The sequence below is a fragment of the Scophthalmus maximus genome, chromosome 6 (genome assembly GCF_022379125.1).
Source record: "Scophthalmus maximus strain ysfricsl-2021 chromosome 6, ASM2237912v1, whole genome shotgun sequence".
Classification (NCBI taxonomy): domain Eukaryota; kingdom Metazoa; phylum Chordata; class Actinopteri; order Pleuronectiformes; family Scophthalmidae; genus Scophthalmus; species Scophthalmus maximus.
Genome location: NC_061520.1, coordinates 26,690,496 through 26,761,034, shown reverse-complemented (window position 1 = coordinate 26,761,034; position 70,539 = coordinate 26,690,496). Strand labels below are relative to the sequence as shown.

The 70,539-nt window shown below is 42.8% G+C and overlaps 4 protein-coding genes and 2 long non-coding RNA genes across 9 annotated transcripts; 4 read left to right on the top strand and 2 right to left on the bottom strand.

Moving 5' to 3' along the window:
* The first annotated feature begins 737 nt into the window (after window positions 1-737).
* On the top strand, window positions 738-13,000 carry cstf1 (cleavage stimulation factor, 3' pre-RNA, subunit 1). Of its 3 annotated transcripts, none has more exons than XM_035630768.2 (6): window positions 738-878; window positions 1,230-1,440; window positions 2,925-3,202; window positions 3,292-3,489; window positions 3,711-4,101; window positions 12,104-13,000. In XM_035630768.2, exons 2-6 carry the CDS (start codon window positions 1,272-1,274, stop codon window positions 12,361-12,363), a joined length of 1,296 nt encoding a protein of 431 aa, XP_035486661.1. In that variant the 5' UTR covers window positions 738-878; window positions 1,230-1,271; the 3' UTR covers window positions 12,364-13,000. The 3 variants fall into 3 exon arrangements, with proteins under 3 accessions (XP_035486661.1, XP_035486663.1, XP_035486662.1); XM_035630770.2 differs by having other exon boundaries at window positions 799-878; window positions 1,233-1,440; XM_035630769.2 differs by lacking the exon at window positions 738-878 and adding an exon at window positions 885-1,116.
* Window positions 13,001-13,797: 797 nt separating this feature from the next.
* Window positions 13,798-26,230, top strand: cass4 (Cas scaffold protein family member 4). The gene is made up of 7 exons (XM_035632259.2): window positions 13,798-13,952; window positions 21,086-21,508; window positions 22,166-22,249; window positions 22,362-22,475; window positions 23,499-24,815; window positions 24,937-25,020; window positions 25,134-26,230. The coding sequence occupies exons 1-7, from the start codon at window positions 13,950-13,952 to the stop codon at window positions 25,542-25,544; spliced, it is 2,436 nt and encodes an 811-aa protein (XP_035488152.2). The 5' UTR covers window positions 13,798-13,949; the 3' UTR covers window positions 25,545-26,230.
* A 9,748-nt stretch (window positions 26,231-35,978) lies between these two features.
* Window positions 35,979-43,155, bottom strand: LOC124850059. The gene is made up of 2 exons (XR_007030845.1): window positions 43,022-43,155; window positions 35,979-36,344 (listed from the first exon to the last, which is right to left on the bottom strand). It is a non-coding gene; the product is annotated as an uncharacterized LOC124850059 (long non-coding RNA).
* On the top strand, window positions 36,351-40,065 carry LOC118300680. The gene is made up of 6 exons (XM_047332657.1): window positions 36,351-36,887; window positions 37,187-37,314; window positions 37,679-37,841; window positions 38,203-38,496; window positions 38,836-39,596; window positions 39,721-40,065. The coding sequence occupies exons 1-5, from the start codon at window positions 36,784-36,786 to the stop codon at window positions 39,593-39,595; spliced, it is 1,449 nt and encodes a 482-aa protein (XP_047188613.1). The 5' UTR covers window positions 36,351-36,783; the 3' UTR covers window position 39,596; window positions 39,721-40,065.
* Window positions 40,167-43,015, bottom strand: LOC124850058. The gene is made up of 2 exons (XR_007030844.1): window positions 42,450-43,015; window positions 40,167-40,780 (listed from the first exon to the last, which is right to left on the bottom strand). It is a non-coding gene; the product is annotated as an uncharacterized LOC124850058 (long non-coding RNA).
* Window positions 43,156-43,162: 7 nt separating the features above from the next.
* Window positions 43,163-69,912, top strand: LOC118309433 (constitutive coactivator of PPAR-gamma-like protein 1). 2 transcript variants are annotated; one of them, XM_035631553.2, is made up of 17 exons: window positions 43,169-43,914; window positions 45,167-45,413; window positions 45,502-45,584; window positions 49,804-49,932; window positions 51,329-51,419; window positions 53,210-53,298; window positions 53,398-53,648; window positions 56,539-56,632; window positions 56,725-56,946; window positions 57,175-57,346; window positions 58,457-58,706; window positions 58,887-59,001; window positions 59,589-59,798; window positions 64,657-64,855; window positions 65,104-65,242; window positions 65,333-65,429; window positions 68,297-69,912. In XM_035631553.2, the coding sequence occupies exons 1-17, from the start codon at window positions 43,441-43,443 to the stop codon at window positions 68,609-68,611; spliced, it is 3,177 nt and encodes a 1,058-aa protein (XP_035487446.2). In that variant the 5' UTR covers window positions 43,169-43,440; the 3' UTR covers window positions 68,612-69,912. The 2 variants fall into 2 exon arrangements, with proteins under 2 accessions (XP_035487447.2, XP_035487446.2); XM_035631554.2 differs by lacking the exons at window positions 58,887-59,001; window positions 64,657-64,855; window positions 65,104-65,242; window positions 65,333-65,429; window positions 68,297-69,912 and having other exon boundaries at window positions 43,163-43,914; window positions 59,589-59,787.
* Window positions 69,913-70,539: the final 627 nt, after the last annotated feature.

Sequence of the window (70,539 nt, the reverse complement as noted above, 5' to 3'; positions counted from 1 at the left end):
GTGGAGGTTGGTCCAAACAGTCCATGACCTCCCCTGGATTCCTGTGTCAGCCCCAGTAACAAACTTGGTCCTAACCATCCTGTCAACAGAGTCTTGAAACTCTGCTTGCTGAGTTAGCTCAAGCTTCGTCATTACAGTCAGATCAAAATCGACCGCCTCCTGTAGGAATTGCTCAAAACCAACTGGTATTAGTTTCCTGATTAATCCATCTATCAGTTCGTCTGTCACTTTCTCCATCAGTTGAATTGTGTTTTTTGTCAATAAGTTTATACATGACATTTGCACATTCATATAACACAAAGATGCATACAAACAACGACAACAAAATAAATGAATAATATACAATTCATACCCCAGGGAATCAACAAAGTCCAGCAAGGCTAATCAATAAGAAAACCCTTTACTAGAAGAGTTTCAACATCAGTCATGTGGGGTCACAAGTGTTGAATATAATTGCACAGTCTTCAGAGCTTCAAAGATCTTTGAATATTTTATGGAGTCCAAATATTCATTGATTTCAACACAGGAAAGAATGGTTTACAGCCCCTGAACTTACATTTGTAGACATGATATTTAGCAAGCAGAAATAAAAAAAAATTGTTATAAAATACTTTCCTTCCTTCTCTGTCTTAGGCTCCACTACACCAAAGACAAACATTCTTCAAGCAAAAAGAGAAATCTGTCATGTATTGAGATTGGATAAACTCAAGGACATCTGACCACATCGGATGAACTGTTACCAGCGTCCTCTCCATAGGTTCGCGCCCCAATGACGCATTTCAAAGGCGCCTTCTCCCTGTGACGTAGGACGCAAATTACGTACAGCGTAACGCACGTTTTGCTTTCGTCCGGGAGCGCCATTCGAACTTTGGACGGGGGTAGATATGTTTATGGTTTCATGTGAAAAATGAGGAATATTATTGTACCTGCTGCTGTTAAGTAGCACGCAACGGCGTTTCTGTAGGGCGCACGCACTGCGCCACGCGAGGTTTTAACCTGCGTCTGACTAGCGGCTGTGTTTCCTCCGTCTCAACTGTAGCAACATAGCTAGCGGTGTTAGCACCAGTGCTAAGCACAAGTTCCATTCATTCGCTGTTTAGTCAGTCACAGCTAACGGTGTGTTGTGAACTCGTGTCAGCCATGTTAGCAACACGGCATTAACACTGCTGACGTAACAGCGGTTAACACGGCTAGAAGATACATTGTTGATGCGGTGTCTTCTTTTACAGCAGCCAAGTTGTCAGTGCAGATTCTGGCCTCAGTGACCCAACATGTATCGTCCCAAACCGACGCTGAAGGACCGACAGCACCTGTACAGGCTCATCATCAGCCAGCTGCTCTACGATGGATACACCAACATCGCCAACAGTCTCATCAACGAGGTCAAACCTCCGAGTGTAGTGTCGCCCTCTGAGCAGCTGATGCAGCTTGCAAAGATAGGTAAGTGTTGCAGTCTCCATGTCTTCATCTTTATGTGTGTGAAAAATATGTTCGCTATTGTGATACAGTTAATAACATAATCATAACAACAACACAATTACAACCGCCCTCAACCGAGTCTGGTTCTGTCAGAGATTTATTCCTGTTAAAAGAGATTTTTTTTCTCCACCTTCGCCAAGTGCTTGCTCATTGTGGGATTTGTTGGGTTTCCCCTGAAATATTGTAATATTGACCTCACCACGTACAAGTGCCCTGAGGCAATGTATGTTGTGATTTGGCGCTATACAAATAAAATTAGATTGAATTGAATTAACCTTATTTACGTTGTCTCACAGACTTAATGTGGGAGTTGTTACAGCTGTTGTATGTCAAAGTAGCTTTATTGTCATTATTTTGAGGGGTCAGACATCAATATAACGAAATTTGAGTGGCAGTTCCCTGAGGCATAACAACAAAAGAACATTAGACAGTTAATGCCGAGTTCACACTACACGATTTTAAGGCCGGTTTTCAGCTCGCCGACAAATCCCGGAGTTGCAGCAAAATGGAGGAAAATCAGTGTTAAATCAGGTAACGCAAATCGTCACGCGATCGCTATGTGTGAACTACCAACGACGCAATCAAAATGACTCACCGAGGCCTCGCCAACGTATTTCAGATTATCTAGCAGGCTAAATATCTGGACAAGTCGGGGAACCAGCAGGGAAACCATCTCCTGCAGCGTGAGCAATCTGGACACCCGGGGGGAAGAACTGTAGCACAACAACACTCTTCACCCATATTCTCTGTCTTTTATATTTCTGAAGAATAAAAATCACTCAGACTATATATGGGGCTTTTCTCTTTCAAGTTGTGCGTTTTCACTGCAACAGATGATGAGCATAACCTCCAGCTGGCTTTAATGCGGAACCACATATTAACGCATCAAGTTATTTCTCTCTGTCCACACAACACACAGAGCGTCCACTCAGACTTCTTCCTGTTTCTGACCTGTCAACATAGAGTCTTTGACAATCATGTAGTGTGCCCAAGGCATAAAAGACAATTACAACAATAAATGACATAAAATCGCTAAGAACAATAAAGTGCAATATGATGTGCAAACAGTGAGCAGCAGCAATACTATATAGTAACAGTAGGCAATGTAAACCATAAAACAATTCAATGTTATGAGTCCATGACAGGCCATAAGAAAACATAGAAAACACAGTAGTTTCAGGCAGCACCAAGCTGCTGTGTTTGTGCGCGCCGCCATCTTAGTGTCAGGCTGGTGAACAGTAGCAGCCAATGGGATGTTCTGAAATTAGCATGTGATGTACTTGAGACTGTAGGTTACCATGGGTGAATGAAGTACTGAGTTCCAGTCTGTGCAGGACTGATTCCCCAAATCATTTTTGGTCTAGCACTGGGTATGCACGCCAGGATCGTTGTGCAAATCATCTGTGCTAACACTGTGAGTGCACATTTTCCCTAAACTCTTTCAGGGATGGAGAACGACGACAGTGCAGTTCAGTATGCCATTGGGCGCTCGGATACAGTAGCACCTGGAGTTGGTATTGATCTGGAATTCGATGCGGACGTCCAGACAATGTCTCCAGAGGCATCAGAGTATGAGACCTGCTATGTCACTTCTCATAAGGGTCCTTGCCGCGTCGCCACCTACAGCCGCGATGGCCAGCTGATTGCCACCGGCTCTGCTGATGCCTCCATCAAGATCCTAGACACCGAGCGCATGCTGGCCAAGAGTGCCATGCCCATTGAGGTGAGGCAGGTTGGATTTTTGGGTTACATTGGATGTTCTGAAGTCAGCAGGCTCACGTTTGCTTTTCCTCCTGTTTCTGTATACGTCAGGTGATGATGAATGAGACGGCTCAGCAAAACATGGAGAATCACCCTGTGATCCGGACTCTGTACGACCACGTTGATGAAGTAACCTGTCTTGCCTTCCATCCGACTGAACAGCTTCTTGCTTCTGGTTCAAGAGATTACACCCTCAAACTGTTTGACTACTCAAAGCCTTCAGCAAAAAGAGCGTTTAAATATATACAGGTCAGAGTTTGTCTGCGGAATTTCTCGATTATACCATTTGTCTTTTGCTTGGGTAAATAAAATATGTTGTAAAGAATATGGTGATATGATATAAAGATGTTTTGTTGCTTAACAAATGTTAACAAGACCAAAAATGATAACATTTAAATTGTCTTAATTGGCAATCTAAAACTATTCTCAAAAGTTTAATTCTAATCCAGTCATCATCTGTGTCCCAAAAGGAAGCAGAAATGTTGCGTTCGATCTCCTTCCACCCATCAGGTGACTTCCTTCTGGTGGGAACGCAGCATCCCACTCTTCGCCTCTACGATGTCAACACCTTCCAGTGCTTCGTGTCCTGCAACCCACTGGACCAGCACACGGACACCATAAGCGGCGTCAGCTACAACCCCACGGCCAACAGCTACGTCACCTGCAGCAAGGACGGCAGCATCAAGCTGTGGGATGGAGTCTCCAATCGCTGTGTGATCACCTTCGACAAAGCCCATGATGGCGCTGAGGTCTGCTCCGCCATCTTCTCCAAGAACTCCAAATACATCCTGTCAAGTGGCAAAGACTCCGTGGTGAAGCTCTGGGAGATTTCCACAGGCCGGACGCTGGTCAAGTACACAGGTACAGATGACTTGTTTTCCATTGAGCTGTCATTATGTCAGAACTGATCTTAATGGATCATGCGGATCAAATCACTTATATCTTTTTATTTATATTATTTAAAAAAATCTTAGGACGAAGTGCACAGGATGATGTATGTGAGATTGTTCCATTAATACGATTTTAGATATAGAAAGTGTTGGTAAGTAAGTGAGCCTTTTCAGATCTGGTATTAAAGTCCGTCTTGAGTGAGCCGATCACAGGTGATCAGCTCAGTACAGTTGTGAACGCACCAAAGACATATTGAGGGACAAAGACATATTTGCAGGGTTCCTACGCAGTATGGAAAAGTATTTAATTTGATTTAAGTCATTTCCAGGTCTGGATAAGTATGGAAAGAAAATGGAAATATATTTGTGTTTCGAGACTAAGGTGAATCCAATGTTTTAGAATACTAACGATCCGTCCCAATCTCTCTAGTCAGTGATAAACGTCGCCATATCGACACACCTAGAGCAGGTAATGTCGAAGTATCAATATTTCAATATCAATCCGCACATACATCACAATCAAAGTTCTGGAGAAACCGTGACTTTCTGTGTATCAAGTGCAATAGCATACACAGTCAGAATGTAATATGTTAATAGTTGGATTTTAAAATGATGTATTTAAATAATAATATTAATTTATATACATACATATTATACATAATATGGATGTCAAATATTGTATGAAAAAAAAAAAAGTTTGAGTCTGGAAAAAGTCTGAAAACCCTCCATTTGACATTTGATCATAGACCACATTGATAACATAATGTGGTCTTTGAACAGAAATGATACACGTGTATTTGTGGGCAAGTGAGATCTGATCATAGTGTTCAAAGGAAACACACACTAATGCTGATGTGAACTGATGAAGATCGATCTGACCACTTCACTCTCTCAGGATGGATGTACTGTTAATACCAGGTCTGAGCAGAGCTAGTGTTTCAAAGCTGGTTTGATATGATTCAGTTTGGCTTCAGTTTGCCACTTGATTCGTCTTGCCAAGCAATTTGCACAACAATGAATAATATAATGAAATTCAACTTAAATTAACTAAGTTTGGAAAATAATGATTGTAACATATATTTCCCAATGTCTTCATGAAAGAACTTAATACAGAGGAGACAGAAAATTATACTGTCATATAGGCCTGTTGCGATAATTACGTTATCGACTTATTATACAATACATGAAAATTAACTCAATCATTTCTATTGACCTCGATAATCGCATTGTGTTTGTTGACAGAATGCCTCTGTCGCAATTACACGACTCTGCGAGGGCTTTTTTTTTGACACGACAAAACATAACGACGGAGCGCTGTAGAATCTTTGGTCGACACGCCCCTGAGGAGAGGCAGGGAGAGGGACAGTGATGACAGAGTAGTGTTACAGGGTACCCATGAGATAAAGTTGAATTTCGGTTTTGCTTATCGATTATCTGTTAGGAGGTGACTTCCTGCCAGGAGGTTTTTATTCATCTGCCAGGACCTGACTGTCTATGTCACGCATCAACGTACCTGCGTCTGTGTTTTGAAATGAGCTAACGCTTAGCATGCATGCTAACGTCTGACCAACAGAGTGAAACACACCGCCTCGAACAGTCAAAGGTCTGACGACGACAAAGCAAATTGCGGTAAATGCGGTTTATTAGCTGCAAGTCTGGTCGCACATCGAATCTGGACAAACAGCATGACATTGATGTGGAGCAATGCACAGTGTTCGATGTCCTGCAGGAGTGTGACAAGTACCTCAAGTAAAGATCTTGAACATGCAGTACTTAAGTTCACATTTTGCCACTATTGCTGCTTTGATGAACTCCACCCTCTGCTAAAAAAAAGGAGTAAACTGGCAGCGACACAAATCGTGTAGAAGAGTGCAGTGATTCACTGCTCAAGCTCAAATGATTCAGTTGCAAAAAATGACAATAATATCGTTAATCGCAATAATTCTGGCCTAATATATCATCTGACAAACAAATAGTTACCGTGACAGGCCTACTGTCATACCAAAAGTAATAATTAGAAGGACAAACACTCTGGGTAATGGGCTGTCACAAAGCATGATGAATATATCACTTAATTGATCTTAACACAGAACAAATGATAGATACATGGAAGTGCAAAGTATCAGTTACTATGTTACAGATTATGAGCAAACCCTAGGTTTACTGGTTTGGGGGGGCGGGGGGTTAGAGTTAGGTTTCACAAATCACGTTTCATCCACAATCTTTTACACAGGAATGAGGAATAAGATACATATGGAAAGTGACCATACATTTATTTTTATTTATTTTTTATTAATTTACTTTTCGGGGGGGGCGGGGGCTGCCATTGGAGGGGCGGGGCACCCCCTCAATTCAATGGTAGGGGAAACACTGATAATGAAACAAAACTACTGAATGGTGCATCTGAAAAAGAAGACAAAAAAACAGACTAGTAGCAGTTGGAGTATGTTAGCTCTGCTGCTAATGCTATCTTACTTGTGGGCGGACTGCTCCTGCCTTTAACAAAAAAAACATATTCCAGTTGCTTTAAAAAAAAAAAAAAAAAAATCAGATACGAAACGATTCCTCCCACACAGTGAAATAGGGTTAGGTTTAGTAGCATAGTATAGATACCCTATATCTAAAACGTACCACATTGTGAGCATCTGTTGCATACAAACTGATGCAAGAAAAACTAAAAAAGCTACTAAATACTGTATACTAGGGTTTCTATAAACGATAGTTGAACAGGTTAATAATCAATAGTATGTTCATCATTAACAATAAATAAATGATAGAAAACACACGTCTTTTTCTCAGTTTAAATTCTTTTCAAACATTATTCATTTGCAGCGCATTTGAAATAAATTCAATGAATTACAAAGTCAGTTGTTATAAGCCACCTTATCGTCTAAAAGTAGCTGAGCCTTGAGCCAGTCTGTCTTTTCGTTGTACCGCTTCTCGGCTTGTAATTGCAACTCGATTGGATACAATAGCCTGGTTTGTAACGGTATGAAAATTTAACATCACGGTTATAGTGACCAAAATATCACGGTTATCAGTATTATCGCAGCATTTTCAAAATATGATGAATATGTTCAAAAAGATACATAAAACTATAAGAAAAACAGCTAAATTTTTTCTAGAAAAAGAAAAAAAGCACGAGAAAGAGACCTACTGCGCATTGCATACACAAAAAAATCCTATTATTGCAGACGTGCCTGTTTGATTATGCTTTATAACATAACCACCATGAAATAATCAGATTTGAAAGAAAACAAAACAGTTTTATTTATATGATTCAATTATCTGTCCTCACTGACGCCACTCCCTCTCTGCATTCACTATGTAATCGCTCTACCACCGTCTCTGTCTCGCTCTAGGGCGAAGGAGGGGAAACTAAAAGTGTGAGTTCTGCGCTGAACCTCGAAAACATATCACTCTCAGCACCTGAATAATAAAAAGAATGGCTCCCAAGCGTGACTTGGATCCACAACAAACCCACGTTGCATGCTGCGCCTGTGTCTGGGAGACTGTTGCTAACTAAGCTGGACAGTTTTTTCTAGGGTCATCAACTCTGGTATTAATGTTAATTAAAATTTGAAACGGTAGAACTAACCGCCAGGAATTCCCCCTTTAATTTATCATGAAACTGTTAACCCGTTTCATCCCTAGCCTGGTTCAATGTAGTTCAGGAGCTCACGCAACCCCCCACCGTCCACTGCGTTTATCGCCATCATGTCCTCTTGCACCATAAAACAAATCCTCTGCATTATTGTCTCTGTACCACTGCAGCTTCTTTTAGCTAACACAGATGTGATGGTTTGTTGGGAGGGGACGACGTTCCACTTTCGCCTTGCACTGCAAGTGTCGGGTGCTGAATTTTCAGGTCGTACAACACGTGGTACGATTAGCTGGAGCTGAATTTGAAAACAGCATTGCAGTATTTATATATTGCATTGTCTTCTTTTACTGTGAAATGCTCCAACACTGCACAACTCTTTCCCTGCTTCATCTTGCCTCACATTGTTTTCGTGGACTTTGACCTCTTCTTCTGTTATGTTAGTAGTTTGGTTGAAGTACACCCTCTGCTGGTATAATAGTTAATTACACAGCATGTACGGTGCAGAGAAATGATGCACGAATGAAATTGGTTGATTGGATAATACATTTTTAAATCTGTTAAATTGTTAACAGCAATTAACCGTCAAATGTAGACTCCGTGTTATACAATGCCAACTGCGCCCTCTTTTGTCTAAAGTGTGTAATTACAACAGGGATATTCTGTTGGTTGTCATCCCAGATTATCTTGTTATACCAGGAAATATCGCGATATCCTTTTCTGGTTTACGGAATGGATCGTAAAATTTTTGGATCGCAATAAATTGAATTTTGATATATTTTGTCATCCCTACTGTATACACATACATAATGATAATCAAAGTGTGTGTTGAGACAAGAATAATCAAAAGTGAGGAGATACAGAAGGTGAAATTAATAAATGGAAAAAATGCATCTGAAGGCAAAAATACCCCTGGATGAACAGAATACGATGGAGGTTGAGGTGTCTTGTCTGCAGACAGCAGTATGTCACCAGCAAGTATGGATAACAGCGATTCCACTTGTAGCAGCAAAAAAGCAGTGTCTGACAAGCTATAAATGTAAAAGTCGGTTCATAACACGAGAATAAGGACTGAAGTCAACATGACGCAATTCAAAAGTTGACCTTCTGACCTCATAACCTTTGCTAAGGCCACTATTTTGAACAGTTTTCATTATATTGACCAGTCATCACTAAATTGACATTTAAGTGGCAGTAATTGATTCTGGAGAAAGCTTGTTTCTCTCTTTGTTGTTGTTGTGATTTTCCTGCTGTGGCCGGGCCGTGAACCCGTGACCTTCTGTATGGGAGTCCGACGCACTAACCACAAGGCCGAAATTGCGGAGTTGCAGTGCCACCTGCTAGCACTTGGTGGGGTCCGCACCATATATTTTTTGGGGTGTGTGCCTGGGCACACACTAGAGCAAAGGTGAGGAAATATTTGCTCATTTTTAGAAAACGTGTGTTGCTTGAGAATCGCTTACTGCCCCTTTAAGGGTTGGTCAATGGCTTGTAAAGAGAATGGTGGAGAGCAGTGCCAGTTAGTGAAGTGCTTCCATTTTGTAAGATCACCCACCACTTAGAGCATATTGTTGAACACCTGCCTGAAGAGGAATACAATTACCAGCGCAGAAAAACTGTCAATGTTTTCATTTGAATAATCGGTGTAATAACCCCACTTTGGGCAATAGTTTGCTAATGTAGGCAATCCAAGTAAAACAATGCTGTTTTTCATCTCTTAAAACTTTTAAAGTGGATATATATACATTTGAATAACTATTAGGGTTGTCAAAAGTCCAGTACCTGGAAATCCCAGCGTCTCCCCCAAACACTCTCCCACTCCCCAAAGTGACCGTCAGGGTCGCTACAGTACAAAACTTATGTTTTGTACAGTTAAAAGTAAATGCTGTATGCATATAGGAAAATGTACTTAAATTATTAAATCTAAAAGTACTCAATTATGCAGAGAAATGCCCGTGACAGTTATACTATTATTTTTTTAGGTTATTATTATTCATTGAAGGCAGGGAAACATTAAAATATTATCAATAATGTTGGTATGCGATCAGTATTTTACTTTTTCTGTACATGGGTTGTATGTCATGCCAGCTGTTAATTTAAAAAAGAACACAAATGAATAATATTATTTGTGTGCCTAGGACTTTTTCCTTTTCACCTTGGTATCATGTATAATTTTTTTATACTAGTATTGTATCGAGGTTTGACATTTGTGACAAACCTAGTATTCATATATCATGGCTTCTGTTATATCAATCCATATGTAGGTCATTTGAGCATGCAATTCCAAGTGTGGTTTCCTGTCGGTACTTTTTCTTCTCCATGCATTCGTCGTGATATATGACATGTTGTGTTTCAGGTGATAGAACAAAATGCTCATGCTTCATCAAGAAGCCACAGCTATTTATGTTGTGGTAGATCAGTGTAAAAAAAAAACATACAGACTGACATGACTCCAGTCTGATAGAATCTCTATAGATTCTTAATGTCCGTTTAGAGCTGCAATGGTTAATCGATTAGTATTCGACTACTTACTTAATCGCCTACTTTTTAGATTAGCGGTTCTGGTAGTTTTAATGGAAAAAAGCTTCAGCTTCTTTCTTTTTTGAAATTTTTATTATAATTTTCTAGGTCCAACATCTTTTATAATACATATCATTCTTCTCATTTGGCCATCTGTAAATTTACATTTGTAGCCCTCAACAAAGTATCACAGACTCAGTTAACAATTACAAAAGCGAGCAAGGACTCACTGGACATTGATACATACTATATTATATACATAACAGTATTTGAAATAAAATAAGATAAGATCAAGAACTAAATAAAATTGAATAGAACAAAATGATTGGGGATATGAAAGGAAACAAAAAGGAAATTCACTTTAGATGAATCATGGTAGAATTGATATGACATACACTATCCATCTTTCCCAAAAAATTTCCAGCTGCAGTCTCAAAGTGAAGGTTATCCTTTTCATCTTAAAAATATCATAGATAATGTCAATCCATTCCTCTACAATAGGTTTTCTTGGTTGATTTCAGCTTCTTAAATGTGAATATTTTCTGGTTTCTTTGCTCCTCCATGACAGAAAACTGAATATCTTTGGTGTGTGGATAAAAACAAAACATCATCTTATGGTTTGGGAATCACGATCACCATTTTTTACAGTTTTAATTTAATTTAATCGACAATGAAAATAATTGTTAGTTGCAGCCCTGGTCTGGTTAATGATATAACAGACTGTTCACTAAATCCAGAACAGCACTTGTCTATTCTTGGCTTAGAAACTGTAACTACTAGTAAGTAGTAGTTACAGTATTTAACTCATTCAAAGTTGACCAAAAACATTGGTTCTTTGTTGCAGGTGATTATACATATTAAACAGGGTCCATAATTGACTTTTAAGCTAACCAGCCAAATTTTTGCTAGCCAAAATTACTAGTTTTCCTCCTTGTCTCCCGCTATGAAGTCTGGACCTCTGATGCGGATGGTGTCTGTGTGCCACAGTTGCCTGCCGTACAGAGCCCGTACATATATGAACACAGAATTATGGACAATATATTCAATTTCTGTGAATAACTTCTTCTAAATATATAGATTAAAAAAATAGGTGAACTAGCACTTTAAGGTAATTATTCAGAAATTTGCTGTGACACTGCAGAGATCTAAAAATGTCTGTCCACCGTCTATCCCCAATCAACCTGACAGCTGGAGAGCGGAAAGAATAAGATCCCAAGATCCCAAGAGTCCTGGGTGTTGAGCAATGTAGACAGGTGTTGAAAGAAAATCTTCAGATTAAATAATATTAAAGGTCTAGTCCTCGATCACGTAGGCAGACGAGCAAACCAATACAGTACATATCGTATATTCAGATGATCTAGAATGGCAGGAAATCTCCAAATCAAGGTGTGGAAAGTTTTTTGTGTCATATTGGGACTGCAATCACTGCCAAAGAGTTTTCGACTTAATACTGAGTGAAGGGTCTGAAATGGGATCTCACATCCTTTCCATCTCAAATGTGGCCATGTTGCTGCTGGAATGGAGATGGACTACAACAGCTTTTCTCTCTGATTGTGCCTTTACAAAATCAAGCGACACCCAAACTGTGGAGCTCACCGAGGAGATGACACCCGTGTTAAGAGCTACAGAGGTTGCCACGACTGCATTCGGTCAAAAAATGAAATGCCACAAACAAGCTAAATAAAACCTAATACTTCAGAATGCATGTACATTATACAAACACCTAAAACAAAAACACACACTTAACAAACGGTCAGTTTAAAAATTGGCAGTCAGCTCTGTGATTTCAGTCGTGTGGTCTTTCAGGTGAACCCTGCTTGTAAACGTTTCGTCTGTCTGTCTGCTGTTACAGGTGCAGGTTTGAGCGGCCGTCAGATGCATCGCACCCAGGGCGTGTTCAACCACACGGAGGACTATGTGTTGCTGCCGGACGAACGCACCATCAGCCTGTGCTGCTGGGACTCTCGCACGGCCGAGAGGAAAAACCTGCTGTCTCTGGGACACAACAACATTGTGCGCTGCATCGTCCACTCGCCCACCAACCCCGGCTTCATGACCTGCAGCGATGACTTCAGGGCCCGCTTCTGGTACCGCCGCACCACCACGGACTGATTCGCATCTAGGTTCCAAGTTTCGTCTTCTGCAGGATTTCGTGACCTCGCCGATCTCGTCACTTGCTCCTGATCGGTGGTGTCTTTTCATTTTAATTTCATTTGAATCTGTGAAGTGGACTTTGAGGGACATTACATCAGAGTTGTCAATGTCACGTCATCTTAATCAAGTCAGGGGCAGGATGTACACTCAGAGACTTTGTTTTTAGGGAGTTCTATACTGAAAACAGTCACTTTTGAAAAAACCCACTTGATTTGATGAATTCAGACTTCACATAGACTTTTGAATATATTTTAGTTCAGAATCACGACTGCAGATGTCGTCCCCACTGACCTCCACTGAAAGTGCATTAGGAAGTGAACGCAAGATGATGGTGAATGATTACAGCATGTTAAACCTGTTTCAGTGTCCATACTGGACCTGACAGTCGTTTTTATGTCAGGGTTGAGAAAATGAATGGAAACGAAAAGTCTGACCTTTCACTACTTGGAAACTTTATGTTTAACACTGAGATCTCAAATGTCTGTTTTATGTAGTGATTGACCACAGAGGAGAAGTGGCTGTTGTCTTTTCCACTTTTATACTTTGTCAATAGCCTTGGTTGTAATTTGGATTTTTATTAAACTATTAAAAGAAAGAAGCCTCTTCTGTGAATTTGACAGTGATGTCACCTTCAGGAATCGCACAATGAACCGCAGCTGATGTGGTAATATCCTGTCAATGTTTTAAGACCGCTGTTGTTGCTGCACACAGTGACCAACCTGCACGGAGCAGTGTCTGTGTGATGAGGAAATTTACAAGACGTGTCAAGTTCAATAAGTCCAAAATCCTTGATTAGTATAATATTATCATTTTATATACATACGTATTTTGGGGGGGACTTAGTGTAGTGACGATCTCTAAAAATAGAAAACGAGAAATCTTATCAAAGCCGGGGGATTTTTCCTCTCGACTTTGGCCTGCATCGTCCGACTGAAAGTTCCCCCTGACCCCGTCACCCTCTCTGCATTCCCCAACCCCCAACACAACTCTCCCAGACGCTGCCGTCTGTGTTGCCCAGACAACAGCGAGGAAACCAACAAGAATCCCCCCCCCCCCCCCCCCCCCCCCCCCCCCGGAACCTGCCTTATAAACCTGTCACTCATATGGAGGGATGTGTCATAGTTATACGAAAATAAAACACAATGACAAAAATCCCCTGTTAGTTGGAAAAATGAATTGGGTTGTTACTGTGTAGCGTACTTCTCTTTTTCCGGCAAGATGAAGGGGAAAGAGTGTGTAGAGTGGCATGAAATTGAAGGGTGGGGCATTGGTGGGGTGGGGCAGCTGCAGAGACGGGGGGATGTCTCTGGCCAATGGGGCAGCAGAGAAGCTGCTCTGTCAATGACATGGAGCCTGGTTTCCCCGCCCAGAGTGTAAAAGAGTCTGCCTCACGGTGACAGCTCAGACAATATGCTTGAGAAACACACAGGAGGAGTAAATCTCCAAGAGTTCTCACACACACTCCCGGTGGACATGGCCCACTGAAAACTAACCCTGTGCAGACGCACCTATTTCTGTTTGGAAACTAAAGCTGCTCAGCAAACATGGTGAGTACTGCAAGCCCGCTAAATCAGCTCAGACATCATTCACACTGTTCCACTTCCACACTGTTGTTTGCCCTCACAGCTCAGGTTTTTGAATGAATGATAATGCAGTTTATGAATTTGTACCTTATATGTCTTTTGTATCTGCTGTCGGCTGTTGCCCATCCAGAGGAATGTCCTTGTATAGACCACCTGCTTGGATTTCACTTTAACTTGCGGTGTCAGCTACCACCTATTTCTACACACAGCCCCTCTGACCCGCTCCACTGTAGGCTGTAACCCGAGAGGCCTGATCCTGACACAGAGCTGAGAGGGAAACTTTATGAGCCTCATTAACACAAAAGCCTTTAAAGTGAGATTATTATTTCAATCTTCTTAGAAACTGATAATGGAGACGAGAGTTTAGGGTCTCAGATGTTGCACTTTGCACGAGTGCCTCTTTAAGCATTTAAAAGTGAGAAAGGTGCATGTTTTGTTTTTAATCGTTTAAACTTTGTGCACATCTGGTGCACTGCTCTGTGACCTCTGCTCACTAACTGGGCTGGATGCTGCAGAAATGGATCCTGAAATCTGAGTTTGAACTACTCGATGCCGGTGCACATCTAAATCTGTTTTGGAGCGTGACCAAGGCATTATCAGTGGGGGTGTATTTGCATCATTCCATCTTAACAAGTCGGTGTTGGTCACACGACTCTCTGAGTAACTAAATGGGCAATAAACTGGTAGCCAGCAGCAGATGGGGAAAACATTAACGTTATCTCTCGGAGTGGGGCCTACCAGGCCAGTCAATGTTTGGTTTGGGGGTCTTTCTGTGTGGAAAAAGTTTCAACAAAGTATCAATGTGATTCATGCAATAGCGAAGCCTAATCTTCCCAGGACCTGTCTGTAGAGGGAGAGGAAAAAGGATATGCATCATCCTGACATTTCCTAATGCAAAGCATCTCCGCGGGTGAGCTCATCTCATCATTTGCTGCTTTAAGAAAAGAAGAAAAAAAAGACTGGTTTGGCTGATGAGTAACTTGTCAGTTTAAGCAATTTGACTTCTGTTCTATGAGGTTATTCCGAATAAGAATTTATTTCTTTTTTCGTCCGTGGAGAGATATTTTGGGATTCCTTGTGCGCTGGTGATGTGTCTGTTTTTGTCATCTGAGAGCAGGAGTCAGTCATGAGGCCTTACACATCAGGAGGCTGGCATGGAGAAGTGGCAGCATCCTCTTCACATCCCACTTTCAAGGAAGCTGAATTTGAATTTCGAGAGGGGTGGGAGGTTCAAACCCACCCTCTGTCATTTTGTTTAATAAGTCAATGTTGTTAGTCATTAACAGTTTTATTTATTATTGATCTACTTCATACGAGAGGTCCTAATTGTTCATCTTGTCAGCCAAAAAGTTGGGGGATATTTGCCAACCCGGCGATAGAATCGTGGATAGACTAAACAAGAGCATGAAAACAAAATCAATTGAGCCCATGGCCAGCAGAGATGAGACATGGATCAATTTCTAAGGTAACAGTTAATGGCTTGTAACTGTACAGGGGCTTTTCACGAACATTTCTGTGATTAGAAGATTGACATGTGAGGTCTGGTTTATTGGCAGGTTTAGCTGAGTAGCAGGCTTGCCTTTTAAAATGACCGTGTGATGTCACTCATAGCAGCAAAGCCACAACAAATTATCACCCTTCACCGACAGGGAAAATTTTTCATGTCTCTCACCTGATTTGGTCTTTACAACCCGCAACTTTAATGCTTTTGTTCGGCCTCACCACTCTCATCAGCATTGTTTCCAGCGGCAACAGTAGTAGTCTGTAAGTCAAATGCCCAGCACCAAACAGCAGAACCAAGTCAGGGGCTGACTGGTGAATTTAGTTGGGCATTTAGAAGCTATTGGGCTTTGTTTTTTAAAGACATTCATCTGTAAACGTGTTCACAGCCCCCAAGTGGCCAATAATCTATTGACACTGGTTTTAATCATACAATTTATGTTTAAATACCACAAACCTATTAGCCTACTCTTAGCTTGTGCAAACAGCGGTAAAGGTACCCTGTTTCATTTTCTGTCTAGTAAAAGTTATGCATACTTAGATCATTTTTTTACAAACTGCATCCTTTATGCAGACATAAATCTGGCTTTTATAATCAACAAATGCAGAAAAGTATATATATATATATATATATATATATATATATATATATATATATATATATATATATATATATATATATATATATTATACATTTTAAATGTATAGAGTAAAATATAGCAGATTTTGGGTCAATACGGTCGTGAATGGTACAGGCACATTTCACAAGAGTGAATACGCCTTGGGTAGGCGGTCCCTGGTTTGACTTCCGGCCTGCTGGACCATTTAATGCATGTCTCTCACCATTTCCTGTCTCTCCTTTACTGTGTCTGTCTAAATAAAGGCAAAAGTACTAAAACATATATATACTTTAAAAAGTAGTAGATACCAAGTATCTCCCATCTGCTTACAGTTATTATGGAAATGTCTCAAAATTCCAATAGTTTATCTTCAAATTATGCAGAGCCTTTAAAATCACGATGGAAAAAAAAGATGGAATTTCTGTTTGTACAGAGAAAAACACTTAACAATAATCTGCACTTGGACAAGAAACGACTTCAACTATTACACCAACAAGTATAGCAATAAAGTGACTAAATAGTGCATGCACTCTGACAAAAGGCAGAAGACAAGACTGAGGAAGTGTGAGTATAAATAAAAGTGTTAGCAGTGAGATAAGTTCCTGCCACAGAGCAGTGAGCCTGCAGCTCGCTTGTTATCTACTGCCCCTCACATTGGCCATCATCCACTCTTTCTGTCACACCTCTGGGGAAACAAACTGTCCCGTACATAACTGAAACTGCTCACTACAGAGACTTTTACATTGTTTCTGCTCATTAACCATCCACATACATCCAAAAGAAGCATCTAAATGCACCATTTGTTTCATACTTTTGTAAGATCTTCATATGGCTGCACCAGTAGCCTTGTCTCTTACACTGTAGTGTAGTTTTTTATTGCCAAAACCTAACCCAGTAGTTGTTGTTTATTTGCCAGAACCTAAGCAAGAAGGCAAGAAGCAACAGGGGATTTCAATCTTAGTCTCCTGGGTGACAGTCCTGTGTCTGACCCAGTCATCCATCACAACTTCCTCTGTAAATGTAATGTGTTGCTCTTTATAAGACTTCAGCTAGCAGAAACATGGGCACAATGAACAAAGGCTCCAATTTTTAGCATGTTCTTGGGCACCGTGTTCTCGGCAGCAGACACACCTCCATGTTGCCACAATAAGCAACTGGTCACTTTGGACCAAGTGAAGCTGTAGCATAGCGATGTGTGTAAAGTCTGGTGCATCCCGTTGCTTATGAATTGAAATGTTTGATAGACTGGCTTCAAAGGTCTTCCAGCTAAGCAAACTAAATGGATTTCCTTGACTAGTTTTTTTTTCGCAGAACTCATTCTATCCCACCTGTTACCCTACCTCATCTTCAATTATATTATTTTAACACATATAAGACCAGAACTGATCAGAGTAAAAGCAGATCTTGAGATCTCCACCCAAACAAGAGCAAGATGATTTATTGGACATAACATCACTCCACCAATCTTGAGGCGTTTTTTTTGTTTTGTTTAAAATACATTGGGTCTGTTCACAGTTTCTGTCGTCTTATATTGCTGTGAGACTATCCATCTATGTGGAATGTTGACTGGCCACTAAAGGGTCCTATGAAGTTCTCATCAGTTGTGTTTGTGTATGAGATTTTGACATAGTTCTCACCAGTTCCAATACAGGAAATACCAGGGCAGCTCTAGTGAGTCAATGTCAGTGCCACAGAGCCTGAATTAGTCTCCAAAGCCTGTTTTTGAATTTATATGGGTTGGAGAGAGAGTTGTCAAAGGTGATTTTCCATGGAGCACATCTGAGGATCATTTACAGAAGATAAAATTGATCGGCCGGGAACAAATTTCCAACATGTCACAAGTTAAATTACTGGAATACCAAATGTCTCGTTCAGTGTTTTTCCCTCTGTTTGTCTGTCTGCCCCTGTCTCTCCTCTTTGTCTCCCCGCCTGCTCCCCTCATAGCATCTAACACACGGTGGGAAAGTCTAATATATCAGATTCATGGGCAGACTTCCTGTCCAAATTAAAACTTGATTATCTCAAATTGTGCTCCTCCTCATCTTGAAGACCCTGCTGCCAACACTCTGTCTGGGATAATGAGGACTTTTCTAAATTTGATTGAACTTGTAGTTGTTGGTGCTGGAGTTGGCATTTGCCTGAACGTTTAATGGATGAGGTGCTGACCTGACCCCAGGGTCGCGCCCTGGCTGTCAAGGGGCAAAAGGTCTGAGTGAACCAAGAGGGTTTTATTCCCACACTAAGAACTGCTTCCTGGACTGCTTCCTGATCCAGTGGGATTTCTGGGACTGCACTCTGCACTCTCATCATAATAGTGTATCTCTACAGGGGTATCTCTCTGATAATATGGCGAAAGGATGATAATTGCCGAAGAGCACCGCTCTTTCAAAAATAGGAATTTCCATTCCTCAGCAGGATATACCTGATGATTGCACGTCACTGGCTGTAGTATAGTTAGATCAATTATGCAGCATATGAATAAACACCTGCAATTATCAGTTTGATTACAAATGCACTGATGATAAATCACCACTCCTGTTAATTGAGTGTGCTACTGCTACAGTCCATTTTAGCATTTAGTATGTCACATAATTTACACACAGTGGTTGCTGTTTAGAAAAAATTGCATCTTTGCTTTACAGTTCCATCTTCTCAAACCTTTTTCTTCTCATGTAAATTGCATATTCTTGGAATTTTTGGTCGCAAAAAAGAGGAAGTAATTTGGAGACGGTTCCCTGCTTACTTTTCATTTTGTGGACTAAGCAAATAATTGACTAATTGAAACAATAATCAATAATTAGATCAGTATGATGATATATGATCAAGGGATGTCTGTCCTTAGTCAGTATATAATGTTTTCCTGATCAGTTTATGTCTAATAGTGAATCTATATGTGGCAATATGTGTCATTGGTAGAAAAAAAAAATCACAATCTGATCAATCATGCTTTTCAGGGGGTAGTCATGGTTTAGTCATGGCATTTGTCAGTAAATGTGTGTCATGAAAACAATATGTTCCAGGAAGCTGAATTTGGCTTGTCGTTGCTCAGTTTCTGAACAGAAGCATTCCGTCCCAGCGTTTTAGAAGTATTTCTTGCGTTGTGTCTGGCGGGCCGATGTTAATTTGTGAACAGGATGGAGCGGAGAGACGGGACAGCCGAGGGAGAGACGGAGACAGCTGTGCAGTTAAAGTCCGGGGGACCAGCTGTCAGAGGGGCTGATCAGCACAAGCAGGCGTGTGCAGGAATCCAAAAGAGTCACAGCTGAATCTAACTTTGTTACTGTAGTTGGTGACCAACAGACACAGAATCAGGCGAGTGAGTAAACACAGCATGAGGCAAAGCAGGGGAACAGGCTCTCCTTAAACTATGGTTTAAAGAGAGCATATATGTATTTGTTTAATTGGAATGTGTTGCCCACTGCAAGTACAGGCACTGAAACTCTGCAGGCTTTTTACACGCATATCTTTTTGTGACCTGGATGGACAGAACAGAGTACAAGTGTGTGACACAAGCAGAGTTTGTAGCGGTGATCATGAAACCAGTCGGTTGCTAATATCCTCACAGGATAGTGTACGGCGATGTTTCAAAGGAGAAGAACAACAACATAAATCTGGGCGCTACGTTCGCTGACTGTCATCTGAGCCTGCATGTCTGTGGCATGACCCAGAGGATTAGGAAGGGAGTTTGCTGAGGCTTGCTGCGTGTGCATGCGCGTGTATGTGTGTGTGTGTGTGTGTGTGTGGGGGGGGGGGGGGGGGGGGGGGGGGGGGGGGGGGGGGTACAGTCTGCTGCAGTCAGTGGTGTGCTACACAGGCTTGCATCCAAACAGGTGCTGAGCATATTGGTTGTGATGGTGAATGGGCTCTTTGTTGAAGATTCACACACACACACACACACACACACACACACACACACACACACACACACACACACACACACATCAGCTGTGGGTCGTGTGTTCGTTTGGTCAGGTTTCTGTACCTATCACTGCTATAGTTTATATGATTTATAGAACTGCAGTTATGGGTGTACAAATATTCCACAAGACATCGCCAAAAGTATAATGAAACCTGAGCATTTCATTTGCATGTGATTATAGCAGTAACATTAATAAGTTACTACAACAACATCACACTTCTCCGAGGGACTTCTGGCACATTATCACTAACAAGAGCACGGTTGAGGTCGGGGCTGTCCTTATACTTTCATCTCTATCAAATAATGCTCTGCATTAATGTTTCACTCCTCAGTTTTTGTATTCACAGTGTATGTGAATGTGTATGTGACAATATGTATCATGGAGCAAAAAATATATCACATGCTGGATGTCGCCTCAGATCTGCATTCTGGTTTTAGTTTAAAGTTGTGGTTCACTATTCACAGCTTGTGTCATCCTGCGTAACGAGAGCCATCGCAGCAAAGAGGTTGACACTCATTTGCACAAGTCAATGTGTTTTTGGAGTGATGAAAGAGAATGCTGGCAGGCCTGCAAGAGGAAGCTTTCAAGAAACTTGTTTTTCATTTATCTCTCAGAAGGAAGCACAAAAAGGAAGTGAAAATTAAGAGCAAAGAAAGATGTCTTTCAAAACAACATTTAATTTGTTTTGTGGTCACTCAAAAATAGGGGAGACAGAGACTTTGCAACAACTAGTTGGGTTAGGGTTGTCAATTATGATTCATAAAATGACTGTGCCATGTTTTGTCGTGAGTCTGATGATTCTGACTCAGACGTACAACTTATTGCAACATTTTACAAGAGGAAATGTCATCAGGCCTACGTCAGCAAAAACAGACATGCCATATTTAGAAATTAATTTCAGGCTCAATGGTATAGATTGTATTCCATAGCAAAATAAGTTAGAACCAAAATAATTTTTTCATGCATATCAAGAATCTTTCTTTCAAAAGTAACATGTCTCCCTTCAGCTGTTTAACCCCTTAATCTTTATTTTCTTTTTTTCCGTTCTTTATTTTAGAACAAACTTGCCAAAGCTCTGTATGACAACAGTGCAGAGTGTGCAGATGAACTGGCCTTCAGGAAAGGTGACATTGTCGTGGTGGTGGATCAACACGTGGCTGGCACCAGCGGGTGGTGGATGTGCTCTCTGTACGGACGCCATGGCCTGGCCCCTGCAAACAGACTGCAGCTCATACCACAGACTGAAATCGGTGCCAGTTCCCCACATCATGCCATGGACAAACCCATACGAATTGATGCTACAGCTAATGACAGTATGCAAAATATCTATCAGATCCCCATTGTACCTCGACCCTCCAGCAGTCCTGCTTATGAACGCATGGACATGATATACAAGGTCCCGTCCACTCCTTTTCTGTCTTCAAAAAGTCCAAATCTGTCCGCACTTCAGCACAGCACCGACGGACCTGAGGGAGACAAGGTACCAAGTGTTTTTATCTAAAAACATGCTTCCGTGTTTATGTAGACAGGGGGGTAAAGTGTGGATGTTAGTGAACCTGTTCCTCTTAGGTCAATGTTTGTTATCTTCCTTGGGAAGCATCCACTCTCATGATTAGAGAGGTAGAATGTTGCAGAAATGCAATGCTGTGAAACCCCTGCTGGCAAAAGAGCTTACAGATGGGGACCGGGGGCCTCTCCATGGGGACAGGCATGCAGCACCGGGGTATTTATTGGCCTGTAAAAGACAAACAGACACAGACTTCAGACAATTTTAACTGCCAACAACAGCCCATGCCACCAGAGACCCCAGAAAGACACAAGTGTCTGTATGGCGGCCTATGGGGCGCAGAGTCGGGGGAAACACACCCAGATGTTCACCATTTCCTCTCCTGCTCCAGGGGAGTCCTCTTCCCTTCTGCAGTAGCCACCTAATATTCAATGAGCAGCATGGTTTCTATTATAGAGCTGCTTTAATTGGCAAATTGCATGCATAATGGGGTTCTCTGGCACTCTTAGCAGGCTTCAGAGCAGACACTGTCCCCATAAACGCATGAGATCAGTGAGGTAGATGCTGCTTTGATCAAAGCAGAGCTGCTGCTGCCAGTCAATCCCAATAGTCTTTCTGCTTTGTCTACAGCATTCGTTCTTCAATACTGCGTCGAGTCCGAAGGGGGAAGTGTACGACATCCCGAGCCAAGCAAGACGAGCATCTGTCTTCACTGTGAGCTCTTGAAAATACACACAACAAAAGTAGAGACAATTTGTTGATGTGCTGTCACTTGAGTGGGTATCGGTCTGACACCTTCATGATTTTTGTGATGTTCCACTTTCAGGCATCAACAACACCGAGACATATGTCTCGAAAACACTCACTGATTCCGCTGTCGGAGCTGGAGAAGAGATTTGACTCTCCGGAGAGTTTAAGGTGTAACAGTCCAGATGCTTATGTAAGTTTCAGGCATCTAGACACAAGGAACCCATGATGTGCTGACTTTGAAATGCAGCCTTTCTTTGAAATATGTTTTTCAATTATTTTACCATTATCCTGTATCTTATTGCGTTATGGGTTTAGCATGCTAGAAACAAAATAACATGCCTGCACAAATCATATTTGAAAACATCACATTAGCAGAGCAGCAGGAGCAGCTTCAGTCCGCAGTCTGTGTCAGGATGCGTTCAGGCAAAGTATGGGGTATAGGTCACCTGTGTTTTGGCAGCACTCAGAGCCAAAATCACAATCACGTGTATTAAACTGAAGAAGATAGATTAGTGTAAAATAATTATTGTTTAAATGTGCATATTGCATGAGTAAATCATGAGCCATTATGCGGCCTGTGTAGACAGCAGCACTGATCAAAATTGAAGTGCGTTTGTTCAGACATGCATAAGGCAGACAACTGAAGAACATGTCTGAAACGCCTCCTCTTTTGCCTTTTGTAGTTCAGACAAAGCTTTGCCTGAGTTTAAACCTGTTCCAATGGTCCGCCTTTGAAGGTGGGTCGAAGAGCCCGCTGTCATGAACCCCATTTTATACAGCCCGTTCATGGTGGGAACGCTGGGCCTTGCCAATCTGTGTAAAACACACAAACATGGATGGGAGTTGATGTTGTTCCACCTGCATCAAAGTTGGTGCCTAATATGTAGCAGGCAGCACAACGAGGGGTCTTAACAGCAATACGATACGATCTCTGAATCAAAGGGGCTGTATCTTTGTCCTGGCTGCATCACATTGCCTTGCTAATCTTTTTCCAAGAACAATATGTCATTGTTCCATTGTCCATGCAATGAAATATACAAATGGAGATAACAATGCACACTTTTGTCTCGTCTTGAAGGCATTCATACAGATGTACAGATGGAAAGTAATTGTGTAAGGGGTTGAAAACAAGAGAGAAATTTTGCTGCTTTGTTCCTGGAGGCCTTTCCTTTCTGCATATCTGTGATCTTGACAACCTTGTTTTTGTGCATAGGTCTATGCAGTCCCACCACCTTGCCCTCAGGACCCGAACTATGACATCCCTGTTCCCTCGGCCACAGAAGACCAACAGAAAATGATGATTGGATACAACACCCTTCCCAACCTACGCAAGCCTGAGTGGATCTATGATGTGCCAGTGGGTCCTGAGAAACCAAGTCCACCCCAAGGCTCTTATGACTCCATGCCCTACAAAGGTGTTTGTAGGCAGCTCTATGACACTGTTCCAGCACGTGCTTGGCCCACTCAAAGAGGCAGTACAACTCCCTCAGTTTATGATATACCAAAACCCAGTTCTCTTGACATCCCGACTTCACCCAAAGTGGTGCCAGTCCTCCCAATCTATGACAAGCCCCCAACTCAGACACTTACAGAGGAGTCAGTATATGCTGTCCCACCCAAAGATGAACACTTCACCCAAGTTTCAAGTGACTCCCCCAGTGATCATATACCCCTAGAGTGCAGAGGTGACTCAAGCAGTGTCCATGAACTCAATAGGGTACAACTGCAACGTATGAGGAACTTTCTGGCCTGTACATCTTTCCATGACCTTCCAGGAAGTGGGGGGTCACTGGTAGGGGAGGACATCGAGAGAGGCAGAATACTGCGTCTCTCAGCAGCTGACAGTCAAAGAATCAGCACGGCCTCAAGCTCTTCCACTAGCTCCTGTGACTCTCTGGCACTGAGCTCGTCCTCTCCAGAGCCCTTGCGAGAGGTCACGCTCTGTCAGGACGAGGCCTGCCGCAGACTTCTGGACCTGCAGGGGTCCATTTGCAGGGCCGTGCCCCAGCTCATGGAGTTTGTCAGCAGTCATTGGAGGAGCAAAGAGCATCTACAGAAACACCTGAAGGAGATCAAAGAAGCGGCAGAGAGAATTGCAAGTTCTCTGACATGCTTCCTGAGCTTTGCCCTGGATGTTAAGGGTAATGCGCGCCGCTTGACTGATGCCAACCTTCAGACAAGGCTTTATAAACAGCTGTACATCCTAGAGGACTCAGGTGTGATCCTACAACAAACAGTGAGTGCTCTGAACATGGCTGGCTGGCTCCTCAGCACACTTTGCCAGGACCCAGGGAAGGTCCAGACGCCTGACCAACTGGAGCGCTTTGTTATGGTGGCACGCACCATTCCAGAGGATGTCAAACGCCTGGTGTCCATCATCATTGCCAATGGCAGGCTTCTGTTCAGAGCCTCTCAGAAAGATTCAGAGCCTGTCAACACCACAGGTCAACCAGAGACAAATAAAACTCCTGACAGAGACGAACAGGGAGGAGACTTAGTGGAGGACGACAATGACTATGTAGAGCTACAGGTATAAGCTTGATCCTTTTCATCATTATATACGATATGGGTTTCTACTGTAACGGAATCGGCTTTTAACTAAGAAAAACCAAAGCATTAGTAATGCAATGTTGTTGTTGTTTTTTCCTCAGACTAAGAATGAATTTGAAAAGCAGCAAAATAAAATGGAGAGAGATCCTAAAGAAAATGTCACAACAGCCTCTAACAAGGCACAGGTTGGTATCTTCTATTTACACAAGGGATATTTTGATCAATGTATCTACCCTTGTCTTCAGTATTTGATATGTTATCATCTTCTCCACCTGTGCTTAATTTTTCTACTACTCAGGCTCATAACAAGCGTCATTCCTCTGAGTCCAGCACAGAAGAACATCAGTCATCCTTCCTGTCGGAGCACTGTCGCCTTTACTTTGGCGCTCTCCAGAAGGCCATTGGTGGGTTTGTGGGCAGCCTTCAGGATGGCCAGCCACCAGAGAAATTCATCTCGCAAAGCAAGCTGGTGATCATGGTGGGCCAGAGACTGGTGGACACCCTGTGTAGGGAGGCCCAACGTGGAGGGTCCAGCCAGAGCCTCCTGTGTAAGAGCAACCACCTGTGTGCCCTCCTGAAGCAGCTGGCTGTGGCCACCAAGAAGGCGGCGTTGCATTTCCCCGATAAACAAGCTCTGCACGAGGCTCAAGAGTTTGCAATGGAACTGGCCCAAAGAGCGCAGCACTTTCGCATATCACTCGACCTCTGAGAGCGCACATATCAAGCAAATTGATTTGTTTGTACAGCAAAGACACTGGTTTATTCATCCATCATTTAGCTACCTATTTTGTTTTTCATTCATTTAATATTCAACTGCTATGATGCTTCAGTCGCCAAAAAGTTAATTGCTTTTAGCCAAATGATGTTATCATGGTGGGTGCAAGTGCATGTTGAAAAATGTTAATGATGTTGGAGAAAGTGGCTGGGACAGAAACAGAACTATTCAAATATGAATATGTATATATACTAAAATAAGAGACTACTGTATTCAAGCCTATTTTAAAAATGCATTTTAAATAAGTATGAAATAAAATTTGTTTTATATAATTTACAACAATTTTATATTTGAATATTGTTTGTTTTATGGATGTTTTATTTTTAATTCTATTACTTTGTAGTGTAAGCGGTATACTCTCCAGGGTAGTAGTTTGATACAGTCTACTTTTTGTGAATATCGATGTAAATATTTTTTAAAAATTGTTATGCATTCCCAAATATATCCTTGACAAAAGACAGAATAGCACCTGTTGGATTTTTATCGATAAAAAAATAAAAAAATGTAAAAAATGTTGTTTTGTTAATGTCTATCTGAAGCATACAAAATGAATAGTGACATCTTTGTAAAAAGGATAACTAACCAGCCGTCTATGCTAAATAAATAACATTTTAAAGGTTGTTTTTGATATAATCTGTTTATTAGTATTGAAGAGTTGATCTACATAAAACAGTTGACTTATACAAAATCTAACTAAAAAAATCTTACCATTAACAAAAGAGTACAATCATATATGTATATATATATATTCTAACAGCAGTTAAATAACCGTGCAACATTCTTTTTGAACTGAAGCAGCTGTATTACTAGTTTGCATTTAAGCCTCAACACACGTTTCACTCCAAAATTCAGTGGAAATTTCATCACACAGATCCAACTTCCAGGCCTTCAGTTTTGACTCTGCGGTTTTTCTACGACCAGATGTAAGCCAGTCATAAATTCTTGATAGTAAATCTCTACCAGTGCATTTTTTTGTAATACTTTTTTCCAATGATGAAACTCTGGATCTTTGCAGTGATTTATTTTGTATATAGTAAAAAAAAAAAAAATTCCAAATATCCAAAGAAGTGCATATACTTAGTTGTATAATCTCAATGTTACCATAGTGAATATGGGCAGATAATCTACCAGGGCAATCATTTGCTGTTGCCTACTACACTATACACTCCAGATTAAATTAGGACTAGGACTTTATAAAAACAATGACCTTTGTTCTTAAAAATTAAATTAATTTAAATCTAAATGATTGCCGCGGGTACAAGCGGACGAAAATGGGTTTTCTTAGAAAGGTGGCTGGTGTCTCCCTTAGACATAAGGTGAGAAGCGCAGCCATCCGTGAGGAACTCGGAGTAGAGCTGCTGCTCCTTTGCGTAGAAAGGAGCCAATTGAGGTGGTTTGGGCATCTGGTAATAGATGCCCCCTGGGCGCCTCCCCTGGGAGGTGTTCCAGGCACATCCAGCTGGGAGGAGACCTCGGGGTAGACCCAGGACTAGGTGGAGAGATTATATCTCCACACTGGCCAGGGAACGCCTCGGGATCCCCCAGTCAGAGCTGGTAAATGTGGCCCGGGAAAGGGAAGTTTGGGGTCCCCTACTGAAGCTGCTGCCCCCGCGACCCGACCATGGATAAGCGACTGAAGATGATGATGATGATGAAATGAAAGCTCATTCTTTCATTCGGTTTTCAAAAATAATAATTCCATCTCAAGATCCACTTACCGCCTTCGTCTTGTGCTTTCAACAGTATCATGTGGTCTTCCTCAGTGAACTGAGTCATGAAATTAAATTATATGAAATCATAACAGCTATGGAGTTCACAGAGCCATCTTGTAAGCTTCGGTTGATATTGTTTTGTTAAACTAGTTAAAGGGGCAGTAAGTGATTTTGGGGAAAGATTGTTTTTTGTTTATTTTTCTGACTGCACTAGTCAAGGCTCGAACCAGCAGCCTCCAATATTGGAGACCGACGTGTGGTATTCTCAAAACTGTTAATTTTATTTAAATTAGCCAAAGGTAATTTTCTTTGAATTTAAGGGCTTGAAATTATTTTATTTTTATTAATTCATCCTCCATATGTAATGTGGAGAGGAACTTAAAATGTAAGCAGCACCCAGGTGGAACTGTTGACACGGAAGTAGTTGCGCCCCGGGTTGGCTAAGGGGACCACTTCCGCCCGCGTCCCCAGACGCAACGTGGATGATGAACTGAGCAGTCCGTGTCTTCATTGCTCTCACCATTTTCTGTATATTACAGACTTCTTTATTGTTGCCGTGGTACCCAATCCTGGGACCCGTAACAAATTGTGGGGGCTTGTCCGGGATCTGCCTCCAACAATACCGTCCAGGGGAGTAGATCCAGTGATAAGAAGAACCACGAGGCCAAGGCGAGGTGATGTGACTACAGCCGAGACCACAGCTGGTGGGTGTCCACGAGGGGAGATTGGAGTCAGAGGAGGGTCTTCATTCTTCCAAGGGGAACGGCGTTATCATTGTCAGGTCCATCGACGTCATGTCAACCGTACGCAAAGAACTCGTTTGGAGCATCAAAAAGAACTTGTACCAGCTTTCATGTGATGATGTCTACAAGCTAGCGAAGGACATCGCCAGTGACAGCAGCCAAGATTTGGAGTCCACTGATGAGGGAAGTTGTGTCGACTATATCTTTAACTATATGCAGTCTGATACCTTACTTAAATCAGAAGATGAGGGAATGTCTGAATTGTTAATGTTAAATGACCTGGTTAAGAGTATTACTCTTACCCACGTCACAACCCACTACATGTGGACAAAGAGAAAGTGGTTTCCTTATAGCACCTGTCTTATCTGCAACGGAGGGAATTTAAGGTCCATGGGGGACAGATTGGGGACCAAAGCTCTGACATCACATATAACAGTATCAGCAAACAAATCGACGAAGGAGACGGAGAGGGCTTCACAGAGACGGAGGTCATCCGAGGAGTGCTGAAGTGTGTAAAACCGGGTGCTTTTAAGGACATGCTAACCCATAAAGATGACATTACAATCTGTGAACTGAAGGGCTTTCTCCGGTCTCACCTCGGTGAAAAGGCAGGTACAGAACTGTTTCAGGATCTAATGTGTGCAAACCAAAAAGAACATGAACCCCCCCCCCAGCAGTTCCTCTATCGCATGATAGGCCTCAAACAGAAAATCCTCTTCCAGTCAAAGCAGGCGAACACAGACATTCACTATGACCCCAAGACCATCCAGCAAGTTTTTCTGCACTCCATTTACCAGGGCCTAGGGTCCAAACAGCAGCTGAGGCCACTCATCACAAACAGCCACATTTCTGATGAAGAGATCGTCAGCCAGGTGATGAAAATAATTAACTCTGAAAATGAACACCAACGTAGGTTGGGAAATGTCTCCCGACAGAAAGAAACACACACAAATAGTGTTCGAGTGGATGGTGGTGATCAGACTTCAGACAAAAGAGAACAGCAGACAATACAGCAGCTCGGTGCCCAGGTGGAGACTTTAACCAACATGGTTGCAGCTTTAATAGACCAGCAAAAAACAGTTGGATACGCGACCCACTCAACGACTCTACCCGTCGAAGCACTAGGCCAACCTAATGCACAGCCACACACCCCTCTTACATCTTTCCCAAGCCAGCTCTCTCACACAAGGAAAGGTAAAATGCCCGTCTGCACAAAGTGTTCACACCAGGGTGCAGAGGATTGCGATCATTGTTTTGTGTGTGGTGAACCAGGACACCGGGCTGTGGGCTGCTTCAAGAGAACCAGGCAGCAGGGAAACGGGAACCAGTCTTTGATGAGGGACAACCAGAGGCCAGTCCACAGTTCCAGTCCCACTCAGTAACTTCCACAAGTTACTGAGCAGCAACACCCAAAACAAGGCAAAAACCGTAAAAGAGCTTTGGGTGAGATTGGGTGTTGAAAAGGAACAGGCAGCAGCCATGGTTAACTTCGTACAGGTCCAAAAGACACCAAACTACAGCATGACCACGATCAGTGGAACAGTGAGCACCAGCAGATCCTTAAACGCCTCATAAACATCCTAACCAACCCACCAGTGCTCAGGTACCCAGACTTCAATCAGCCCTTCATACTCCACACTGATGCATCCCAACAGGGCCTGGGAGCAGTCCTCTACCAAAATCAGGACGGAAAAATGAGAGTGATCGGATATGTGTCCCACATACTAACACCAGCGGAGCAAAGTTACCATCTCCGAGCTTGAGTTTTTGGCTTTGAAGTGGGCAGTATGTGAAAAGGGAGGCGGGGGATCGGCCGGAGGGCTCAGAGGGCTGGATGCGACCGGTTTAAGCAGGTAGCTTGAGCCTGACCGAGGATGGGTTAATGACCCTTTCAATTTCAAAGGGTCCAACATAACGAGGTGCCAGCTTACGTGATTCCACTTGCAGGGGGAGATCACGAGAGGATAACCACACTCGCCGACCCGGGGCATAGGAAGGAGCAGGAGAACGATGACGATCAGCCAGGTGTTTGTTCCTGGTGGCAGTGCGTAACAGCGCAGCTACACCGCTACTTCTTCTTCCTGAACAGGAAACAGGGGAGATTGATAACCTAACATCACCATGAATGGGGACATACCCGTAGCAGTGGTGGAGAGTGAGTTGTGCGCATATTCAATCCAGGGAAGATGAGCGCTCCAGGGCAGACGGGTTCCGGGCGGTGATACAGCGAAGGACCACTTCCAAATCCTGATTGCCCCACTCTGTCTGGCCATTGGACTGGGGATGGTATCCCGAGCTGAGGCTGACAGAGGCACCCAAAGCCTTACAAAAGGCTTTCCAGACTTGTGAGGAGAACTGGGGTCCTCGGTACGAAACGATATCACTGGGAATACCGTGGAGGTGTAAAACATGCAGGACCAACAGATTTGCCGTTTTGGTGGCTGGCCCTTGAGATGTCTGCCATCTAGCGCTTTAAAAGTTTCTGGAGCAGGGAGTTCTAGAATGGGGAGACCACTATGGGCGGCAAAGGTGGCGTCGATGAAGTTGTCGTCAGCTCCAGAGTCTATGAGGGCTTTGAGTGGGAAGGAAGACTGTCCCCACCAAAGCGCTGCTGCTAGCTGTGTGCGTTGACGGGAGATGGGAGTGGAGGAGTGAGTGTGGCTCACAAGAAGTCCTCCTTCCTCCGGTGAGCCTAGGCTTTTGGCAGCTGTTGGCAGGTTGAGGGGACATTGCCGGCTTGTCCACAGTACGTGCAGAGACCCTCTCTGATCCTTCGCTGCCTTTCAGTGGAGGTGAGTCGGGTGCATCCAAGCTGCATAGGCTCCTATCTGGAAGTAATGGGTGGGTTCATGGGTGGAGTGTGTGGTTGAAAATGAGGGGAAGGACTTAGAAATGACGGACGGTGGATCTTTTCCCTGCGTCGCTCTCTCATACGATTATCTAGCCTAGTGGCCAGGGAAATCAGAGCATCGAGGGACTGGGTCTCAACTCTAACTGCCAGCTCATCTTTCATGGTTTCTGAGAGGCCATGTGCAAAAACACCCTGAAGGGAGACTTCGTCCCAACCACTCTCAGCTGCCAGGATTCTAAAATCGATAGAATATTCCGCCACTGATTTAGATCCCTGGCGGAGAGATAATAGTTGATTTGAAATTTCTTTCCCTTTAACGAGCTTATCAAATACTTTTTAAATTTCCGTTGTGAATTGCTGGTAAGTACATGCAAATTGAGAGTGTCTCTCCCACATAGCAGTAGCCCACTGACCTGCTCTGCCTGAGAGAAGACTGACCAAATAAGCTATTTTAGCTTCATCAGATTGATAGGTGGTGGGTTGTTGGGAAAACACTAGAGAGCATTGCAAGAGAAACCGTGAGCTAGCATCCAACTCACCACTGTAGCATTCTGGTGTGGGAATGTGTGGTTCACGAGGGAGAAGAGCAAGGGCAGGTTGAGCAGGAGGGCCTGGTGGTGGTGGATTTACAGCAGTTGCGATCAGGCTCGTGGAAACCTGTTTCAGCTGTATGTCCAGCTGTGCGACACTTGTCCCGAGGGCTTTTAACTTCTCAATTACATCCAAGAGCACCCTCTCATGTTGTCCGACCAACACTCCCTGAGAAGCTAATGCTTGGAGTAATTTTTTCTGAATCTGCGGGGTCCATTTTCTTGGCCAGATTGTTCTGTTACAATTCAGTTTTGCGTTATTTAGACCCCAAGGCAGATTCAGACACCACACATTGGCTGAGTTCAATAAAGTCGTTTATTTTGCCTTTAGCCAGTCCAGGTACTAGCAGGCCGATAGTGTTGTGGAGATGAACCGGAGAGATGGAAACCAGGTGGAAGGTGATGGTGTCCGATGGTGGGGAGCTGGTGGAGACCAGGTGCAGGCTGGACCGAATAGTAGCTGGTGGGGACAGGTTGCAGCAGAGGCAGGCTCAGATCCGGTTATGGCAATTGCTGGAGGAGAAGGATGCATAGGTGAGTTAAAACAACAGATCAGTAAGGTTTTACTTTTCCTCGTATACGAAGACCTGGAGAGTTACCACATAGAAAGCGGAACAATCTGGCAACAAGTGAGTGGAGAGCCGGGGTTCTTGTACTGAGCTTGATGATGATGAGAGTCAGGTGTGCCAGGTGGGGATCGCTGAGCCATGCCCCTGCTGAGAGATACACACACACACACACACACACACACACACACACACACACACACCAAGAGGGGGAGACACAGGGAAACAAACAGGAAACACTGGGGAAGTCTAGAGGTCACAGAAAGGGCTGTGACAGGCAGTGTGCTACCTATAAACAGACAGCCCTAACCTACCTGCACGACAATATGGGACATGTTGGTGTTGAACGAGTTTTGAGCCTCGCAAGAGAAAGAATTTATTGGCCATATAAGAAAAATGATATTGAGGAGTACATCACCAGGAAATGTCATTGTATCAAGCAAAAGAAGCCAGCTGCACATGACCGGGTGCCGATGGGCAGTATAACGTCAAGCTCACCCCTCAAACTAGTCTGTATTGACTTTCTCCACCCTAAACCAGCCGTGGGGGATACAAGTATATCTTGGTGGTGGTCGACCACTTTACCCGGTTTGCCCAGGCATACCCTACCAAAAACAAGGCCGGCAAAACAGCTGCTGACAGGATTTTTAATGACTTTGTCCCTCGGTTCGGGTACCCGGCCAAACTCCACCATGATCAGGGCCGAGAGTTCGAAAATGAACTGTTCAGAGCTCTCAGACAGTTCGCCGGCGTGAACCATTCAAGAACCTCCCCTTACCATCCCCAAGGTAATCCCGCAGATAGGTTCAATCGGACACTGTAACAAATGCTCCGAACTCTGGGCGAGAAAGCTGGAAGGACCACCTGCCTCACATCATCCATGCATACAATTGTACCAAGCATGAGGCGACAGGCTATTCCCCGTCTACCTGTTATATGGTCATCACCCACGTCTTCCTGTTTACTTGCTATTCGGGTTGGTAGCAAAAGAAGAAAAAAACACAGCAAGCAGCTATGCAGAAAAGTGGGCAGAGAAAATGATCGAAGCATACAAAATCGCCAGCACCAACAGCCAACAAACAAGTGCAAAAGGCAAACAGTATTATGACAGGAAGAACAGAGGCGTCACTCTTCAGCCAGGAGAAAGGGTTCTCGTTCGTAACGTCTCTATAAGAGGAGGTCCATGCAAACTGACACCCCACTGGGAGAAGACAATCTATATTGTACGAGTGCAGCTCAGTGAAAACACAGTCTATAAGGTGAGCCCTGACACAGGGAGCTGTCCCATGCGCACTCTCCACTGAAACTTGTTTCTCCAAATAAATGACTTACCTGTAGAGCCACCAGTTACAGATACACCTGCCAAATCGCAAAGGGTCACAAAGTCGCAAGTCTACCAAACCCACAAGAGAAATCGAACAGACACAGAACAAAGACCCAAGTGAATCGGATGACGAAGACGATCAACCAAGATATTGGCTGCGGATACCAAGGGAAGTGCCGAGAGTTGAAGATTCAATACCTCATCAAGGTGTTACCTGTGAGACACAAAACAATGCAGAGCGGATTGAAACTTACCTTGCGGAAACAGTTCATGTTGAGCCTGCACCTGAGAGAGAAAGTAGCAGTGAGGAAGAACTTGAAAGACAAAATGAAAGTGTGCCTTGTGCTGAGGAACCCCAGCCTTACCACGAACAGGAGTTGGCTCAGGTTCAAGATCCAGAGCGAGAAATCCAAGACACTCAGCATGACACCCAGCATGCACTGTGAAGGTCTACCAGAGACAGACACCCTGGCCAGATGCTCACCTATACAGCCCTTGGTCAACCAACATACCAGCCACGTCTCATTGTGAGTGCAATAGAGACACAGCCCACAGCTTGCACTCATCGGCCTTAAGATCCTAAATCTAGACTTTGATATGACCCCTCTACAAAAGCCAAGTGACACACAGGAAGGTCTGGGCTCCAGGACAGTTGCCCACTTTGGATGGGTGCTAATACTATCCAACAGTTATTTTTAGCTTGACAGTTTTAAGTCTACAAATTTATTATTAAAAAAAGCCTGAATCTTATACTGGAACTGTGTCGTTGGAGAGACGAAGGCATTTACCAGATTGTCAAAAAAAGATGCTACATTATGGCAAATGCAGAATCCAATGTTTTAGAGCTGGATACCCCAGTCTCTGCTCCTTCACATTTGACCATTATTTAAAAAATCTTGTGAGTCCCCCAACTCTATGAAAGTGTAATAGAACATCAATGGATTTTTATTGCGTCTCCTCTACAGGGAGGTCAGAGGTCAGTGTCATTACAGAACAAGAACCCCACAATTGCTTGAGCTTTTACTGCAAACAGCTTCATTGACAGTTAACCTTTTACCCCCCACTGTTATGCCTATGGGAAGACGACAATATGTATAACATTCACTCCCAGTCGGCTAGTACAGGGAAAAGTAACATGAATGTGAATATGTGATATATAGTATATATACCTACCCATATATAATGTTATGAAAATATTAAAGGTAAAATGTTGACAGAGTGCAGAACTGAAATTTCATCTGGATACTCTTTGTTCAAGGCAGTATAGCAGTCTAATATAGTCCTAGATCCTTGAAAGCTTTGTCTGCAGTTTAGGCAGACAACAAAGGTAGTGAGTGGTAAACCTCAGGAGGTAGAGAGGTCATCCACAGATCATAGGGTCAGCAGTTTGATCCCTGCTTCCCCCAGTGTTGCCCCCGGTCCCCAAGATACTTATCCCTTCCAGCAGTGTATGAATGTAACAGAAAAAAATGCTTGGTAAATGAATGTATTGGTGAATGTGACTTGAACTGTAAAATCGCTTTGAGTGCTCGAACATAACTGAGAAATACAATTACAGTCAATTACTAAGACAAAAAGATGGTCTCATCCAAACTCCAAAAGAAATACATTTTGACAATCAATTCAATTCAATTCAATTCAATTTTATTTGTATAACGGCATATCACAACATACATTGTCTCAAGGCACTTTACATAGTGAGGTCAATATTACAATATTACAGGGAAAACCCAACAAATCCCACAATGAGCAAAGCACTTGGCGACGGTGGAGAGAAAAAGCTCCCTTTTAACAGGAAGAAATCTCTGACAGAACCAGACTCTGTTGTGGGCGGTCATCTGTCTCGACCGGTTGGGGTGAGGAGAGAAATGAGGAAGAGAGGAGAGGTGGGAGGAAAGAGGGTGGGAGGAGAGACAGTAGGAGAGAAGAGAGAGAGAGGACAGTTGTACAACCACCGCTTTAATCTCTACCAGACTGATACTTATAATTAAATTGATGTTGTTGTTATTATTAGTGATGATATTAATATTAATAATAATAATAACAATAATAATGACGGGTTTGGGTCCTGCAGCTCTGGGGTCAGAGATACACCAGGAGAGATAGAAAACACACACAGGGTTAGTGACATGTACTGTAAACATATCGGGGGATAGGGGGGTTGTATAACAGTTGCTTTAATTTCTACCAGACTGATACTTATAATTAGTGAAAACTTTTTGCGAAACTAAGTTCGCAAAAAGAAATAAATAGGGATGAAGGAGAAGTTCTGGATGACTGCTGCTCACAGATGCAGTTCCCAGTCGCATGCTGCCCTCTAGGAGAACTTTACGAACACTACACGTGAATTTGCTGCCTATTCAGTCTGATTGCCTGCCCAGGACACTGGGGGTTCAGGTGACGACGTATACTTGTGTATATATTTCATTTTCACATACGGTGAGTCACATGATTGAACCGTATTCAGAGTTAACAGCTGCTTTCCGTCAGCTTTAAATTTGATTAAACTGTAGGTGTAAGTTCCAACATATGTAAGTGACAGTTTGAATAAACAACAACATTCGTAGGCCCGTTGTTATTTGTGCCGTGTTTTTTTTTTAAAATATGATGTTGCTACATCAGATAGGGCCGTTAAGAGAGAACAGTCTCAAAGGTCTCAACGGCTCTGCTGAGGGTAAAACTGGGAATCCACCTTGACCTCACCACAAATCAGGGAACGAAACCCAAAGATTCGAAATAACCAAGGTGGTTCACGCCAAGCCTTTGGAACCCCCACTTCTACTCAGCGCACGTTTAGTCAGTTAAAGCTGTGTGGCAGAGTCGTTTGGACCTGAGATGGAAAAACACACACATTTGCTCTTTAAGCGTGTATTCGTTCGATGACCTAACCCGTGTTTTATCTGGGTAACTAAATGAGCGTCTCTCGGTGTCGACGTTGTGCCTCTGACCTATGGAAAGCCATCAGCGCAAATATCGTGTTGGAGAATACGCGTAGTCACGTAAAAAACGTACGTGTCAAGACGTAAAAACGTGTCAAGACGGCATTTTTTGCCGTCTTGACACGTAATATTTTTACGTGTTGACGCGTCATTAACGACACGTGATGTGGTTATTAGCCACTGAGAGACTTAGGATAACGGAAGTCATACGTATTTATGAAGTCGGCGGTCCAAAAATGATGTAATAGTCACGTGATGAATAAATTACTGACGTTGCGCCCCACACACCCCCGACACATGACGCTGCTGATTACCAGACACGTAGAGTAGTGACGTATGTGAAACGTGAGCCAGGGGGCGTGTCCTTTGGACGGAACTAGTTCACGTTTGCAGCGGGGGTGCAGGGAACCAGGCTTTCAGTTGACTCCGAGGCAAACGAGAGGTAGAGATGGCACTCCGTAATTTTCTGACGGACTGCAACCAAACTTTTCAATATTGTGTGCGGTTAGCCACATCGGACGATGATGAAACGAGACGAGCGTCTTTGGCAAGGTAAGATATATGTCACTTTTTCTATTTAACAGCCATGTCGGCTGAGCTCCTGCAGAGTTAGATAGTGACTAGCTCATGAAAAACCCTTGGCTTGATAATTACATGTGTGTGACTTAACCCCCCGTGCTGACTACAGTGTCTACCCTGTTGAGCCAAGTCTTTATGTCTTTATTTTCATGTTGTATTCAGCTGGGTGCCCCCCCCCCCCCACACATTTTTTTGATGCTGTCCCTGTGTTTCAGATTTGTAAAGCCAGTTTTTCTGACCATAAAAATAACAACCATATTTTTATATACTAGAATGCGTACAATGCAATCAAGTCTCCGATGGGCAAGAGGAAGGCTGGTAGAGACGGGCCTGGCTGGACAGCTGCTGGATGTCATCGAGGAATTTCTTCAGGACACAGGAGAAGATCGACAAATCCCTGGTAAGTTCATAGAATTTTATTTATAGATAAATGTGATCATGCAGAATCTATGCATAGTTTTTAATGGCATACATTGATGCAGAGATGGACACAAAACATATAAATCTAATTTTTAAATCTGATATTTAAGATTCTTTAATTCTCAGAATTCAAATCTGACCAACACTTGTCCAATTTCCCTGCTTCCAACACATCAACAACACAACTAACTGTTCACCTGCTGCCTCCTGTGGCAGGGGTCACTGTAACAAAAAAGTTCCTGTTATTCAGGTCAGTTGTTGGTGGTTTTCATTTTGTGTCTGCTTGGTATACTACAATAATAACGTGTTATTTAAACTATTTTATTTGTTTTTAATCACTGCAGTGTCTCAAGGATATAGTGCTCCTCGAATAAGGGGACGGGTCGGGCAGCCACGTTGTCTGATCACGGAAGAGCAACTGCAGTTCCTACTCTCATTTAATTTCACAGTGCAGCAGATTGCAGACATACTGGGTGTCTCAAGACGCACTGTAACACAACGCCTCAGGTAATTATTGGCACATACAATAACAAATTAATATATGCTGTTCAGTTTGGTTCATGGCTGGAGGGATAATTCAAGAGAAGGGACAAGGGGGCGCACCTCCAGGAAATAGGTGCAAGACAATTAAAGTACAAAGTAAAAGAAAAGCATCATTGACAGTGTCATGCTCCAAAAATGTATTACAGGCAGCATTTGATCTAAACATTGACCTGGATGTAGCAGAAACTGCCTGTGGGTCTATGTGTTAAATTGCAGTAGTAGAATGGTCAGATTGAATTTAAGTTATCTAGTTGTGAATATTTGCACAGAAGCATTTGTTTATTTCAACATGAGTGTCATTTATTTTTTCCTTTTTTAAATACAGACAACATAATATCACTATCCGTGGTCGCTACTCCAACATGACCAATGCCGAGTTGGATGAGCGAGTCATTGACCTGGTACACGGAAATGACGAGCTTGGCCCAGATGCTGTGCGTGCACGTCTTTTTGGCGAAGGCATCGTTGTACAGAGAAGACGTGTTCGCCAGAGTCTCCTCAGGACCAACCCAGCGGGGGCTGCTCTCAGAGCCATGTCTCATAGACTGCACAGGCGCAAATACAGAGTAGCTGGGCCTAATTCGTTGTGGCATCTTGATGGAAATCACAAACTCATCAGGTCAGTAACTATACCCTAAGTGTAATCTGCAAATTAGTTTGCCCCCTTCCAAATATATATTTGTTGTTGCAGTTATTTTCCTTCATATTTCACACGCTTAACCAGCAGTTAATGTTAAAGAGAACCCTAACACAACTGTGGGTCATATTACTGTGATTGTTTTCATCAAATTTACAATGTCTTTCTTTGACATTAAATTTCTTTTAGGTTTGCAATAAAAAGAGATAACTGCTATAACAGCAAACCAGGGATGGAGAGATGTCATGCTCACAGTGCAACAAGTTGTAAAATGTTAATCTAGCATGATTCTTAACATCAACATTTACTTTTTACTGGAAGGTGGAGAATCGTTATCCATGGAGGAATTGACGGATTCAGCCGGATGATTGTGTTCCTCCAAGCTTCCAACAACAATAGAAGCAGCACTGTGATGGAGCAGTTTGTTCAGGCGGTGGACCAATTTGGTGTCCCCTCTAGAGTACGCTGTGACCATGGTGGGGAAAACAATGCTGTTTGCCTCTTCATGGACGTTTTTCGAGGGACAGCTCGGGGAAGTGCTTTGAGAGGAAGGAGCACTCACAACCAAAGAATTGAGAGACTGTGGAGAGATGTTTGGAATGGCCTCTCCAATGTGTACCATTCACTCTTCACACTTCTGGAGCAAGATGGGATCTTGGACATTAATAGTGAAACTCACCTTTGGGCTCTTCAATATGTGTACATGCCGAGAATCGACCGAGACCTGCAGCATTTTGTGAACCAGTGGAACCACCATGGACTCAGGACAACGAGATACATGTCACCGTACCGAATGTTTGTGCGTGGATGCCTCCGTCTACAGTCACAAAATTTGACTGGTGTTCAAGGGCTTTTCGGGGCAGATGAGGGGCCAGCAGATGAGCAGCCAGCAGAACAAGCAGTGAGACCACCTGTACCCACTTTCAACTGGCCAGAGAGGGTTGCTGTCCCTGCCAATACGTTTGCTGTTGAGCCTGGTCGCCTCCAAGAACTGCAACATCGAGTCGACCCTCTGGCTGGTTCCAGAGACAGGATGGGGGTTGATCTTCTGCAGGAAGTTCTGAGCTTTCTGTTGTCTTGAGGTATAATTAAACTCAGTCTATTTTGATTAACAATATCATTGGACAGCAGCCGTACCGGACTGTCTCTACCTCCATCATTGAGTCCATCCAAACCGCCTCCATCACCATCTTGTATCATCCGCAGGGCCCAAAAGGTGATCAGCTGCAACCTGCGGTCCCTCCAGGACACTGTCAGTGAGGCCCCCCACTGACAGGCACTCTAACCCTCCTTCCCCCAACACCACCCAGTCATCTGCCCATTATGCTGCCAGATTTTTGCAAACTCTGACATTGAACTTTTCATTGTAATAGTGTATATATAGTTGCATATGTATAGTCTTTTTTCATTTATGGTAATTTTTTATTTATGTTCTTGTGTGCAGTACTTTTGTTAATGGTTTATTTTTTGTAATTATTGTTTGACCTGAACACCAAGGCAAATTCCTTGTATTTGAAAATGTTATTGGCAATAAAGCCCTTTCCTTTCTGATTCCGACATGTAAGACTGGTTTGATGGTGAGCTCTACAAAATCTCCATTTTTCCATTTCCCCTAGAAATACCAAGTTTGGAAGATGTATGAGTCATATTGGTAACTTGTGAGAAAAATGTCTGTAAATTTATTTATTCACTCACACATGGACAGGTCGCCAGCCTATAACAGTGCCACATACAACAGGGCAAGAATTTAAAAGAAAAGAAAACACAACGCTGCACCTTATTAATCACATATATTGGAAATTAACAACACAACTTATATTCACAACGAAAAAAATAATAAGAACATCGCAGTAGAACACACCCAGGATTCCGTTTGGTGGGTTGGAACAAAACAAAAGTAAAAAACTTGAGAGTTAGACTCTACATTTTCTCTGTCAATCCAATTTTCTTTATAAAAAACTGAAAAAGATTTGGAACAACTGAAACAACAAAAACTGAGAGCACGGCTGAAATTTTTTTCACTGTATGCCAAATTGAATTGCGCCCCCAATCCCCATTTCCATAGCACTTTCAAATTTGGGGAATGTTGACTGTACAGGCAGGCGCAGTACTGGTCCACATGTATTTGCCATTGGGAACATGGCCGGTCCATCTTCAGGATGGAGAAATTCCAGCTCCGGCTGAGTGGGAAATCCCATTGCTGGGATTTTGTCTAGTCCAGTGGAAAAAATAAGGACATCTCCCAGGCTCAGCGGGGATGCGCCATCTGCAAACCACAAAAAGAAAATCTGTAAATTTGTGGCATAAATAATACTGACAACATACTAAAGTAAAGAAATTAAATAAGAGTATTATGCTTATAATTATTTTTGATGCTGAAGGTGCATGAACAATAAACAAACAGTGACTCTCTCTATATATATATATATATATTAATATATACAATGTAAACAAACAGAGACATAAAGTGCGAGATGAGGAATGTGCAAAAAAGATGAATAAAATGTGTTAAAAGTTATACAAATATTACAAATTCAGCTTTATTGTAATGAGAATATTCAAGGGGGGGGGGGGGGGGGTGCAATAGTCAGTGACAGTGGGGAGTGGGGTGGTGGTCCCAGGACCTGTTAAGGATCCCAACTGCAGATGGGAAGAAACTTCATGTGGCGGGAGGTTTTGGTCCTGATGGACCGCAGCCTAAGCCTTGGGGGGATCCCGTGCTGATGGTCTGGGATTCAGAGACGTGTTTCCCCAGCTTCATCCTCTAGATGCTGGAGGAGAAGGTGGAGGGCCATGTTTACTGCATCGTCTACAGACCTGTTGGCTCTGTAAGCGAACTGCAGTGGGTCCAGGGGTGGGTTGGTTATGGCTTTGAGGTGGGACAGCACGAGGTGCTCAAACGAGTTCATGACCACAGAGGTCATGGCGACGGGTCTTTAGTCATTCAGTCCTGTGGTCCTTAGCTTAATGGGGACGGGGATGATGGTGGAGACTTTGAAGCACATGACATTCTTCAGTGAGGTGTTGAAGATGTCTGTGAACACTGGAGACAGCTGGTCAGCGCACTGCTTCAGGGTGGATGGATAGACAGAGTCTGGTCCAGCTGCTTTGCGGGGGTTCTGTCTTTTGAATAGCTTGTGGACGTCCCTCTCCTGCAGGCAGAGAGTCGTCACTGTGGTAGAGGAGGGGGGACCCAGAGGTGTGAAGTGGAGAGGCACCGGTTCCTGCTGAGCTGGGGGTGTTGTTGAGATGGGAAAGGGTGTCGCGGGGGATGGTGTCAGGGCTGTCCCTTTGTCTCTCAAAGCAACAGTAGAACTCGTTCAGTTAATTTGCAAGCCGCAGGTCGTTGACGGAGTGGGAGGGTTTAGGTTTGTAGTTTGTAATCTGTCTGAGCTCCTTCCAGAAAGAACCAGAGTCGTTAGCTGAGAACTGGTGTTGGAATTTTTCAGAGTACTGTTGTTATGGTTATGGTATTGGTCGAAACAACTACAACATATATTAGAGAGCTACCTCTAAACAGTGCCCAGTGCCACTGTTTGTGACTGTATAAATCCTGAATTATTATTTACTTCAACAGTATGCTATTTGGAATGTCTGACCCCCAATTAAGGCTGTCACCCCAAAAAGGTTAAAAATACAGGGCAAGGGGTGTCAAAACATTTAAATATATTTATTACTTATATCAATGATATATCTTTGGCTGAAAGCCTGGAAGAATCTTGTAAAATGGCTTCATTAAATCCCTAATGTGGACCATACCATTTCTTAACTTTGATGTTTCATCTGCCCGTCACTCATGATGGTGTGTGTCACACAAGAGAATGTTACAAGTTAATGTAAGATGTTGATGTTAGCTAATACACTTTTCTTTTAGTAAACAGTAAAGCTTAACCTCTATACAAGTATAAATCATTTTTCATTAGGCACTTTCTTACCCTCCACCTGCAGGAGCCAGTCTCTCCAATAGGCGATGGTTTTTAGCTCTGCTCTTTTCCTGTTGGATCCAGCCAGTGAGAACCTGCGTGTTACAAACAGTGTAACCAGATCTGAGGCACACAATTTATTTAGTATGAAACAGCTGTATGAGAACCGGGAAACAGGGACCATAGAAAGAGCACTTTGAGATTGCTTTTAGCAATGAAAAGTGCTCTATAAATAAAATATATTATTAGTGTTATCATTATAGAATATTGGACAACATTCTTCTGATTTTTTCTTTTAAAAATCATTAAATACTCTTGTCATGTCATGTGTACCATGCCTTGACAGTTTCCAAGAAACGAACATGTGGATGTGCAGTGACACCTAGAGGAAGGACTAGTAACAGCAACAGAAAAAAAACACCCCTACTAGAAAAGAATAGAACGGTCCATTGAAAAATGCGTGTCGAGACGTCATTTTTTGACGTCTCGACACGGCACTTTTTGCCGTGTTAAGACGTCATTTTTTAACGTCTCGACACGTGTTCTCCAACACGATATTTGCGCTGATGGCTTTCCATACTGACCGCGGCTGCTAAGCGAACGCAGGAGGCAACAGCCGGGAACCCTCTCGCGCCCTCCGACGCGCCTCTGTACGCTCCCGCGCGTCATGACGTCACGCGTCATTCCGTCACGCGCCGTCTCGCCCCCTCTTGTCGCTCCGGCTCCGGCCGGATTCACAACCCCGGGCATGACACCGTGAGCGGACACATGGCGGCCCCCAGCCGTGAACCAGGAACAAGCCACCGCAAACCGGCGACGCTCAAATAGCGGCCTCGTTTCGTTTCTTTCGACCGAATATTCCGACTCCGACGATATCCACAGGCAGCTGCACGCCGCCTGTCAGTGGCGACGCCGCGCCGCAGCCTCCGCCGGCTCCATTCGACCCCTATTTCGCAGTTTTACAGTTAACTTCCAAGTTCCCGTCTCTCGGCTGGAGCCCAACATGGGCGTCCAAGGCTTCCTAGAGTACATTGAAAAGCACTGTCCCAGCGCCGTGGTGCCGGTGGAGCTCCAGAAGCTGGCCCGGGGCAGTCTGGTCGGAGGGGGCCGCCAGAGACCCCCTCAGAGCCCGCTGAGACTGCTGGTGGACGCCGAGAACTGCCTCCACCGGCTCTACGGAGGCTTCTACACGGACTGGGTCAGCGGGGGCCAGTGGAACCACATGCTGGGTTACCTGGCCGCCCTCGCCAAGGCCTGCCTCAACGGCAACATTGAGCTCCTGGTGTGCTTCAACGGCGCCCTGGAGAAAGGCCGCCTTCACGAGTGGGTCAAGCGGCAGGTGAACGAGAGGCAGGCCGCCCAGCAGATCGTCAGCCACGTCCAGAACAAGGGCACCCCTCCGCCGAAAGTCTGGTTCCTCCCGCCCGTGTGCATGGCCCACTGCATCCGACTGGCGCTCCTCAGGTTCCGCGTCGGAGTGAGTGGAAACTCGGCCTGTTGAGCGGAGCCACGGCGGACTACCGCCGGCAGACGTTAGCAGGCTCAGTGGGTAGCCTGCTAGCTGCCCACCATGTCACCACTGCTCCACCAACTTCACCTTCGACTAAAAAAAGCTGCCTCCACACTCTCGGGTTCATTAGTGTGCCAGTTGGAGCTGCAAGAGTGAATCAATGAATCGATTAGGAATTGATTACCAAACAAATCGCCAACTATTTTGATTGATCAAGTCAAGTCGTTTTATGAAAACAAGGGCAAAATGTTCTGATTCGTCTATGACAGGACAAAACAAAAAACATCAATCTTGGGGTTTAGGAAACGCCATGGACATTTTTCAACATTTTCTGGACCAAACAACGAATCGATTAATCGGGAAAATATCCGCCAGATTAATCGGATAATGAAAATAATCGTTAGTTGCAGCCCATACCTCGGAGTCCACATGCACATGATCATCACTGTAACACGGTTCGATCATTTGCTAAAAGGCCAGATGTCGTGTATGCCTGTCTCGCTCACCTGTTGGTCCCAGAGGGCCAGCAACACAGTAGTTCCAGAGTGGACTCAATTCTTCACCTGACAGAATATTCATTTGGAGAATTGATTGATCATGTTGAATTTTACGCAGTCAGCCACCTGTGATGTTTATGGTTCTCAGGTTTTGGACTGGTGGTCAGAGAAATGAGAAAGACATTTTTCGGACATTTAATAGGCCAAACTGATTAATGACTTATACTAACAAAATGAATGACAGTACCTGTCAGTCGCAGCCTCAAATATCACCTGAGCAGTAACACTGCACATGCAGAAATCTATTAATATTTCAGTGATGCAAAAACGGTGAAGATGCATCTCATTTTGCATTTTTTTCATTTAAATGCAAGACACCGCAGAGCTGTTATCATATTTAAAACTGGTTCACAGACCAATAATTAGTTTACATTTCTTCGACACTGACCTTATTAAGTGGTGTCGGATGTTGGGCAGATGCCTGATCCACAAATGGACATGGGCTGATCCACATTAAATAGAGTTAGTGTTTCAAATTGGATCTAAATATTGTGTTCCTGTTGTCAGTTAAAATCCATCAGGTCTTGAATTTGGGATTGTCAGATTTTCCACGTTGAGGTGTCAGGAGAGATGTAGCTTTATTGGTTCGTCCCTGGTACAGATGTGTACCAGATGTTGTTCATGTCACACACTCTGGATAACATTTTATGTTATCTCCTCAGGTTGTCCAGAGCATCGAGGACCACCACCTGGAAGTGCTGTCCTTAAGCAGAGAGAGTGGCTTCCACGGCCTGGTGGCCCACGACTCTGACTACGCCCTCTGCAACGTCCCGCACTACTTCAGTGCCCACGCCCTCAAGCTGAGCCGCAATGGAAAAAGCCTCACCACTAGCCAGTACCTGATGCACGAAGTGGCGCGGCAGCTCGACCTCAACCCGAGTCGCTTCATCGTTTTTGCGTCACTCTTAGGTCGGCAACCGCCTCCGCGGCTCACAGATGGAGTGGATCGTTCGGATGAAGCCGACTAAACACAGCTGTGCTTGAATGTATTTTACAGGAAACCACATGCTGCCTGATGAAGACTTGGCTGCCTTTCACTGGAGCTTACTTGGCCCAGAGCATCCATTAGCATCTTTGAAGGTAAACTGTCTTTTGTCTATTTTCTTCCAATCAGTGGACTGTTAGTGTAATGATAAATAAGTGTATAGCGAGTTTGTGAACCTTGTTAATGAGTCACTGGAGGATTGGACCAGTGGCTCAGCACATTGAATATTGTTGTTATGGGTAAGTGCATTGTTCCTGCAGTGGAACTAAATACTTAAGTCCCTCACTCCCATTCACTTTCTCAACGTAGAGTCAAAGAAGTTTTTGATGGGGCAGTTGATTGAATTTCAACACTTAAGCAAACATTCTATTGCTCTGGAGGAGCTTTTTAAACATAAACCTGCTATTTAATATGCATTTGGTGATCTAGCGAATGTTTCTTCTATCAGAAGTGTGTGTGTGTGCGTGCGTGCGAAGATATCCTTCACCCACTGTGATCACATTTTGATTCCGGTGTTATCAAACCCTGACTGGTTCATGTATGTAGGTCGACATTTCCAACTGATCCCTGTTTACTTCACACAGGGCAGAAAAAAGACAAACACACAAATCTCTCCTTGGAAATAACCACGATTGTTAGCATTGTGCTCTTCCACACCCACTTACTCCGGGTAAGTTAACTCAGATTTAAAGCGCAGTTAGCTATTCTGGAGAAAATTTGTTTCTTTCTTTGTTGTTGTTGTGATTTTCCTTTTCTGGCCGGGAGCCGAACCTTGGTCCCCGGTCCCCGGTAAGGGAGTCTGACACGCAAACCACTAGGCCAAATGCGAGGCGTTGCATCGTCAGCCGCCAGCACGGCTCTTAAGGTGTTGACGTGTGATGATTACAAACTGAACACAGTGTTGTGTGTTGTGGTCTGCACCATTTTTTTCTCGATTTACGGAGCCTGGGCTGAGCCGAAAACCCAGATTTTTCTTCGCTGCACACAGAAGCGACAGCTAACGGGGTGGTGAGGAAATATTTGTTGCAGATTTTTTTACAAAAACAAATTGCTGTGGAATCGCTAACTACCCCTTTAAAGGTGAGATATTATTTCAGTGTTTGTGCAAATAAATGTGTGTATCTGTGGAGCCTATGTTTTTTTTGTGGGCTGGCTAAACCCTACAGCCTGGCTCTGAACCCCTGGTTCAGATTTCTCTCCCACTCTGATGTCACAGTTGGACTTTTTTGGGGTAACCCCGCCTGTAATCAGAGAATCTCCACTTTTCTGGTGAAGGGGCGTGACATTTCCTAAATATTTTTGAATCAGTTGACCAATCACAACAGACTGTGGTTTATCGGTAGGTGGGGGTAAAATAAATCCAGGCATTTTAGACATAGGGTGAAAAGAGGAGCTGCAGGAATGGGCAGTATGAGAATACTGATGCCTTTTCTAAACATTAGAGCATGTAAACCTTTTCAAGGGTTAACCAAAATTAAATGTATGAACCTGAATAAGATCATAATATTTCACCTTTAACAGACGACATCATAACCAACGTCATCCTAATTCCCTTAATTTAGTACCCATCTTAAGTTTTTTTTTTAATTTTTGCAAATTATTTGAGCTTTGCTTTGATGACTAGAGGTCTAAGAGTTTCTACATGGCTGTTTTAGTGAAAGGTCACACACATTATCCGCAGCTGTTGTCCAGTTTAGAGAGTGGTTGAGAACATAGCTGTTTGATGATAGATACCTTTGAAAAAAATTACTAGAATCTGTTGGTAGTTGTCTCCAATGAGAGACTGAATTTTAGCGTCACTGAATAACCAAAGATGAAGAAATGAGTAGAAGGCTGTGAGCTCAACCACCATCTGCCAGCGAGCTTGTTGTAGAGGTTTGGCTGAATTTGAATGGGTAATGCGGCATTATTGGATGGGTGGATCGGTGAACTGTCGAGGCTAACAGTTGCATGACAGAAGTGCCAGACACTTTGAGGGCACACTGTGAGAATGGTTCAGCTGTTGGTCTGTAAATGATGAGCTGTGATTAAACCAAAAGCCATCTGGTTCACATGTTGCAGACTAACACAGTGCACTCCACTGCTGAATGACACTCACAGAACGCACGCACACACACAAACATGCACTGAAATGGCTAATCCATATGAAATTCTATCTGTTTAGCCACCTGAGGTTGGATGGGGCGTCGCCCGTTCACTCTCCTCATGAAACACGCAAGGAGAAAGTCTTTTCAAAAGAACTAAAGCATTTTTTACTAAGACAAAAACTCTTGTTGACTTTTCCAGAAACTAAGTTAAATAAGATTGAACACAGGATTATAAATATTAAAATTACGTGATGTGCGATCAGAAAACTGTTGCTCTCCGCCTTCTAACCGACAACAAACCTTTTCGTTCACCTACTTAAAGGGAACCTCCCACTCCAGGACAAGCATCATATATCACACAATAATCTCACCCATCAATAACCTGACCAATGTCTGTCTCCTTTGCACAACAAAATCAAAGTAAACTGTTTTAACAAATGTCATTAATGTGTCATAAAACAAAATAACAGAATTAACTCAAAATATCTCTCACACGCACACACACACGCCCAATACCCAAATGTCTTGACTGGTGTCTAACGCTGTCTTATGTTTGTTAAACATAAAGCGGATAATTTTCATTAAATAATCAGGTTTTACATAATCATATTAACCTGTAAAGGCCACACCCAAGCAATGCTTGGCTGTTTGAACTTGACTGAACATTGATGAGTGGCGATGGTCCAAGTTGTGGCGGTGTGTTGTAGGCCGTCTATACTCAAGAGGGTACACAAGAGGGTACACACTCACAAGAGAGTTGAGGTAGGCTTGCAGCAGAGTTTATCTTTATCTATCTGTCAATCTGGGTCAACGTGGCTGTTAGTTTCTCGAGTGCTGTGAAAATGCTAGGCGAGATTGCTTTGTTTACTCTTCATGGTGTTGGATCGACTGAACAGCATTGGTTGGGTTTCACTATTTCACTTTCTGAATGATGTAAACTACCACCCCATTCTGGTATCCTCCTCACACACGGAACGTTCAAGCTAGTTAGCCGTTGGATTAAGTCTTGGCGTTGGGTTCCAGGTACAATGTTGTTTGCATGACGTGACCAGACGAATAAGACGAGCAGACATAGTAGACGGTCTTTGTCGATGTGAGTTGTTTGACGTGGTGTTGGTGTGTCCCTAAGTTAAGTGACATGGATTTAAAGAAACCAAAAGACTGAAAATGTAGTGACACAACTCAAAATACATGTATCAGTATTATTGAAAATATTCCATATTTATTTCACATAATAAATGTGGAACATATTACCCTCAACATGAAATAAACTTAACCACATGGATGTAGTAGTATCTTGTAAACTTCATTGTACTTTATGTTAATAAATTGTTTAAACTGTTGTCATAAGAAGAAGTGAAACTCTCCCCTGGTTGATTTATTAGTATAAAAGATAAACAACTGCAGTAGTAAATGTCTGTTTCTTTGGTTTAACAGGTAGGAGATAAAAGCCTGTGTAGAGATGCTAATGTCTTCATAGGTGCATTTCAGCATCTGTAGCAGCAGCTGCAGATCACAATGCTCAGAAAACTGATGTTACAATCTGTGACCTTTGGATTCTGCATCAACTTTGGATTCATTCAGTAACCATTGGTACTGAATGAATGATTGTATTTCCCTTCTCAACTGCCATGACGAAGCCTTTTTAATTCTCCCATTCTGATTCACTCTCACTGTTTTCCCTGGCAGCTGTGACAACGGGCAGCTCATGGATGTCACAATATGTAGATCCTATTTTAAAAAATCTGTTTTACCTGCCTATGGAGAGGCTGGGGAATATGTGGTGGAGGTGGTTGGTAGGTTTGCAGGCAGATGGAACAGTCTAACATGTTTCAGATGCATGATTAAAACAAAGGGTGTAACTTATTCTCGGAAAACGTTTTAATTGGATTTAATGAGATAGTAATGTTGATCAGAGCTGTGATGTATTTTCACACAGTCGAACCAGCATGGACACGAAATGGTGTGGATGATCAACTGGCTTATTTACAGCTTCTGCTACATACACAGAGTATCTGTAAACAAGCAATGCAGAGTTTAACTATTAATCTGAGTTGGAAACTTCTTTTGTGTATGAAGACTTTGTAATCTCAGGTTGAACAACACCAGAATCTCCTAACTTGCTGGAAGATATAAAAGGCTGGATCCAAAGCTGAGGATCCGACAACTCTGAACTCAAATATGATTGGCTGACCTGTTGTGACCGCAGTGTGTGGTTGTTCCGCAGGTGCGTGCCCACCAGCTTGTGCTCCCACCCTGCGATGTTGTCATCAAGGCTGTGGCAGAATATGTCCACGATATTCCAGACATCACTGACCTGGAGGCCATCGCTAAGGACATCTTCAAGCATTCACAGGTATGGGACAGTTTTCTACATGAGAGGTGGTGGGCATGTCACAGATTGATTTGATCAAATCCCCAGATTCATACAGAATAAATCCAAGTCCGGTCGGGTCCTGTTCACCAGTACAACCTATCGAAAAGCTTTTTTTGCGAAAAAATTTTTTTTGTGCTATTACATAATAGGGCTGGGTTATATGGAATTAAATGATATCACGATAAAACAATTTAATATCAGTCGTTTTGATGATTATCACAACATTTCTTCAATTCAGTTTTATTTGTTTAGCGCCAAATTACAACATATCACATTAGCTCAAGGCACTTTACATAGTAAGGTTGAGACCGTACAATATTGCAGAGAAACCCAACTGTTGTGTTTTACTTCTGTGTTTATGCAATGTACAAGCATTATATTGATTATATATTTAGAACTGTTGATGTATTGCTATTGAAGAAAATGTTAGTAATTTTTTTCAGTCATTTTACTTTTTATAATTTTTATTGCAGTGTTGTAGCAGTAAAATAGATAAGCACACCAGACCCTTAAAATTAAATCTGTGATCTTTTTTTGAAATGCAGCAGTTGTATCAGAAGTGACTGTAACGCTGCTTGATGAAATGCAGCCAGTGGTTGACAACAGGTTTCTCCTGGGCCTTCTGATGAGCGGGAGCTGTCATGTGAATCTTTACTCGTGTGGTAATTACTGAAGACATAGAACTCGTTAGAAAGCACATTTACCTTTGTTCACACATTTTGAAAAGGACATAGATTTAGAGCAATATTATGAATTGAATTAATTTCTAGCTGCTTCCAAGCTTTTTAAATTCACTTTGAAAAAAATCAACCCTTTGTACAATAATAATAATAATAAATTGCACTGAGCAGAACAACAAATGTAAAGTTACAGTCTCGATTTCACAAATGCATGGTGGGAAGTGGGCACAAGATAGTAAGTCATAGATGTTCTGATACCTAAAAAGAGCTGTTATAGCTTTTTTTCCGCCACTGTCAAAAAACAAGTGTCCTAATAAATAACACCACATTGAGTGTGTTGAACTAGTGAACACTGTAATAGAAAGAGAAATGACCGGAGACGTCAGCTGAACAGAACAGAAGTAATAAATTGAGGGAGTAAGGTGCAGTCTGAACACGTGAGTTTTCAGTCTGCGACAGAACCTGTGAAGGGATTCTGCTGTCCTGATGTCAGTGGGGTGCTGGTTCGCAGTAGCAGAGCGTTGTGGATGGGCTGGGTTGTAAAGTTTGACCATTTTTTGGATGTATGAAGGGCCTGAGCCATTCACAGCATGGTAGGCGAGTACAGAAATTTTTTTTTTCCCCTCTGTAGACAGATAAGGAACCTTTTCCCTGCCTGTGTACAGTGTGTGATAACTTGGATGTTTTTCTTTCAGTCGTGCACTGATGACAAAGTCCTCCGCTTCAAGAAGGCAGTGGAGTACTACTCGATGGCCAGCAACCCCCCCCACTACCCTCCACAGCCAGGTAGGTTTCTGTCTGTCTGACACTGTACCACAGTGCTCTCAGCAGGCAGCACTGAGTCACGCGCAGATTGACTCAAACGATCTCTGGTTCAATCGCCAGTGATCACCGTGGCACATGTAGACAAATGTATAAGAAGCAAAGATCGCTACACAAGTATCAGATGCCCCAGTATTATTCAGTAAACTTAGAATGTTTTCCCTTTATGTTGTTTCGAGAGCTGAACACTCATTTTTTTTAAATTTAATTTTGACAAACATCCGGATAATAAATACAGATGTAACGATTCTGAAATTAAGAGAGAAATCACAATGCAAATGTCCACAATCTAATAACACCATACAGGACGATGGAGCCATGATACTTCCACTCTGACCCTCTGCCAAGAAAGCAGGTGCAGCGTGTTGAGCTCTCTTTGCTTTATAATCTATTAAAGTTGTTAAAGTCAGTGCAAGCTGTACATTTTATCAATCCTAGTTTCTTGTCTTCCTACTGCATGTGTCATGTTTTGACTATTTTGGTCCATTCATGACTGTGGGGTCTGAGTGAGAACTGAACTGTGGATAAGAGTAAAACCTTTAGTAATCAGTAAGGGTGACACTTTATATTAAGATTCTTATTCACAATTAACTAGCTGCTTATCAGCAGGCATATTAGAGCATTCTGGGATTTTCTCCTGTCCATTTTGCTGCTGTAATGTCCGAATTTCCCCATTGTGGGACAAATAAAGGTATATCTTATCTTATTATAATATATTATATTTATTATTAATGTTAAATTATGACCATAGTCACAAGTTTTCCCCCGATAATCTCCTAATTACTGCTTGTTGATAGTAATTAAGGAAGCTGTTGTACATGAATTACAATCTAAATATGCTCTGCTTAGGATGGGCCTTATGAGCTAGAAGTGCCACAATAATGATAATAAAAACCCCCACAAAACTACAATTGTTAATAATATCCAAATAACTGTAGTGAAGTTTAGTGAACTGCTTAAAGTTATTATAAAACGGTTAGCTCAAATCAAGCGATCTGATATTACTATAGCTATAGCTATTACTATTCATAGCCGTGGTATAATGAGCGTATACAACTGGTATGACGTTGAATCAGTCTGACGGGTCCGTATCACTCTGCGACTGAGGAAGTAACAACGTAAGTAGACGTGAATAGCGACGGAGTGAAGTTGAGGAAACTAACAAGAGCTCAAAGCTGACGGTGAGGTTGAATGTTTGTTGTTTTGGCGTGGGTTACGGACCACAGTAGCCTGTAAACTTATATTGCTGGCGAACCCAGCTACTGGCTTGTAGCCTTCTTTCTGAGGAATGCTACTGTGTGTTGCATAGCAAACGCCGTGCACTGTGCAGGCAGCCAGGAGGGACTACTTTCGTGTCGTAAAAAAAGAAGAAGCTTATTTTCAAGAAATGAAAAAAATCTTATTGTACTGTGTCTATTGCCATACTTGTAACCGTTTTATAAAAGCAACAGCTAACTTCAGGCCGTGATATACGCTCATTTTATCACATAAGGGGGTCGCCAAACGACGCCCCTAAACCGTGATATAATAAGCGTATACTACGGGCTGTCGTGAGCTATTGCTTAAATATATTTTTATGTATTTAAATAACACATGCAGTGTATATTTTGCTTTTAATGTGTTTGGTGTTACAGTTGTAGAGCCATGGTGGACAAAGACCTCCCACATGGTCACATTTTTTTGATACATTGTTGTTATAACTATTGCTTCTCCCTCATTTCTGTATACTGAAGCTTTGTGTTTCTGTTTCACAGTCAGACCAAGACTCACGGGAGTGCCTGCTGCAGTGCCATCTCCAAAAATGCTCAACATTCCACAGGCGCAGCTGCCTGCAAAACCTGGGGTAAGGCTGTCGAAGAAACTGAACAAGCCAGTGAAAGTGCTGCAGGTGGCTCTGCCCCTGCGGACACCGAATGTTCACGTCTTCCTCTCTCGTCTTCAGGTCCAGCACTCGTACCCAGAGCTTCCGGCGGAGCGCAGCCTGGCTGTGGACACAGTGGACAAAGGCCTCCCAGAGCAGAACAGCTTCAGCAACATTCCTCCTGAAGGGAAGCACACACCGCTGTATGAGAGGTCCTCTCCCGTCAGCCGGGGCCAGGCCGGGAGCCCCAACCACACAGAGGCGGCTTTCTTCAATGCCTCCTCCACTTCCTCCTGCTCGGAGAATGATGAAAGCTCAGGCTCAACTGCCAAGTAAGTTCAGCACAAACCAGCTCTCTCTCTCTGTTACCGTCTTCTTTCCGGGAGAAGGTAGTTTCTGATCAGTCTGTCGGGTGTATTGTCCTTTCTCTTTTTGTAAAGCAGTCATAGCTCGTCATTTGCAAGAAACCGTCATATGTATATAGTCTGAAGGAGAGGCGCACTTTTCTCTACAGTGAAGTGCCTGGATTGCGCGCGCATGCAGGTCTCCCGACTCGCCTGCCGTGTTCACTTGCACCCGTGTTCGGCCTCCGGGCTGGACCTGGTGCGCACTCTTTTATCCCTTTCACCTTGTCTGCGACCCCGTCCAGACCGGAAGTCAGTGTGCTCGCTGAGGCATTACTGAACAGCAGCAATATGTGGGCTGGTGCTTGGACATCATAATTTCACTTATTTAGCAGGCATTGGGGGTCAAATGTCGCTACACACTATCCACCTTTTTACATTAAAACCTATGGCAAGCGACCGCACGGCGGAAAAAGGGTGACCTCTAAAAAGGTCACTCAAGAATAGCAAAACTAACTATTGAACCTTTTTCCTCATTCAATTCAGTTAAATTGTGACATTGTGAACTTAAAATAAAACAGCACATTTCTATTCATTACCAAAGCATTTATCAGTAATACAGTTAAAATGGGCGAGAATGTGGATCATTTCATTGCAGGTTGATTTAAGCCCCTACATTTTTTGCTTGTGCCCCTAAAATTTTCATTAAGCGGCTACAGTGCTAAAACACTTTGTCTGGAGCCCTGAATTTATGACAGCAGTTCCACCACATGTTCCTAGGTTTAATCCATATTGAAAGGGGATGAGCACCATTCCAACTGAAGCCTCCAGTGTGGTTTTCTGAGATGTAAACAACTCCTGATAAATTGTTCTATTTTATTTTTTTGCCTTGTTGTCACTTTCTCTGTTGTAGGCAGACGCTTGACGGTTTAACTCGGTCCATGTTTCAATCGGACGTTAGCATGCATGCTAAGTGCTAGCTCCTATCAAAACACAGGCACAGTTACGTTGATTTGTGACGTATATTTTAAAAAATAAATATATATATTTTTATATATACACTGAACAAAATTATAAACGCAACAGTTTTGTTTTTGCCCCCATTTTCATGAGCTGAACTCAAAGATCTAAGACTTTTTCTAAGTACACAAAAGGCTTATTTCTCTCAAATATTGTTCACAAATCTGTCTAAATCTGTGTTAGTGAGCATGAGATAAACCATCCACCTCACAGGTGTGGCATATCAAGATGCTGATTAGACAGCATGATTATTGCACCGGTGTGCCTTAGGCTGGCCACAATAAAAGGCCACTCTAAAATGTGCAGTTTTATCACAGCACAATGCCACAGATGTCGCAAGTTTTGAGGGAGCGTGCAATTGGCATGCTGACTGCAGCAAAGTCCATTTCTCTACCATACGATGTCTCCAAAGGCGTTTCAGAGAATTTGGCAGTACATCCAACCGGCCTCACAACCGCAGACCACGTGTAACCACACCAGCCCAGGACCTCCATATCCAGCATCTTCATCTCCAAGATCGTCTGAGACCAGCCACCCGGACAGCTGCTGCAACAATCGTCTTGCATAACCAAAGAATATCAGCACAAACTGTCAGAAACCGTCTCAGGGAAGCTCATCTGCATGCTTGTCGTCCTCATCGGGGTCTCGACCTGACTGCAGTTTGTCGTCGTAACAACAACGAACACAGGTGCATTTTATTGATGGCATTTTGAAAGCACAGAGATACTGTGACGAGATCCTGAGGCCCATTGTTGTGCCATTCATCCACCACCATCACCTCATGTTGCAGCATGATAATGCACGGCCCCATGTTGCAAGGATCTGTACACAATTCCTAGAAGCTGAAAACATCCCAGTTCTTGCACGGTCAGCATACTCACCGGACATGTCACCCACTGAGCATGTTTGGGACGCTCTGGATCGGCGTATACGACAGCGTGTTCCAGGTCCTGCCAATATCCAGCAACTTCGCACAGCCATTGAAGAGGAGTGGACCAACATTCCACAGGCCACAATCAATATCCTAATCAACTCTATGCGAAGGATATGTGTTAAACTGGGTGAGGCAAATGGTGGTCACACCAGATACTGACTGGTTTTCGGACCCTCCCCCTGGACCCCACCAATACAGTAAAACTGCACATTTTAGAGTGGCCTTTTATTGTGGCCAGCCTACAGCACACCTGTGCAATAATCATGCTGTCTAATCAGCATCTTGATATGCCACACCTGTGAGGTGGATGGATTATCTCGTGCTCACTAACACAGATTTAGACAGATTTGTGAACAATATTTGAGAGAAATAAGCCTTTTGTGTACATAGAAAAAGTCTTAGATCTTTGAGTTCAGCTCATGAAAAATGGGGGCAAAAACAAAACTGTTGCGTTTATAATTTTGTTCAGTGTATATATATTTTAAAGATATATATATATATATCTTTTAGGAACCGATAAGCTGAAGCGAAATGTAACTCTTTCTCACAGGTACCCGGTAACACTACTCTTGCTTCTCTCCCTCCATCCCTCTCCTCGGGGGTGTGTTGCCTACATCTCTCCATTGTATTGTCTTGTTGTTTCAAAATAAAAGCCCTCGCAGGGTCATGCAATAAAATTCTTCAGGAGCGGTGGCAATAATTGCAGCGGTGGGCCGCCGCTCCAAAATGAAGGTAACCGAAACCCAGCATTCTTATCTGGTTCTCGGTCGCTGACATACCTCACTGGCTGTTGCATTTTCCTGCAAATAAATGACTCTTATCATTTTAATGTCCCTTTATCTACACACTAGCTTCATTTTCAATTATGGTGCACTGCCAGACAAATGTTTTCACTGCGACTTGTGTATGTTGTTTTATTTTTAGTCATGTTAGTGACCATAAGGGAGGATGGGAGAGAAATGGACACACTCCTCACTCTGAAAACACATCAGAGGGACAACTGGGAGACCAAACAAAGGTGAGTTTTAAAATCAGGCACACGGCACGTTGGACCTGCTGAGAAATCTCACCAGGTCACTTCAGTGAAACTTGTGTCTCATCTGTCCTCAGACTGACCTCTGTGTGACCTCTGTTGTGAGCCCGGGGTTACAGGCTGCGGTTCCCCACAGCCTGATCGGCCCGATCCCCTCTCTGCTCTCCATGCCCACTAGGAACCACATGGACATAACCATCCCACCTCTCCCCGTCGTGGCCCCCGAGGTCCTGCGGGTGGCCGAGCACAGACACAAGAAAGGCCTCATGTACCCTTGCATCTACCATGTTCTCACCAAGGTCAGCGGGTTTGGGTCATCAAGTCTGAGTCTCATGTTCGGGATGAAGCTGCTTCTAGGTTTTTTTTTTAAAAATGTGTACATCCTGAGAAATCACAAATATTCCCTGTTTTCTAGTCAAGACTAATACAAGCCATACACACACCATTCTTGTCCCTGGAATCTGACATGTCTGTAGTCAGTTGTTTGTGTCATTGTGTTGCATTAAGGTAACAGTGTGTGTTTGCAGGGAGAGATTAAACTGTCTGTCACCATTGAAGATGAAGCTAACAAAGACCTGCCTACAGCAGTGCAGCTGTTTCGACCTGTTCGTCAATATGTTTACGGAGTGCTGTTCAGCCTGGCAGAGGTCAGGAAGAGGGCTGAGAGACAAGCCATGAGGAAGAACTGCCTCCCTGAACGTGAGTCCTGACTGAGGCTTTAGAAATGATTCTCACCCCTCCACTTGTTGCTCACTTAATTGATATGTAGACGTAGACTGTATATAAAAATGGATGTAGTCACCGGGTCCAGAAAATTAAGCCAATGCCAAAGTTCCTGAAGCCTGTATTCTCTCAAATGACCAGCAAAGGGCGACTTCACTGGTTGCACTAATAAGTCAGATTCTATAGAAGTCTATGAGAAAACGACTCTACTTCTCACTTGATTTATAATGTCAGCAAACATTTTCCTGAGCAGTTTATGGTTCAATCTCTAGTTTCAAGTCTTATTCAGTGCAGCAAGATGGCCATTTTGGGAATCGTGGCCCATTTAGAGTAAAATAGACGATATAGCACTGAAGCATGGATACAGCTTGATTGACAGCTGATCTGTCCAATTGGTGCAGGGTAGCAGGTGTAGGTGGGTGTGTAGTTGGGTAAAGTCTCAAAAACCATGGCCCTTCTTTCCCGGTTATTCAGTTTGGCTGGACAGCCAACTGGGCAACTCTAGGAAATTCTTCCAAATGAATAACCAATGCGGCCATTGTGCTCCTGGGAACACTAACAGCTTTAGAAAAGCTTTGATACCCTCCCCCCCCCCATCTGTACCTCACCACAGCTTTATCACAGATCTACAGAGAGTTTTTTGGACGTCAGGGTTTGGTGTTTATCCTGACATGGTGTGTGAATAGTGGGACTGTTTGTCACAGCAAGACTCCAGGTCAAGTTCTAGAAACATCTGAAGGATAATTAAAAGAAAAAGGATGCAGCTGAATACAATGTGGAGCCAGAGAAAATCATATGCCTACTTTTATACTTTCATATGCTGTTTTTAGAAAAAAAAAGTTTTTATACATTTTCAAAAATCTCTTAAAACATGAAACGTATGTTCATATGAGTTATTGAGTGTAGATTGATGGGGAAAAAAATTAAATCTAGAACCTCATGAAGAGTACCTGAAGTGCAGGGGTCTGAATATTACCTCAAGCCAATGTGCACAGACACAGAGTTATCTGCAGTAAGCTAATATACAATATATCAGCCTAGCTCTCGTCCTACTGAGATACGATTGATTTTTCTTTTCTTACTCAGATACACATGTCATGGTCAAAGAGTGGGCCGCCTATAAGGGCAAGTCTCCCCACACTCCAGAGCTGGTGGAGGCTCTGCCCTTCAGGGAGTGGACATGTCCCAACCTGAAGAAGCTGTGGTTGGGGAAGGCCGTGGAGGACAAGAACCGCAGGATGAGGGCGTTCCTGGCCTGCATGCGCTCCGACACTCCAGCTATGCTAAACCCTGCCAACATCCCCACACCCCTCTTGGTGCTCTGTTGTGTGCTGCGGTGAGTAGGCTTGTTGAAATCCTGAACCAGCTCTGACCTTACACACAGATAGACAATGTAGATTTCAATGTCTAAAGTTGAAGAGAGAGTCCAGTGTGAAAGGGAGTGAGGATTTATTGAGACTGTGCTGCTCAGTTCCTGATATTTGTAACACTGTTAACCTTCTGTGTTTTGCCTCAGGTTTATGTTACATTGGCCGGGAGTAAGAATTTTGCGTCGTAACGAACTTGACGCTTTCCTAGCCCAAGCACTTTCTCCTAAACTTTATGAGCCTGACCAGCTGCAGGAACTGAAGGTGATTTTGTACTGTTCATTATATGAGGAGTGTCCGAGAAACACAAGCAACCATGCTTTGCGTGTACTACACTGCTCTGAGAGCTGGCTTCACCTGTTGGACACTTCATGTACGCTTGGTTTCTCTTGCTGCTCCTCATATTCTGCAGACAAAGCAACATTTTTGTGCAAACCATGTTTGGTAACAAGCATGTTGTTTCAGAAGCCAGAGCTTCTCAGGCATTCTCATGTCACGTGTGGATGGTTTATCAACTCCCCGAGTTATAAGGAATCTGGAGCCCTGTTCTCATTCGGCCTTTGTTAATGTAAACCATCCACATCAGCTGTGTGCTTTGGAGCTTGTGGTGTGTCTGTGTGTGGCTCTGTCAGATCATGTAGGTTGTGTCTGCTGGCTTTCTGTGTTGGCTGGATTAGGATGTCCACTGCTGTATTTTTTGGCAGCCTGGAGCGAATGGGCCGCTTTGCTCTGTGCTTTGCTTTGCACTTGCTTAATCTGAATGCTCTGGGCGGGGGCTGTTAGAGGACCATACTCTTTTCTTTTCATTTGGACAAAGTATAAAAGTCTTGGGGTTATTTTTTCTTCTGCAGATCGACAATCTGGATCCTCGAGGAGTCGAGCTGGCCGCTCTGTTCATGAACGGCGTGGACATGGCCATGTTTGCCAACGACGCGTGCGGACAGCCCATCCCCTGGGAGCACTGCTGTCCGTGGATGTACTTTGACGGCAAACTGCTGCAGAGTAAACTCATCAGGGCCAACAGGGAGAAGGCCCAGCTCATTGACCTCTGTGATGGTCAGGTAGCTTGATACACACCACCCGCACCACACGCCAGCAAAACATACTTCCAACTATAGTCCACAGTGTGGTATGCACCTGTTTGTACAACACGCCGTCCAACACTGTCGTGTTTAATACTTGTTCTGAATGGCCTCGCGATGCGGAGCCTCCCATCATAGCCTCTCCCTGGCTTTGTCTTTGTCATCTAGATAAATCTTACATATGGAGATAATAGTGCACACTAGGACTATCACGATATCAGATTTTCACTGAATGATTATTAAAGGCCAAAACATTTCATGATAATATATCACAATATCTATAGAAAGTTTAAATACATTGGTAGAATAGCAGTGTATTACACCCATTGTTCGTTGTTTTATCTCATTTTTGGCAAAAGAATTATACTCAAAATACTACAACATACAGTAGCAGTCAATAGCTTTCCCATTCAAGAGAATAAGAAAGCCAAACTTTTGACTGGTACTGTACCTACTAAGATTGTGCAGATAGATGAACTCATTGATTGTCAGAGCGGTATTATATAGCCCCCATACTCCCATTTATGTATTAAAATAATAATAATTATTTGTAGTAGCATTCAATTAAACTTTTATACATTTTATTTTTTTAAATACTTTTTATGTATCACAGTGAACAAAATAGACGTACTTACAAAACAAAAGTATTTGAAACAATACTAATAACACAAACAACATTCATAATACATACATATGAAAAGAAAAACGCGAAAGTACAGAGGAGGAAAATAGAGGTGGAAAGGGGGAAATGAGAAGAAAGAAGCCATATTTAGTTGTTATAATCAATTAAACTTTAATAAAACTTGAATTAAATTTGCCCCACTATAGTATCAACTAGTGTTCGACCGATTTATCGGCCGGCCGATAATATCAGCCGATGTTTGCGTTTTTTACGTGTATCGGCATCGGCCGATGCGCGGCTGCTACGTTCGCCGATAGTTTTTTTTTTTGGGAGGGCAGATCTGGTCGCCTATCGGGCCCGGTCCCGCTCTCTCCGGAACCATTTAGCCAGCGCCGTCGCGGTGCCTCTGCCCTAGGCTGCCGCGCTGCACGCCCGCCAGGTACCCAACTCTTCCTTCTCCTCCGGAGAGCAGGAGGGGGATTCAATGTCTCCCACCCCGCTCTGCCGCCGCCGCTCCTCCGACGACTTCTCGCTGGCTCCGGCCGGCTTAGTCGTGGGACGCGGTGGACGGAGCGCCCGGTGGGTTTGTGTCCTTCTCCTTTTTCTCGGAACAATTTGCCTCGTGGAAATTGACTTTTTAGACTTTGTTTGAAGCACAACAAGCTTGTAACATCTCTGTTTTGACAATGATCAGGTTTACAGCTGCAACAGTTAATAGATTAGTAAGCGATAACTAAATTAATCGCCAACTATTTTGATAATCGATTAATCTGTCAAAATTCTATGATTTCAGCTTCTTAAATGTGAATATTTTCTGGTTTCCTTGCTTCTTTATGACAGTGAACTAAATATATTTGGTGTATGAACAAAACAAAACATTATGTTGGGGTTTGGGAAACCGATCTTTCACCATTTTATGGACCAAACAACTAATCGATTAACCGAGAAAATAATCCACAGATCAATCAATATTGAAGATAATCGTTAGTTGCAACCCTAATCAGGTTAGCTCGTCGACTTAAATTAGCACTGACATGATTTGATGATTATTTTGACCAGTAGATTGACAGAACACGAATCACCGCAAAAAAAAGTTGATTGAGTTTCTCTGATTTGTGGATTTCCTGCTCTTGTTTATTTCCTATCGCTGCAAAAGAAATATCTTTGACTCTTGGACTGTTGGTCTGTTCAGAGATGCTGTCTTTGGCTGAGAGCTTGTGATTGGCTACTTGTTTTCTGAATCAAACAATCATTCATTAAACAATTCAGTAAACATTAGCTATAAACTATAAGTCTAGATGAATCAATTGTTAAAATGTTGATTAGTTTATTTCCTAATTTGCATTATCATGGCGAGCTGTCAGAGCCATTGAGTGTGCTGCGTGGATAATAGTGATCGCTATTCACAGGTATGACTTGGTAAACAATGCAACTCAACAGGGTTTCCCAGGGTTTCTTGACAACTTAGGTGCTGTGGTGGTTGGGGAGTGGGGGGTTGCATTACAAGATTTTCTCTCTTTTTATGACCCTCAAGTTGGTCTAGGGGTAAAGGAGGAAGGTAACAAAACCTTAGATGGAGTCAGGGGAGGCAACAATTGAGGAATAAGGGCAGCGGGTGACGACAAATCATAAAACAAACAGTACCAAAAACATAACAGGCGCACAATCTGCTACTAATCTATGATCTCCTTAAATTAACGAAAATTCTGCCTATCTGGCCTAATCTACCTTAATATAACAAAACACAAGGGGGCCGTCAACCATAACTCCAGTGTAAAATAGACATGAAATAACTATGTGCAGTGCAAACGAAACGTGTAAGGAAACTATCAGAAAACTTACCAAACGCCCAGTTTCCTTAATACAACATATAAACAAAAGTGTCAAACAAGTTAACAGTTTTCTATATCGAGTAATAAACCAATATCCCGTTACAATGCGAGTTAACAATCGTGACAGACACTGAACGGCTCACATGAAATCATAGCCGCATATATTCACACCATTTTTAACCATTTTTATTACAGTGTCTATTTTAAAAAATCACAAGAAAGGTTGTTGTTTTTCACAAAATGCGCAAGACATTGGCAAGGGAGTGTCCAGTCACATGTTTGAGAGTGATCGCAATGTACGACAGACAAAGAAACACTGGTAAAACAGGACAATTTTTCTTATCCTTCCTTCATCATCTGACTATGTGACAGTGTCTGTAGGGATGAAACGGTTACCGGTTTCACTGTAAACCAAGGTGAAAATCCCGACGGGATTACCATTTCAAATTTTAATTATCATTAAAACAGCATTTGATAACCAATGGTAAATTACCCCAGTAAATACTGTCCAGCTCTCCCAGACGCAGGCGCAGCATGCAACGTGGGTTTGTTATGCATGGCGAAGGCGGTGACGGCACACCAGAAGTATGGGCATATTTTGGCAGTTGAGGGACAGTTGATAGAAAGTGGCTATCCTGTCTGCAGAATATGCAGGAAAAAAAATCGCTATTGAATGGCTCTTTAGGAAGAACAAAGGGCTCAGTGTCACGTTTGGGAGCCATTCTTTTTATTTTACTATCAAGCTCATTCTCATCTGCCCTAATCTACCCACTCCCCTTAAGGTGAGCAGAGAGAATCAGTCAGTCATGAGAGCTACATGTTGTCGAGGTTCAGCGCAGAACACACACTTTCAGTTTCAGTTTCCCCTACTGCACGCCAATAAGAGACGGAGAGCCGGTGGTCGAGTGAATTACAATGAATGCAGAGAGGGAGAGGCGTCATTTAAAACAGTTTTGTTTTATTTTAAAACTGATTGTTTCATGGTTGTTATGCTGTAGCAGAAACAAACACAGGCACACCGCTGCATAAGATGGATGTTTTTCAAGAAAAAAAGGACGATGAGCTGTTCTTTTGAAAGGTTTATGTATTTTGTTTTCCTCTGTGGCAGCAGGACATGTTACAGCAGCCCTTCAGAAACTCCTGCAGGTTAAACTGGACTGACAGAACATCTGTAGGGCTGATTAACTCTGAAAGACTCACTGTATACTGACTCCAAAACACCCAACACATAATTCAACGCTGTGAAAGACTGTAGTTACTGGTAATTGCTCCTTTCAAAAATATCTGTAATGTATGAACACATAATTCTTTTCTCAAAATATCAAAGCTTAGCTTGTTCACCACCTGCAGTGGAAACACTGCTGCTCGAGCTAATGTACCAGTTAAATAACACTCTGATATTGATCAGAAATACTCTGGCTGCAGATGTGAGTGGCTGGTAACTGCACTCACATAACTGGGAAGAATATTTTTGTTCATGATTTGAATCAATATTAGAAAAGTGAATTACATTAAAGCCTCATCAAATCTGATAAGCACACGTGGTAGTTAGCAATTTAAAAAATACTGCATATTGCACAGGCTGTCCTTAAGCTAAGTATTTCAATGAATATACCGTCCCTAAAAGTTGATAACTTGATGTATCATTTGAGACGCATTGTTCTTAAATAGTTGCAGGATCAACAGCGTAACGTGCCTATAGTTTAAAAAATGGATGAACCAAAATAGGAACTGTGATGGCAGCTCGCCACCAGAGAATACAGGAGAGGCACAAGCATGTCACAGCTAGCGCTGCAACTAACGCTTAGTTTCATTATCAATTAATCTGTCAATTATTTTCTCGATTAATCTATTAGTTGTTTGGTCAATAAGATGTAATCATGTATTTCAAACCCTGAGATTTTTTTTTACCACCAAAGATATTTAGTTTACTGTCATTGAGGAGCAAAGAAACCAGAAAATATTCAATTAAATATCCATTTAAGAGGCTGAAATCATAAAGTTTTGAAAAAAACACTTAACCCATTTCATTGATTATCAAAATAGTTTGAGATTAATTTAGTAGTCGATTACTGGTGATCATCCATCTATCCATTATCTACCGCTTTATCAAATTAAGGGTCACAGAGGGGCAGTAGCCAATCCCAGCTCACATAGGGTGAAAGGCTGGACAGGTCGCCATCCTATTTCAGTGCAACATACAGTGACGGACAACCATTCACTCCTATGGTCAATTTGGAGTCATCAATTAACCTAACCCCAATCTGCATGTCTCTGTACTGTGGGAGGAAGCCGGAGTACCCAGAGAGAACCCACGAATAGGTATGATCTAGTAAGTCTTTGCTGTGGTTGTGATCCGTTTTTTTTTTTTTTTGCCCCTCAGTCTGAGCTCGTTGCCAAGGTGGAGAGAATGCGTCAGAGTATATTGGAAGGTCTCGGCTTCGCTCGTCCACCTCCCCCTCCTGCATTCCCCCCGCAACCGCCTCCAAATCCTCACGGGATGCCTTTCTACTCCCCCAGCGGCTCCTTCTACCCCCCACTCCCTGTGATGCCACCTCAGGGGAGAGTTCGGGGGATGCCTGGTGAGGACAACTACAAACATGCCATTTTGTTTTGTATTTCGTCTTAAAATATTTGATCTTAAGAGTTATTTCTTTCATCTGCCATCCCACTAGATTTAAATTTCAAGTTTTTAATATTCCCTTGTAAACCAAAACCTACCTAAGTCATTGTGTATTTGAGTCTTAGATCAGATAGTGACTTAAATCATTTAAACTCTCACGAGACACATGCACATACTAAGACTTTTTGCTTTTCCTCGTCTAATAAGGACTTCAAGGAATCTCGTCGCAGGGCGGGAAGCTCGAGATTGCTGGCACTGTGGTTGGTCATTGGGCTGGAACTCGACGCGGCAGAGGAAGAGCAGGCTTCCCCATCCAGGTGGTATCTGTTGGAGGAGCAAATAGAGGGTGAGACCCAAAAGAAATTAAGATGCCTTGTGTATTTAATCATCAGCTGTATCTTGTTTTTGAATCATCAGCTGTATCTGTCTTCTGTAGTCGTCTGCGTGGAGTGATTTCCACACCTGTCATAAGGACGTTTGGTCGAGGAGGCAGGTTCCACACTCGGGCCTTCCATAGTCAAAGCATGTACCTGGTAAGTTAGTGATAAATCATTGCTCACACTTACAACTGTCAATACTTGCATTCAGAGTACACTACACACAGACTGTGACAGTAGTGTTTCCCACAGAATTAGAATCAGCCTTAGGCGTTAGCATTGTGGAGTCCTCCGCTCACCTCGGCAACAGGCCTGAGTGACGGGTACAAACCTCTGAAAACCGCATGCCCCTCGTGCACATGAGGGGCAACCTTTGGTGTTTTTGGGGGCGACTTTGGCTCAGGAGGTAGAGAGGTCCTCCACAAACAGGAAGGTCGGTGGTTTGACCCCCCCACCCCCAAGTCTGAACGCCGAAGTGTGGATGAATGTGACTTGTACTGTTAAAGCGGTCGATATAACTTGAAAGGCGATATATAAAATACAGTATTTTATGACGAGGTCTGCCTGCGGGGATGGTAAAAACTTTATGGAGGTTTTGACAGCCTACTGACACCGCTGGGTATCTCCTGGTGCTGCCGGACGGAGAGAGATAGAGGGGGAGAGAGGGCAAGTGAGGCTGAGGCAAAGAGCACTGCACACACAGCTCTACACTGAAGCAATGGTGTTAACAATAAGAGATCTTATACGTTATCCACGTGTTTTCTTCACATTAATTCATCTCATTCCGTTTGAAGATGTGCATGTTAAAATCTCAGTCCAGCACAATAAAGGACAGGTTCACCCTGAACACTTGAGACAGGTGACGTGATGGAAGTCAAAATCTACGATCCATGTTCTGTGGCTAATTTAAGGCCTCAGATGTCTGACGATGACAGATCAAGTGGCTATCTTCCAAAGAGCACAAAAATAATTAAATCTAGCATTTTCGGAAGAAGTCTGTGGATTTTGGCGCCCATTACTCATATGCAATGTGTAAGTCCCCCACTGATATCGATGTGAGAGTGACTGTCATAATCCTGATATTCAAGTGTAAAAGCAAAAAGAGAATAGGACTTAAATATTAATTTGAAAGTGTGAAACTGAGGCCACATATGTTGTTGACCTTTGGTTCAGTGGCAACTTGTCATTAAATGCTTCTTTTTTTTTTTTGGTAAAAATATAGATTTTTCGAACAGATTCTAACTTAAACCCCTTTCATACATGAATAACATTACATTCAACTGATGCAAAGTTAACATGGAGGTGTAATGTCTGAATAAGTACACAAGTCAATTTTCATTTAAGTCACAAACTTAATCTGCAAGGTCGCACCAAGTAACGTTTCCACATCACTCCACACACAGCACGAGTCTAAATTCAGTGTTGGCACATTAATGTAAAGTCTGCAACACACACTGTCTTATATACACCTGGATATTTATCACTCCGGTATTTTGCTTTACACACAAAGAAAAGTACATGTTTACTTAATACTCCAGGAAACATCCTGAATGAGCAGATTTTCTATTGTTAAAATAGATTCTTCTCTGGTGCTGATCAGTTTACAGAGATGGTTTTTAAAGGGTGTTAAAAAAAACTCCTACAACCAACAATTATCATCAGACCAAGACAGCTTCCTCACATTCTCAGTTTTCATTCATGACCTCCTCATGGATGAAATGTGAATATCCTACAAAATGCTCTACACACAGTATGAAAGTCCAGACAAAGACTCATCCAGTATATGATGTATAATGGAATCAACCTATCTTCTGCAAAGATACAAATGTTTTGGGATTTGTGGAGGAAATGTCACGCGAGTCACTGACAATCATCAGGAACTGTCTCTGCAACCTGTAAACGTCCATTTCAAATTTCATGGCAGTCTCACCAAAAGTCTCTGGGTGGATTTGGATTGTCCTTCCTATCTCCTTTTCCTATTTACTATTCGCCTCAACAGATCTGAACAGCTCTTCTCATGGCTGCCGATGAAATACTTCCGGGTCACTTAAAGATTTCGGAAACTTCCTCAGCAAATTTGACAATTCGACTGCACCCTCTGTGCATACTAACACCTGGAAACACATATCACATGATCTTTTACGTACGCTGGTCCAGTGCGTGCCGGCTTAAACAAGAAGCCACTTGTTTACTCTGCATTTGGTTGCTTAGTTGCAGGAAGTCAACAGACAAGGATCAACAATGGAGTAAAGTGTGAGCAGGGATTTCTTTTCTTGGACCGACCATGAGGTGGAACTGTTTGTGACATTAAGTGTTGGCAACGCTTTGCATTCACCGCTGGTGGTCGAGCCACGGCTGATACGAACCAATCGGGAAGCAAGCGGGTCTGCATCATTGTTTCCAAATGTCGCCATTTCTGTCCGTCCAGACTAAAAACACAACCATTTCAAACTGAAATGGGACTATCGCAATTCCCAAATTTTCTATTGTAGGGGCTGGAAAATGTGTTGGTGTGCATGTAGCCATTGTCTCTGGACCAAACCACCACTGGGATGCTTTTTGGGTGCGATAATTGTGAAATTGATTGCAAAAAAGGAGGTAGTGTTGTGTTTAAGGAACCATGAACAAATTGAGCAACTTGAAGATAATTAATTTGGTTAATGTTAAGAATGCCAAGTTTGCGAAACAGAGGCAATGTATGAATCTTAGGAGCTGAGGGAGCTCGCTTTTGTAGTCGAAGAATCGTTAGCAACTTTCTTCACAAAGATCAAAATACAGCTGTTGCTCTTATCCCTGTTTAATAACCGTACAACAACAAAGTACACAACCAATGTGTGAGCTTTCAGTGTGAGCTGTGCGGGAACAGAAGAGCCTCTCAGCATGTCTTTGTTATGTTCTTTTGTTTGACTGTTAATTCACTCACGTTACCGGGACTCTCAGGCCACATCTGTGTGTTTGTTCCATGTCTTCCATGTTCCTCACACTCACTGATCACTTTCTTTCCTCTCTGACCTCTGTACCAGAGTAAGCCTGCTCACAAGCTGCCTCATACATCCGGACATGATGCGCTGAAGGAGGGCAATAAACCCAAGCAACAGGAGAAGGTGTCCTCCCCTGCACCGTGCGACGACTCCACAACGGAGAACGGTACGGACAGAGAGCAGGAGCAGCTGAATGGAGATGAAGAGGAACACAGGGCTCTCGTCCGACCCGAAAGTGCCTTTAGCAGTGACTCCAAGATGTGCAATACTAATCCTCACTTAAATGCACTAAATGCAGACGGCGGCTGCCATAGAGATGAAGGTCTGGATGCCGCCGTCTTAAAAAGAGAAGTGTAAGCCTATTTTTCTAGAGAGGGTGAAGAATGAAAGATGGAGCAGCATTAGGAATTCGGAAAGCCTACAGTCAATGTACACCGTTCCTCTCAAAGATCAGAGATGAAATTCAGATCCCTCTCAGTAAACACACAATATATGACACACTGCTAGGTGCAGGAGTCCCTGGTGAAGCTCCCACGCCACCGCCGTTTCTACATGTTTATGCTAATAATACTTTTCCTTTTCATTAGAATATTAAAACCTTTAAGAAGCTTTGATTGGGGAATATTTTAGTTCTTATAGGTCGATACTTTTCCAGTACTTGTTGGCACCATGTATTCTCCACAGTACGGGTAAGTCAGTTTTGTGTTGTCCTGGTAACTGCGTGGTTAACACCCTAATATATAAACAGAAAAGCAAAATGCAACATGTCTGCCTTTGGTCAACCACTTTTTAGGTTTTGGTTCATAATTTAAGGGGATGAGCTCCGTGCTGTTTCCATCAATCAGCTGTAACGTTTTTGAGAAACGGCTCTAAAATCAGACGTGAAAGATTTCGTCAAATCCTGAAAGATTTCCTCCCACGTGGAGCTGGAACGAAAACCTTCTGCATGGTTCACACTTTAACAGTTGTGTAGTTATTGTGCATGTCGTCCTTTTTCTTCCCTCTTTACAAGCACGGTGCCCATTTTCAAATTAAATAAAATGGTTTATATCAGTGATGGCCCATAAATGATGTTAACTGTTAGCAACAGTTTTGTTCTGATCTTGATTTTTTTTTTTTTTTGTTGCGATTATTGACCTTTGTTGCAATTAATTAAAAAAACAAAAACAAGACGCTATCTAGCTACTTTGAAAGTGTATTCATACGATATTGTTCCGTTTCTGCATTAGTCAAAGATCTGAAGAAAAATAATTAATCATATATAAAGCTTGGATCAAAATCACCCCTTTTGTAGCAAAGCAATGTCCTAACCTTCTCATGAAGACTTTGTCCATCACCCAGCATTTTACTTTAGTGTTTTTACTTCACTCGCACCACTCCACAGCAGAAGCATCATTTAACATGTCCACTTAATTCTCCTGAAGCTTCTCATCTTTCATCAGTTCAGTGATCAGAGAGATGGTGTATTGTGCGCCCCCCTCCCCCCCCGCCCGCAAGAGCCGAATAGGTTACTTCTATATAAGATGATCACTTAACTCATAGATTGTAAAAGAATGAACTGCTGTTGGGTTTGTTTGAATGTTGATGGATTGTGGAAATTGTGTATTTGAAGGAAACTTGACTACAATGCTTAATAAAACTATATTCTTTCAGTACAAGCTGCTGTTTGTTTCATCCGTCCCTTGTCATACATACATGTAACACATGAAATAACAGTAGGTAGACCTTCATACTTTTTTCCTGCTCACTGACTCTGTATATTTGAATCCCTGCACTCCTTTTTTAAAGGCAGCACAGTGAGTTATTCTGCCTGAAACCCACACAGCTTCTGATCTTTGAAAAACACATCAAGTAAAAACCAAAAAAAAAATACTTAACGGTGTACATGCATTACTCTATGATTTTATGGGTTTAGAAGTTCTACAAACTGCCTCAACTACAAGACACTTCTGGAGCCTTTCAACCAACTGACAAGTCTTCCTCAGCGGATGGCGTTTGATCTGTTGGGCATATAAATCCTAACAGTCCCTGAGATCACTTATCAACAGCCCCATCTCCATGACAACTGATTAAACTTGATCTGCTGATGGAGTTCATGGGATACAACTAAAAGCTTTTTTTATGAAAAAACTTTTCCCTCCTGAAACCTTTGGAGGCCAAGAATGAAGTTTAATGCTTGATACACCTCTATGACACACTTATTCAGTGTTCATACATTATGTAGTAGTGTGTATGTAGTTGTATATGTAATATAAAACCAATGAATATGAAAATGTCATTTTTAT

Excerpts from the sequence above, each read along its gene's own strand:
- LOC118309433 (XM_035631553.2), top strand. The coding sequence starts at position 43,441 with ATGGGCGTCCAAGGCTTCCTAGAGTACATTGAAAAGCACTGTCCCAGC. Across the intron at positions 58,707-58,886 it reads GTGCTCTGTTGTGTGCTGCG|GTTTATGTTACATTGGCCGG; the intron begins GTGAGTAGGCTT and ends GTTTTGCCTCAG. Across the intron at positions 59,002-59,588 it reads ACCAGCTGCAGGAACTGAAG|ATCGACAATCTGGATCCTCG; the intron begins GTGATTTTGTAC and ends TTTCTTCTGCAG.
- cstf1 (XM_035630768.2), top strand. The coding sequence starts at position 1,272 with ATGTATCGTCCCAAACCGACGCTGAAGGACCGACAGCACCTGTACAGG. Across the intron at positions 1,441-2,924 it reads GATGCAGCTTGCAAAGATAG|GGATGGAGAACGACGACAGT; the intron begins GTAAGTGTTGCA and ends AAACTCTTTCAG. Across the intron at positions 3,203-3,291 it reads AGAGTGCCATGCCCATTGAG|GTGATGATGAATGAGACGGC; the intron begins GTGAGGCAGGTT and ends TGTATACGTCAG.
- LOC118300680 (XM_047332657.1), top strand. The coding sequence starts at position 36,784 with ATGGCACTCCGTAATTTTCTGACGGACTGCAACCAAACTTTTCAATAT. Across the intron at positions 36,888-37,186 it reads AGACGAGCGTCTTTGGCAAG|AATGCGTACAATGCAATCAA; the intron begins GTAAGATATATG and ends TTTATATACTAG. Across the intron at positions 37,842-38,202 it reads ACTGTAACACAACGCCTCAG|ACAACATAATATCACTATCC; the intron begins GTAATTATTGGC and ends TTTTAAATACAG.
- cass4 (XM_035632259.2), top strand. Across the intron at positions 22,476-23,498 it reads GTAACAGTCCAGATGCTTAT|GTCTATGCAGTCCCACCACC; the intron begins GTAAGTTTCAGG and ends TTTTGTGCATAG. Across the intron at positions 24,816-24,936 it reads ATGACTATGTAGAGCTACAG|ACTAAGAATGAATTTGAAAA; the intron begins GTATAAGCTTGA and ends TTTTTTCCTCAG.